Here is a 72,089-nt window from a genome sequence, read left to right as displayed (position 1 = left end):
GCGGGAAAAAATAAATAAATAGAAAAGGAAAAATACCTGGTAGTGGGTGTATGTGAATGCAAAGAATGCGCTCTCCTCAATCCAAAAATATCTGGATTTGTTTCAATAGTTTTCAGGTTGTGTTTTGAATGAAAAAGGATTTTTTTTTAAATTTTGGATGAATTTAGGTGTTTAATGAAGTATTTTGACAACTTAGAAAATAGTCCACAATAAGTAAAAATGTTAATGGAATTTTTAGGAATTTTTTGAAAATTAATTTTGATTTTTTTTAGCATTTTTAATGAATTTTTTCATTTTTTGGTATTTTTAAAAGAATTTGAAATTTTAAAATGGTCTGAATTTTTTTCTAAAATTTGTAGGTTAGAAAAAATATGGAAATTTGTTGCAGAAATAGTGGAAATTTTTCTAGATTTTTTAATACTTTTTTGCAAAATTTTAAGTGTTTTTTAATGATATTTTTTTATTTTTCAATGTTTTTTTTGTTTGTTTTTAAAAAGGTTTGCGGGCTTTTGAATTAAAAATCTGGAAAAATACCCAGAAATAGGCTGGTGGCAGCTACGTGTCAGCAACCAGCTAACAAGCTCCCGCACACGATCTCGCACAAGCACGAACAATCGAACAATCACACACTCGCGCGTGTGGCTACGTCTCGAGGGAAAATCGGGGTGTGTGTGGATGGCTGCGGGTGGGACAGGGGTTTATGGAGGGGGTTTCAATGGTTCAGCTGTTCAGCGGGGCTCCAGAATGGGACAGGGGGGTAGGGGGGTTTAATGTGATGGGTACGGGTGTGCGGGATGGGGGGGGGGAAAGGGGCTTGCAGAGTAGGGTGGTGTGTAATGGTGGGAAGGGGGGCTTAGATAGGGTAATGGGTGGGTTTTGTGTCTGTGGGCTGGGGTGGGGGTTAGGGTAGGGTTTGAGTGTGTGACTGGGGGCTTGCAAGGAGGTTGGGGGGTTTGGGCTTGTGTGGGGGTGGGTTGGTGGGTATGCTTGGGTGGGGGTAGAGTGTGTGTTTGCAGTGGGGGAAAGGGGGGTTTAGAAGGGGTAGGGTGGGATTAGTGTGTGATGTGTTGTGGTGGGGGTTGGGGTAGGGTTGGTGGGTAATGGGGGGAAGGAGGGCTTAAATGGGGGTAAGGGGGGTGTTAGGTGTGTAATGGGGGGAAAGGGGGTTTAGATGGGGGTTAGTGGGTAGGGTTTGCAGGTAGGCACGTGGCAAGGAAGCAGGGTCAACGGACGGCATGGGAGGCGGCTTTCACGGCGGAGAGAACAGGTGGCTCCACGTCAGCGCGCAGAGGAGGTCCACCGCGGGTTTGCTCGGCGGCGAGGACGCAGGTGGGCAGGGCGAGGAGGGGCGCATGGGCGGAGAGGGGCGTCAAGCACACGGCTGGAGGAGGGTGCTGTCGGGCGGCCTGCATGGGGCTGGAAGCGGGCACGAAGGCGGCGCGACGACAAGCGCACGGTGGTAGAGGGGCGTCATCGAAGGCATAGCGGCCAGGGCGTCACGCAGAGCCACGGGCAGCGCGATGCCGGCAGTCGGCGGCAGAGAGCGGCACTCATCGAGCAGGGCAGCAACGGCACCAGGGTAGCTGCAGGCGGCACTGGGGGTGCAGCGTCGTGGAGGGGAGAAGAGGGAGGTGAAGGAGGGGAAGGAGAAGGAGGGGGAAGCAGGAGAGGAAGGAGGTGGAGGAGAGCAGGAGATGGAGGGAGGGGAGGAGAAGAGTAGCAGGCAGGGCGGGAGAATAGGGAGGGAAGAGAAGAGTAGGGGAAAAAGAAGAGATGGAGGAGAGGAAGACGCATGGAAGAGAGAGGGAGAGGTAGTTGGAGGAGGGAAGGGGTCGGGGTAGGGGGGGATAGGGAAGGGTGTGGGGGGGTGGAAAAGGGTGGGAGGGGATGGGCAGGGGCCCATGGGGGGTGGGAAGGGATGGGGAATGGGCAGGGCCCATGGGGGAATGTTGAGATATCGAGCTCCACTCGTGATATGCCAGGGTGACCGTTGTGCATTTATGTCACCGACGTGTCAGTTGTGCAGATGCGGTTGGTACACCGCTCATGAATAATAGCTAGATGACAGCTATCCTTATCTACTCTAGTTCGTGGCTCAGTTAGTATGCCACCTTAGTTAGTTGAGTTTGGTTTGAGACCCATATATAGGGTTCTTCTATTTCCTTGTACTAGACTTATTTTTGGCTTACACAACTAAGAAGAGGAAAACTGTTTTCAGCCTCCACCCTTGTGTGTATTCCCCCATTGTGCAAGCAAGAAAGCTACAGGTGAGACTCCTTCCTTCTCTCCCACAATCTTGACATGGTATCAGAGCCTTGTTCGTGGTAAGGAGCTCAAGAAAGCAAGCCAAGCTCGCGGTGTTCTGGTAAGAGGAGCAGTGTTGCTTTCATTTTCTATTTTGGGAGCAAGTCTCTGCAGGCAGCACAATCGGAGAGTGGAGGAGTGCATTGTCTCAGGTTGAGACGCCCTTCGCAGTGAAGCAAGAGGGCAGTATATGCTGCGGAAAAGGCCTTAGCCCTTTGGCGACCCTGTTTTTTTAATTTGAGGCCATTTCGGGGCCTGTTTTGGAGGCGGAAGTTTTCTGCACGCACTCCGGAAAAGGCCCTGTTTTATGCTGTGTGACCACTGTTCTACAGGTCGGTGAAAAGTTACCACAGAAATTGCATCGTATGCTTGTGTGCAGAGACATTGGGAGTTACAGAATCATTCTTGGTTCCTGTTTATGAAAAATCGTCACTAGAAAGTGACTGTGTGGTCAAATACCACTTTCGCCAGTTTTGCAGATTTGCCCTTGTGAGGGTGAAGCTGTGTTTTTTGCAGTGACAGAATTTTTTGTAGTGTTCTGTAATGGCGTCTGATTCTCTTTCACAGATTGTAACTGAAAAGCTTGACAAGAACAACTTCCAAGCATGGAAGTTTAGAATGACGAATTTCCTTATGGGAAAAGGATATTGGGAATTTGTTGCAGGAAATGAAGAAGAATCAGTTCTTCCTGATGTTCCCAATCAACAGCAAATGCAGGCATTTAAAGCATGGCATGAGAGAGCCAAGAAAGTTATGTATTGGCTGTCTATCAGCATTTCAGACTCTATGATTGTGCATATTCAGGATGCAAGTACGCCAAAGGAAGCATGGGATACTTTGTCAAAAATGTATAGCACAAATACGCAAGCCAGGAAAATGCAGCTCAAGCAAGAGTTGCACAATGTGCAAAGAGAAAGTATGAGCATCAATGACTACCACATGAAGGTGAAGAAGATTGTAGATGCACTTGCTTCCATTGGGTCGCCAGTGGAAGATGATGATTTAGTTTCTGTGACCTTGAATGGTCTAGGAAAGGATTATGCACAGTTCCGAACATCCATTTCCGTTCGTGAAAGATTTCCTGATTTTGAGGAGTTGATTGATCTTCTAATTTCTAAGGAGCAAAGAAATGGTGGTGCATGTTTTTCAGGAGGAACTTCAAAAGAAATTGTCTTCTACTCAAATGCTCAAAGAGGTAGAGGCAGAGGTAGAGGAGGCCGATTTGGAGGCCGTGGTAGAAATCAGAATATGCAGCAAACTTAAGAAAACCAGTCCTATGGAGGAGGACGTGGTAACTCTAGAGGCAGGGGGAGCCAAAGAGGTCGTGGTGGATGGCAAAGAGGCCAAAATGCAAACAATAATGTTGAATGCTACTTCTGTGGTAAAATGGATCATATGGCTAAAGTCTGCTATAAAAAGCAGAATGACATCATGAATTGAAAACTGCAACAAGGGAATTATGCATCTTCTAGTAGACAAGGTGATGACAGAAATGAGCATTTGTTTATGGTGCAGCACATGTACAATTCTGTGATAAGTGTAGAAGAAAGCAATGATGTATGGTATGTTGACTCAAGTGCATCAAACCACATGACAGGTCATGCAGAATGGATGGAGTATGCAAGGAAAATGGAAAAACCAGGATCTGAGGAGACTGGTGATGATACTGCACATCCTATTGTGCAGATTGGAAAAATTCATTTGTCTATGTAGGATGGGAAAAAGAAATACATGTTCGATGTATTTCATGTCCCGAATATCACCAAGAATCTGGTTTCTGTTGGTAAAATGGTTGAGCAAGGCTTACAGGTCAGATTTAATCCTCATGGATGCTTTGTTGAGGATATGAAAAATAAAGGTCGCTTGATAGCAAAAGGAAAGAAGAAGGGCAGAATGTTTACATTGGATGCAGACATGTCTGAATTGAGTGCAGCAATGTTTACACATGGGACCGGCGTAGTTGCAAATATTGATATCTGGCATAAACGCATTGGTCATGTTAATGTACAGTGACTTAAATCAATGCAGGCCCAAAATATTGTTACACGATTACCTAAATTCAAGGTTGCAGAAATGCATAAGGTATGTGAAGCCTGTCATTTTGGAAAACAGGCAAGGAAACCATTTCCTAGACATGTTCGAGAGAGTAAGAAGCCATTGGAATTAATTCACTCTGATGTGTGGACTACTAAAGCTGCATCTCTTGGATGCTGTCATTATTTTGTCACTTTTATTGATGACTATAGCAGAAAAGTTTAGGTGTATTTTATGAAAAAGAAAAGTGAAGTTTTTGGGCATTTCAAAACTCTTAAAGCGATGGTTGAAAAAGAAACAGGCCTACAAATAAAATGCCTAAGGTCAGATGGAGGGGGGAGAGTACCTCTCAAATGAGTTTGCAAGGTTCTTGCAGGAGCATGGCATAAAGCAGCAATATTCATGTAGTCATATACCACAACAAAATGGAATTGCAGAAAGGAAAATAGGCATATTGGAGAGGTATCTCGTGCCATGCTCAACGAAAAAGACTTGCCATATTTTTACTGGATTGAAGCAGTTGCTACAGCAGTCTACATAATGAACAGGACTCCCACTGTAGCAATACATGGGATGACTCCAGAGGAGAGGTATACTGGTAGGAAACCAGATATTTCTCATTTGAAAATTTTTTGTTGCATTGCCTATGTACATGTGCCAGATGAGTTGAGATCCAAGTTGGATCCAAAAGCTGAGAAGTGTATCTTTATTGGTTATTCTCTGCAGCAAAAAGGGTATAGATGCTATAACCCTTCTACTCGTCGTAAGTTTACTGTGAGCAGAGATGTTGTTTTTGATGAGATGAGTAGCTGGTATAAACCAGTAAATGTGATTGATGATGTAGATGCACAAAATGGTAATGCTGCATAGAATTCACAGCAGCAGTCACAAAATATTAGTGGACCTGGAGCGTCCTCTAGCAGTGGTTCACATTCTTCGCCATGGACAGGCAGATTGAGATCAGGAGAATCTTCTCAAAGCAATGCAGATAGTGGTATGCAGGTATCACGAAAAGGAAAAGAGAAGGTTGATTAGCCCATGTTTGATGTGAATGCAGGTCACTCTTATGTGGATGGTGAATCCAGTGGCTCAGAACAGAGCATTGATGATGAATTGGGTATTCCTTCTATTGTTACACCTAGAGTAAGGAAGACCAGGGATGTTTTGAGAGCACCTGGAGTGAACCTACTTTGCGAAGGTCTATCAGAGCTAGGTATCCTGTGGATAGGCTGAAATATGATGGATTTATAGCCATTCACTATGCATATATGGTCAAAGTGATACAGGAACCAGAACCCACTTCTTTTGAGCAAGCCATGGGAAAAGAAAAATGGAAGAAATCCATGGATGAAGAAATGGATGCCTTGGAAGCAAATGCTACATTGGAATTGTTACCTTTGCCTAAAGGTAAGAATCCAATTGGCTGTAAGTGGGTTTATAAGGTGAAGCACAATGCAAATGGTTCTGTGAACAGATACAAGGCAAGATTAGTAGTCAAGGGGTATGCACAAACATATGGCATTGATTATGAAGAAACATTCAGTCCGGTTGCAAGGATGGAAACTGTAAGAGCAGTCATTGCTATGGCTGCATCAAAGAAATGGTCTTTACATCAGATGGATGTAAAGAATGCCTTCTTGCATGGTGATTTGCAAGAAGAGGTCTATATGGAGCAGCCACCAGGTTATGTGCATGTTGTTCATCCTGAGTTTGTTTGCAGGTTGAAGAAAGCCTTGTATGGCTTGAAGCAAGCATCTAGAGCATGGTCTGACAAGATAGGACAATATCTTGTCACTATTGGCTTTCAGATTTCCAAGGCAGATTTCTCACTTTATGTGAGAAAAACAGAGAAATGTATTATGCTACTTGTCATTTATGTTGATGATTTGATTATGACAGGTGACAGTGATGAAGATATCCTTCATGTGAAAATGCTATTGAAGCAGAAGTTTGAGATGAAGGATTTGGGAGAGCTGTGTTATTTCTTGGTCATTGAGGTGATTAGATCACCAAGTGGGATACAGCTCTTGCAGAGGCAGTATGGATTGGACATGTTGTCCAAATATGGGATGACAGGCTGTAAGCCTATTTCAATTCCTTTGGAGAAAAATGTGAAGCTGAGCGCAGATGCAGGTGAGCTTCTGGAAGACCCTAGTATGTACAGACGCATAGTAGGAAGCTTGATTTATATGACTATTACTAGGCCAGATTTGAACTATGCTGTTGGACTGGTAAGTCAGTTTATGCAGGCTCCAAGGAAACCGCACTTGGATGTGGCTAGACGCATACTTAGGTATGTGAAGTCCACATTGCAGTATGGACTATTTTATGAGACTGGGGTTCAAATACAGCTGCATGGATACACTGATGCTGATTGGGCTGGTAGTATTTCTGATAGACGATCTATCAGTGGATATGTGTTCTCTTTTGGGAGTGCTGCAGTCACTTGGAGCAGCAAGAAACAGCCTACAGTTGCCTTGTCGAGCACAGAGGCTGAGTACAGGGGCGCAACAATGGCTGCATGTGAGGTAGCTTGGTTGCATAAGCTACTTTATGATATGCATCGGCCTACAAATGGGCCAGTTGTCATTTATTGTGACAACATGAGTAGTGTACACTTGGCAAATAACCCTGTCTATCATGCTAGAACAAAGCACATTGAGGTGCATTATCACTATGTGCAAGAGAGGGTTTTACTAGGTCTTATTGATCTAGTTTATGTCAGCACAGAGGATCAGGTAGCTGACATATTTACAAAGGCATTGGGCGCAGAGAAGCTGCGCAAGTTCAGAGACCTGCTTGGTGTGCAAGAATTGGGATTGAGCTCGAGGGGAAGTGTTGAGATATCGAGCTCCACTCATGATATGCCAGGGTGACCGTTGTGCATTTATGTCACCGACGTGTCAGTTGTGCAGATGCGGTTGGTACACCGCTCATGAATAATAGCTAGATGACAGCTATCCTTATCTACTCTAGTTCGTGGCTCAGTTAGTATGCCACCTTAGTTAGTTGAGTTTGGTTTGATACCCATATATAGGGTTCTTCTATTTCCTTGTACTAGACTTCTTTTTGGCTTACACAACTAAGAAGAGGAAAACTGTTTTCAGCCTCCACCCTTGTGTGTATTCCCCCATTGTGCAAGCAAGAAAGCTACAAGTGAGACTCCTTCCTTCTCTTCCACAATCTTGACAGGGAAGGGTAGGGGAAAGGGGGTCATGGGGTGGGTGGGGGCCCAAGAAGGTGCCCAAGGGATGGGATGGGGAATGGGCAGGGCCCAGGCAAGAGAGGCGTACCGTTAAAAAAATTTGCCGTGACGGGATCGGAATAGTGCCGGGAGGGCGGGACGAGGCACGCGGACACGACCGGGGTGCGTGGAGACACGGGAAATTGAAAACGGGCGCATTCACGCACGGGACGAGGCGCGCGAAAACACATAAAAATAAAGAAAAATTAATATCTCCCAATCCGGACGTCAAAACAAAAGGTTGTAAAAACAAAAAGTGGACAAGACGACAGGAGGAAGACAGGGAAAACATGCAACGGGAGTTTCGGGGGAAAGACAGGGCGTTCACATGCAAAAAACGCAAAAAACGGATCAAAAAACGTAATTAAAAATTAATATCGAAAGATCCATGCATCGGAACGAGGTGCAAGAAAAAGAAAAAATGTGCAGAAAGATGTGCCCGACAATCTTATCACATCAAAACATAGTTCCGACTGAGATAAGACGCGTTCACGTGGGAAAAACCCAAAAAAAGACCCAAAAATGGGATCAGAAATTAATATTGGACGAACCATGTGCCGGAATGACATGGAGTAAAAAGGAAAAATGTCCACATGAAGGGGGGTACAGGGTTGTCATGTCAAAACGCAGGTCTGGCGGAAGTAGGAGGGGTTCACATGCGAAAAATACCAAAAATATGCTCGAAAACACATTTAAAAATTAATAATAATAAATACAAATGGTGAAAGAGGGTGGAGGAAAAATGAAAAAGGTGAGGGAAGGCGTGGTGGACACGACTGTCAAATCAAATTGGAATGCCGATGCAAACAAGGCAGGTTCACATGGAAAAATGTCAACAAGATGCACGAAAAAGGCTCGAGAAACTGCAAAATTAATATTGGACAAACCATGTATCAAAATGACACGGAGTAAAAAGGACAAATTTAAGGGAGAAAGTGGTTGTCAGGTCTATGATGTCAGATCACGGTTCCGAAGCAAGCAAAGTGCGTTCACATGGAAAACCGACGAATTTACGCAAAATGCTTTAAAAATTAATAACTCGAAAAGGTGCACCGGAACAGGGGTAGCTAAAAAGAAAAAATGGTCAGTTCAAAGGGAGGAACAGGGCTATAAGGCTGGATGTGGACTTCGGAGAACGTATGGTATGTCCACAGGGCAGGACAACAAAATCAGGGAATGAAGGAAAACTGCAAGGGAACAGCCCCAAGGGTGGGTGAAAAATGAACGGTTGGGTGGGAAGGGACCTCATTAGGGTAAAATCAATTCATGGCATACATGCATGAGTAGGTTGAGGCATATGCAGAAGGGTATGCAATGTAGACGCGCAAGGACGCATCCCCACACTTAAAACCTTAACGGATAGGGTTAACCGAGCAACAGGGACCTAGAACCACATAACAGACCATCCACTAACGTCCCCACACTTAAAACATGAACGTCACTGAGAAACATAAGGTGTAGGGTTAGAAAAACTTGGCCCATGTTGTTGAGAATCAAGGTTAATTGTCGATGGCACGCCCTGTGTCATTATCGGCTACAGGAGGTACCAAGGCATCTTCACAGCACACATCCATCATGGTAGAGACCACGCAGCAACACCAAGGGAGGTAGCTGGTTGAAGGAATCACAGAAAATTCATCGATGATGAGGAATGTTGCACTCAACTCACAACACTCAAATGGACTGAAAGAATAGTCACTCGCCCTAGGACTAATATCACTCGAGGAATAATGATTGAAACCCATATCTCGTACCCGGTTTAGAAATCGACAGGGGAATGGTGCAGAGGAAGTATGCCAGAGTGCCCAGTTGATGGTGCATTAGTGCGTCTAACCCATCTGGCATAAGTGTAAGGAGGAAGGCAAGGGAGCCTTACAGTGCATTGTACAGAACAGGGTGACGTGTCCTGTGATGACGATAGAGACCCAAGTGCATAGGAAAACGAGAACATACCTGACTCCAAGTGTCGTAACATCCCTCAATCTCACCTCTCAGTAATTGATTGAAGAACACCAATCACGCTCAGCCCACCCTCTGTCTCACACTCTGCTGATAGATACAGGAGGGCAGCCATTTCCTGAAACCCATTGATGTAATCCTCACAGTCACTTGTGCAAAGGTTGTATGCCTTGTGTGCATTTGATGGTGCAACTGTGCATCCGGCCCTGTGCTGGCATACGGTGTGAGAAGGAAGGCCAGGGAGCCTTATAGTGCAGTGCATAGAAACAAATCGTGCTTTGTGCATTGAGAGGCCCATCCCGTGCGTGCAAAATTTGATTTCAAGGGAAAAGACTGGTCACTCGTCCCACCCTCTGTCTCACGCTCTGTTGATAGATACAGAGGGTAACCATACTCACTTCCCCATTCGGTTAGGATGAAAGCTCGCATCACTTGATTGTTTGTCGATGAAGATCGCATCGTCAGTTTGTTGAAGAGGCGTACCTAGGGAGGTAGCCATCAAATCGAACGTTGTGTTGAATAGGACATGCCGTCTGCTAGAGGACAGTTAGACGCTCTGCAGAGAGACCCAGGACACAGCGTACCAAGGGAGGCAGCTTCAGAACTGGATCCTGGGGATATCAATTGATGATTCCACTTTCTGGACTGTTGGGTGTTGCCACCTTTTCCACAGCTAGCTTCTCGCCCAAGGGTGTTTGCCACCTTTTCTTGGAACGAGGCCTGCTATGACAGGGAATTCCTTCCTTTTCTCCCATAACATATTTGTTTTCTTGTTCTCGTTGTTTTTTTTTTCTTTCTCCTACTCCCGAGGGTGTTTCCACCTTTTCTCGAAGAATAGGTCGGCATGAGAGGGACCTAAATCCTTTTCTCCCATGACTAACATGGATATTTTTTTCTTTTTTCTTTTGGTTTTGTCGATTTAAGCAAGGGAATGGTGGAAATACCACTTGTCAGAACCCACCTCGCCACTATCGCTGGTGGAAAATAGAGGATAAGAGATCAAGGCTGGAAGGTGGGGCTGAGGGGACAGAGGGTTGCATCCACCTCATCAGGAGTGGTTGAAGGACGGCTATCAGAAGTAGCATCATAAGAAGTACAGTGCCACGCCAACGAGGGAAAGGATTAGGTGACCGTGATTGTCAAGATCCCCAAGGAGGGAAGTACTTCTTCAGGCGATATCCATTGATCAGGAAGGGATCATTAGAGGCATCAACAGTCTGCACTTGAACAGAGCCATTAGGCACCTACGAAGTCGATGCCCCACTTCTCAAACGACTTCAAAGGAAGGATAGGTTGTAGTGGCATAGCACTTGTCTTGGTGGGTTTCCCCATTCGCTGACAAGCATCACATCTTTTATAGTAATCATAGGCATCCTTGTGAATGGTAGGCCACCAGTATCCTACTAGTAGAGCCTTTCTAGCTGTGGTTTCTCCTGCAAAGTGGCCTCCACATGGCTCGTCATGGCAAGCCTTCAGAACAATCCCAATCTCATCTCCTGCAACACATCTTTTGAGCACTTCATCTTTGCATTTCTTGTACAGTGCACCGCCTAACAGGGTGTAGGGGGCTGATTCCAACATAAGCTTCTCCTTTTCCCGACTAGAAATGCTAGGAGGGTACTGTTGGGTTGCCAGCAGATTGGCAATATCTACATACCAGGGAGTTACAGTTTCTACCAAGAATAGGGAAGCACCAGGGAGGTCTGGATCATCCTGGTCCTCGTTTGCAGTTTGTGGGATACGCGACAGATGATCAGCCAGAACATGGGAACAACCAAGTTTGGTAATTACCTCGAAGTCAAACTCCTGGAATAGAAGGAGCCATCTCATCGTTCGTCCTTTCACATCCGCTTTGTTCATCAGGAAGGATAGGGCCTAATGATCCACATAAAATTTAAAGTGAGTGGATAGGAGGTAGTGGCGGAACTTCTCTAGGGCAAACACCATTGCCAAGCACTCCAACTCTGTCACTGCATAGTTCCGTTCCCTATCAATGACTTTTTGGCTTGCGTAATAGATCAGTTGATCCAACTTCGAGGAGCCCTTCTGACATAGAACTGCACCTAAGCCTTCAATAGATGTATCAGTGTATGTACATGGAACTCTTTTGTCCAATCAGGAGGTTGCAGAATGGGTGCCTCAATCAGACACTACTTCAGAGTGTTGAAGGCTGTGTCACATTCTTACGTCCAAACAAATTCTGCACCTTTCCTCAAAAGCTTGTGCAAGGAGGTTGCCTTTGTTGCAAAATGGACTATGAACCTTCTGTAGTAACCCACATGGCCTAGGAATCCCCTCAACTGTTTGAGGTTGGTGGGTGCTGTCAGAGCTGCGATCTTTTTTATCTTTGCAGGGTCTGTTGATATCCCTTGTGCAGAGACGATGTGGCCCAATAGAACTCCAGAAGAGACCCCAAAGATGCATTTGTCGGGGTTGAGGGAAATCCCATACTCCCGGCATCGGTCAAAGCATTGTTCCAGGTGTCCCCAGTGTTCACGGATCAAACTATAGACACAGAAGTCATCCAAATATACCTCAATAAAGTCATGCAGATGATTTTGGAATGCGGCCATCATGACTCACTGGAAAGTAGTAGGGGCATTGCAAAAGTCCAAACGGCATCACTCGATAAGCGTAGGTCCCCCATTCTGTGGTGAAGGTTGTTTTGGATTGGTCTTCTTCTGTTATCTGCACTTGGTTATATCCGCTGAATCCATCCAGAAGGGAATAAAGCTCATGTCCTGCCATTGTGTCCAACAGTTGGTTTGCGAAAGGAATCGGAAAGTGATCCTTCTTCGTCTTGGAATTCAACTTGCGGAAATCCACACATATACGAAGCTTGCCATTCTTCTTGGGTACAACCACCATGGGTGAGACCCATTCACTATTTGCTATTGGATAGATGAACTCGGCTTCCAGAAGCTTCAGCAACTCTGCTTTCACCAATGTGGAATAATTCGAGTTCATTCGCCCTTGTCGTTGCCGTACTGGCTTGGCATCAGGCTCCAAGTCAATATGATGCTGACATATTGTGGGATCAATCCCCTTTAGGTCTTTGTAGGACCACGCAAACACGTCCAAATTTTCTTTCAACAAGTTGTACAAAGTTGACAACTCCTCTTCTGGGAGGCTACTACCCACCTTCAAATGGCGTTCAGTGCCATCTGCATCCACAAAAGTTAACTGCCTTTCACCTTTTACTTCACGGATGAAGGTCCCGCGGACTGCTTCTGGGTACAGATCCAACTCCTTCAAGGGAGTGGTGTCCTCATCTGATGTTCCACTAGAACCAACTTCTTCTTTTGGTGGAGACTTAGGTTGCTCCTTGAGATGTTGAAATGGGATTAGGGCCGTTTCGGGTTTGGTTTTAAGATTAGTTACCTCTTGGCTTGAAGACTCATCTTCTGATGACGCGTCAAGGAATGTCACATAATAGGGATCCTCTGATGCCTGTTGGATTTGTGGGACTGGTGCTTGTTGGCACGGTGCATCATCATCATCTTTCTTTGGCAAGGATGGGTTAGGATGGCATGAGCCACTGCTGAAAGACGGCTTGTTCTTCTTAACCCATTTCTTATAAAGATTTTGCATATGAGAAGATCCATTTACCAGACCAAATGGTACCATCGCCATTCTGTCCCACAGTATGAGCTCGTCTGCTTCTGATGCTTCTGGAACTTCTTCTTCATATATAACCTATTCAGGTGGGATAGACTCTTCTATCTCACTTTCATAACCTTCTTCTTCAATATCATCTCCATCCTCTTCTGTCTTTGTCTCTGTTTCTGGTTCTATTTCTGGTTTTGTTTCTGTAGGACCTCTGTAAGAGAAGAACGGGTTCTCTGTTTCATCTTCTGCCTCTGTCTCTGGCTCTACCATGGCCATGTAACAGGGAGAGCAGTACATCCATGCTTCTATCTCATTGTCAGAAGTGATTTCGGAAATCATTCCTGGTTCAGGCAGGAAGTATTCACCCATTGACAATGTCTTTGCATCTTTTGGGAGTTGGCTTACAGTATCCACTGTTAAGGAACGTGCCACTATTTTATTGGGAAGGATCTGTTTGACAGCATCTTTGTCTGCTGATGTTCCATCTGTAGCCTCATTAGGGGAGTTATAAGATAATTCCAAGGAGGTGGATCCATGTCCTTTTTGAGCACCATATAGCTTCAGCACCACTTTGTTAGGTCCTCTACCCAAGGTCAAAGTTCCTTTGAACCAATCCGTCCTTGCTCGAGCTTCAAAAAGCCACGGTCTGCCCAGTAACAGAGGGTAGGATGTACCATAAGAGTTTGGCTTCACCACCAGATAGGTTAGCCAATAATTGTGGCCGGCCACTGTAGTCTTCACATACGGGAGAATGCCCAAAGGCTTGATTCTGCTCTGATCCGCCACTCTGATGAGCCATTGGGTGGGTTGCACACCTTGTAGGCCTAGATCCTTCATTGTCACATCCGTCATTATGTTTACTGATGACCCACCATCAATCAGTGCATTTGCAATAAAGCATCCTTCTATCCACACGCCAGTCTCGGGGTACCCAGATCTAGGAAGGTGTTAGCCACATCCACTTCTTTTACAGGCTCTGGAGCTTTGTTGGACTTTGTTGCTGTTGAGGGAGCAATCCTTAATCCACGTCTTCTTGTCAGTATACTTTTGAACCTTTTTCGGCAAACGGGAGACAACATCAATAATTGTGAGAATGTGAGGTTTGGTTTAAAGGTATCTAGATCTCTGACCAGATCGTATTCCTTAATAGGATCCACTGGCTTCTCTAACCGGTTAGGGAATGGGGCAACACCCACTTTCATTTTCCCTCTTTCTTCCAACAGGGGTATCATGGGAACTTCCTCTGCCACTTGTGGCACCTCCTCCTCTTCTATCTCCTGGACCTCTGGTATTGTCTCTGGAACTGTCTCTGTGACTCTTTGTGGCACTGTAGTGCTCTGTACGGCACTGTCAGGCTCTGTTCTGTTCTGTTCTTCTGGTGGAAGATTGAACTTCATTGTTCTGGCAGGAGGATTATTTTCTTTCTGGATAGGTGGTTCCTTCTTCTTTGCACGCGTGATGGCAGCAACTTCCAATTCCACTAAATTGGAGGTAGGCTCTTGGGCCTTGGCCGGACTGTCAGTAGCATTGTTTTTCACTGGGGCTGGGCTTGGACAGTCTTTTGCAGTGTGGCCTTTGCCTTTGCATCGACTGCATAAGGGCTTATAATCCATTGACCTTTTGGGATTTGGACAATTTGGTGAAATGTGTCCCTTTTCTCCGCATCTGTAACACTCCACTTCTGATCTCTGGCCACCGCCAGACTGTCTTCCTCTGTAACTTTGAGAGGGAAACCTGCTTGGACCGAAATTAGGATCAAACTCTCTAGGCTTGGGTCCAATATCCTGTGTTGTCATTTTGGATTCCAGCAAGTTGAATCTTTCGTCTTCTTCCTTCCGTCTCCTATCATGCATCTCCTTCAGAGAGCAAATATCCTCTGTATGGTTCTTACGTAAACAGTAGGAATAGAAGGCTCCAGGGATGGTTGGTTTTCCTGTACATTCACTAGCTAAATGGCCTACTTGATGACACTTACCACACCAAGTATTTGACCGCATCACATCTCTTCCTGCTCCTGCAAAGTTGGATATACTAGCGGTATTCACTTTCAACGTCTGTAGCTGCTCTGTAATCACATCCATCAACTCCTTTTTTATATTTGCAACTGAGTTGGATAAATAATCCTTCAAGCTTTCTTCTCTTGAGGTACTAGCAGTAGGGTTCTGAGGAGTCTCTGTAATCACTGCATAAACAGGTTGGGTTGATGTAGAGGAATCTCTGTTCTAATCTGATTCAGAGCTCCTGTTTGAACTGTTGGCTGTTGGCTCCAGTTGGTAGGGTTCCACTGTTGCTGCCGATTTGGCATTGAGGAAATTGGTTGGGACCATTGTTGTTGTGGTTGAACCATCATTTGAGGCATTGATTGTGGCCACTGTGAATTTGATGCACTGTACTGTGATACTCGGGGCATTTGTTGGTAGGGGTAGGGAACTGTTCCTGGGACTGCATTTGGTGGGTACATCATTCCTGGCATCAGAGGAGGTAGGACTCCTCTTCCTGGATTCATCGCCAATCTAGCTTCCACTTCATCGTACAGTCTGGCACCTTCCGTTGTTGCAGCTTGCAGTGTGGCTGGTCTTTGCAGCTCCGTAAACTTATGGACTTCTGGTTGTAATCCTCTGAGAAACACCCCCTTTTGAATGCCATCATCTAGATTGTGGTTAGTCCATCTCTTCAGGATGGATTCCATTCGTGAGACATAAGCTTCTACTCTTTCTCCAAAGGACTGACTTAGGTTCATAAATTCCTCTCGCATCCGCACTTCAAAACCTTCACGCCTGAATTTAGTGAGGAAGGCCAACTTCAGGTCATCCCATGTGCCAAAAGTTCCTGCTGCTTGTCTCTCATACCACTGAAACACCACGCCCTTGAAAGTGGCGGAGAATATTGCTAACCAATGCTCAGGGGTTCTGGCATTGTTAGCCACACATGCTACCATAAACTCTGCTACATGAAGATCGGGGTCTTCATTGTACTCTCCCTTAAAAACTGGCAATGGAACTACATTTGCTGGCCTGTCATCAATATTTCCAGGACGGATCTAGCTTGGAAGTGGACCTCCAGCAGGAGGAGGAAGGGCTTGATGTGCTATTGGGACTTCTGTAAAGAGTTCCGCAAGGGCGTCAAAGGCGGCTTTTGCTGCGAGCTCATTCTCAGCTTTGATTTTTGCTTTCTCTCTTCTCACGTACCTCTGGACTCGTTCTAACGCTTGCCTCTTTATTGCGTCATTCATCAGGGGGTTGACTCCACTATGTTGTTAGTGCTCCACAGAGGGTTAACAAAAGGCTTCAATCTTTGGAGGACTTTCTTGCCAACATTTCTTCTACTTCTTCCTTTTCAACGTCTCTGAATTCTGCTTTCATGCCACTGCACAAAGGAAGGTATTCGGTTCTAAAGGTGTCAAAATGCGTATGTTTGAGCATTGTGGTGGTGCCATCATCATAGTAATGTCAGCTTCTGATGGTTTCAACAGTGTATGTTGTAAAGAACACTCTGTCTACCAACTTCCAGTGGGTTGCCAATTGAACAAATAGAAGATTATCAGTGCACCAATCATCCCACGTATCTTGCTGTTGAGCATCCACGAACAAATTCCAACTCTTTTCCTTCTTGTCTTTGTGAACCTCCACAGACCAAGACTCCTGAAGCTTCTTCACAATCTTCCACTTGATGATGTCTCGAAACTTCTCAATGAATGCCAAATCTTCCATGTATGGTCATTCTTTCTGTTTGTGCTCTTCAATTTATTCCCAAACAGTTTGCCACCAAGATGCAAGTTTCTGCTGCTTCAACACGAAGAGGAAGCTGTCCACCACATAGAGCATGCATCATGATGGTGATGTGTTTCCGCCATTGTGGGATGAACTTCTTGTGGAAAGTGGCTTTGATTATGAGAAATTCCAACTCTTCAGTGGAAGAAGGAACTTTACAAACATCCATTGAATTCTTCTCTTCTTGGCAATGCCATTTCCTTCATTTTCAGCCTCTTCTGGTGCTTGTTGATGGCAAGTTTCCCCGACTGTGCACCAAAAACATGGAGCCCCAAGAGGAACACCAAGGAAAAGGAAATTCTCTTGCAAGAAAATCTATCTTGTAACATTAACAAGCTTTTTTATTAGGTTTCATATGATCACAATGAAGAAAAGAACACCAGGCACAACAAATCTTCATACAGCATCATGTAGATCTCCCACGGATTTGATAGAATCAACCATATTCTTCAATATCTTCACAAAATCCATCAATAGAACAAAGAAAGCCAAGGAATACACCATCTTTGAATAGAAATACATCACATAGTATTCATCTTCAATATCTTCATAGTCTTCTCTCTCAATCTCTCATATACAATCATTCTGTTTTAGTAGAATTGGCTATCTCTGACTCTCTCTCTCTCTCTCTCCATCAATAATACATCATCTCCTCACTAAAATCTCTCATAATCACTCTCGATAATCCTTCTTAGGTCGTGGATACCCCTCCCAAGAGGTATGTCTGATATGAAGAGTCACTAGAGCCACTACAGTGTCTTTTCATAGCTCACTACTGTCACTTCACTCGAGTCTTCACTTGAGTCTTCAACAGCTACTTCTTTCACTTCTTTTAGCTCTTTTTCACTTGTATTCACCTCTTTCCAAGGTTAGAAAACTTTCCAAAGCTACACATACATTCTACAGAACACATACAGAAGTATACAGAACAGTCACAGTACAGTACCAGAACAGAGACAGAAGCTCTACAGAAGACCTACAGAAGGTTACAGAAGGTCATCAAAACCTCATAACTCATACTCAAACCATTCCAAACTCTCAAAAACTATTCAATAAGTTCTCACAAGATCTCAAACCCTATCAATAAATACTCCATCCCTCCTTACAGAGAGAAAACAGAACAAAACAGAAGCTATACAGAACCAATCAGAACCTATCAGAACATCACATCTCCACTAATAAACATCATGAACTTCCAAAACACAATCAATATAATCCAAAACACTCTCAAACCACTTCCAAACCAATCAATCATCTCATAAAATCAACCATTCAGCTCTCAAAAACAACAAAAATCAGCCAAAAAACAAGTCATTTCAACACTCAACAAGATGCATGTGTCCCTTCCATCTCTCTTAGTGCGGTACTATGCAAAATTCTCCAATCAAACTTATCCATCACGCACATGGTGCGTTTAATATATTAGTACATCCTAAACGACCTTTAACTCTCTTCATTCCTGGCAACGAATACTTATTCCTAATGTACCAGATCTCATGTGACTTGCGTATATGAAAGTCTAGGTTTCTATCCATTAGTACAATTGCATCCTATGAACGGAAACTAACATTTTGTGTGTTTAATTTTTATGCATATGCAAATCGTGATTTTTATTGGTTAATTTAAGCATTGCTCTACACGAAGGTCTATCATTTTATGTAAAAATTTATGAAAACATTATCATTTCATGTGCATCAATCCATGGAGAATCCATTCTATATGTCCTCTTGAATCCCATGCAATCATCCCGTATTTGCAATATTTCGTGCAACAATATTTCATGTACTAGGCTAGTTAATATTTCATGCAACTCATGCACTTAACTTTTCATAATCATGCACTTTAAGTATGAAAGAAAACCATGAACGATAAGCAACAAGAATAGCGGGAGGATTAGAGGACACCATTTTTAAGGGTGGTGGTCAATGTCATCTTGCTAGGTATCATGAGCCATCCACGAACTTCTGGTTTCATGTGTTCACGTAACCTTGAGTGTCCTTGATTTCTTGATGGTCGTGAACGAGTCTTCATGTTTGGCCTTCTGATTTCTCTTCAAGTTCTCTTCTTTCTCACCTTCTTCTTCTTCTTCTCCTCTCTCTCCCTCTTCTTCTCCCTCTTCTTCTCCTTCTTCTTCTTCTCCTCTCTCTTCCTCTTCTTCTCCTTCTTCTTCTCCTTCCCTCTCTCCCTCTTCTTCTCCTTCTCTCTCTCCCTCTTCTTCTCCTTCCCTCTCTTCCCCTTCTTCTCCTTCTTCTTCTCCTTCTCTCTTTTCCTCTTCTTCTCCTTCTTCTTCTCCTCTCTCTCCTTCTCCTTCTTCTTCTTCTTCTTCTCCTCTCTCTCCCTCTTCTTCTTCTCTTCTTCTTCTCTTCTTCTTCTCTTCTCTATCTCTTCTTCTCCTTCTTTTCTTCTCCTCTCCTCTATCTCTTCTTCTACTTCTCTTCTTCTCCTCTCCCTTATCTCTTCTTCTCCTCCTTTCTCCATGGCCAAGGGCTGCTGAAATTATGAGGGGGGGAAGGGGTGCGCTGTACTCAAACCCACAAGAGGGCGCTGTTGCAGTTGCAGACGGGGGGGGGGGACTTACTGCCTGTCCGAGGGGGGAGCGGTTGCTGCCGCAGTAGGGGGGGCGCCTTATATGGTGGAGGGGGAGAGGCGATAAGGCAGTGCCACCTACCATTTGGGGGGGCTACATTGCCCCCCTCTCTTCATTACTCACACATACACACACACATACACACACACACACACACACACACACACACTCTCTCTCTCTCTCTCTCTCTCCCCACCATGCACACGATAGGGGGAGAGAGAGGGAGAGTAATTTTTTTTCCTTAAATTAAAATAAAACATTTCAGGGGGGTTCTTATGGGGAAAGGCACCGGGGGGACACCGGTGTTATACAGAACCAAACAGAAAAAATTACAAAACCCTACAGAACAAGAAATACCCCATCAAAATCCATCATAAACCCTTCAAACATACTCAAACCATTCCAAACACTTCAAAACATCTTCAAATTCAAACAATCCATCACCAAAAACAACCATTTAGCAACAAAAACAACAAAAAATTAGCCCCAAAAAACATATCATTTCAGCACTCAACATATCCCTAGACTTAGAAAGGAAGCATCCTCGCGACCTTAGAAAAAAAATAAATTAAATCTCTAATATGTGCTAAAAAGAATTTTCAATCCAGCTCAAATCACCAGCTACTATCACGACCCCAACATATCAACTTCATAGAACCTGTATCTAAAACACATATGAAAGAAAAAACAATAACACCAAAACCATTGCAATACCATAAAACCAAAATAACTCAAACTATTAAAGGATATAAGAGTTCAGCATCCAAATTCTCACTACAACCATGTTATAACCATCATTAGCAATCTTCAGAGCTTCATCTTCATCAGCTCCTCACAATATAAAAAACAAACAAAACCCAACACAAAAAAATACCCATATACAATGAATGGCACAAATCCCCAAAAAATTGGAGAGAAAGAAGAAATTTCCATTAAGAAAGAGAGGATACAATCATGAAAACCCACCTCCTAAGTAGGATGAAGGTATTTCTTCTTAAATTGCATACTAAATTTAAGATGGTCTAAGGCTTTGTTCTCATCTACAAAGTACTGAGGTACATTTTGGAGGAACTATAGACAACAGATAATTTCCAGTAAAATTATAAACCTTGTAGAGAAGGCTTGTGCAAAATAATATAGAACATCTATGTGAGTTACAGCTACATCCTCATTTGGATTAATCGACAACTGTGGGATACTTTTTCAAGTATTCAGGGTGGACTGTTGATGCATGAAAGCAAGATACCATAAAAAATGAGCTGCAACGCGAACAGTGGTATCCCCAAAAGTAACATATACTCTAGCAAAATGGTGGTAAGAGCTCAAACATGCTGTAGAGGTATCCCAAGACTGTGGAATAAAAGGCCAGTTAAACACGGGTCCTATCACATAATCATGTAGTGTCCATTGTCATCGACGAAGTATGTCACTATCATACCCTGTTGTATCCAACATTGTCTGAGTTGAAAGGTTAATGTAATCGGATGGAGAGGGCAATGGAATAAAAGGGGAACATTGTAATGGAGGATAGGATAGATCATAAAAGGAAGGTAAATGAAGGGATAAAGAAAGTGGAAAAGATAGAGAATACATCAAAAATATATGAAGGGATTCTGTTGGAAAAACAGAAGGAATAAGAGGAATGGTAGGTTGAGGTTTAGAAGGACTAGGAGATAATGTAGGATCAGCAATGAAAGGACATGTAGTAAAAATAGGAATATGAGGAAATCTTGAAGTTGTAAAGGATAAGAGAGTAATGGTGTCAGGACTAGATGAAAGAAGAGAAACATAAAGAGGGAAACGATAAGACATGAGGGAATAAGAAAGAAGATCTGTAGGATCTAAGGGATAAATAGAACAATGAAAATTAAGGTCTTGAAAAATGGACTCAGTAAATAACAGGTGATCAGCAATAAAGCTCAATAACTGAGATTGTAGAGGCTGAATATCAGATTTATGAAAAACATTTCAGAGTCGATGAGGCTCCAAAGCACCATCCTCCAAAGGTGAATGCCAAGCATGTCCCTTACACCAAAATGTTACACATGATAGGTTTACAAAGTCTCTACTAGCAAAAGCTCAACTCAATGCACATACATCACTGCCTGTAAGATGACATCTCCCATATAAACATTCAAATCTTCTTCATCAAAGATCTGCAAATGGCCTATAAGAAACATGAAAGATAGTAACTGAACCTCACGGGGAATCAACTCATCCACAAAGCGATCAAAAACAGCTCTTAAGAGATCCGCAGGCCAGAGACTTGACCATCCATCCTCTGGAGGCTCCAAATCCACATTGCTTAAGGATATATATAAAGCAAATCTTTGATGGTTATACTTCACCCAAAAGGAAGGAGGAGGTGACACCAATTCAGTATAACAGACAAAATCATTCTGCATGCAATCCATACACTGCTGAAGGCGTTCAACCTTAGCTGAGAATCCATCACATAGTTTAGCTTTTTATTGCAACTGATCAAGCTCCTCTTTGGAAGACAAAGTAAAAGATACATGAGCGGGAGGAGAAACAAAAAGAACAGCCTTTTAAATTTTGGTTAAGTTCTTCAATAAGTTTCTCTTAGGACTCTACAGTTTCCTGAGAGTGCTGCAACTGTTCCTCACTAGTAGCAAGCTTACTAGCCAAAGTGACCATTTCCTCAAGGGTAGAATTTTTCTCAATCATCAGAGATGCATTCTCCTCCTCCAATTTAGCAAGCTTAGATTCCAGCTCTTGAATAGTTACCTTCTATGAATCCATTAAGGCTACGGCAATTGTCATTTGGTTATGGATATCATTGAGTGTAGCCCTTTTGGAAGACAGATCCTCTAGTGCCTTACTCAACTGACTGGTTAAGGAATACACCTTGTCTTGCATGGAAGTGTAAACACTTGTGCATAGTGTCTGAAGACAAGAAGTGAAGGAGGTTTTTAGAGTAGAATGGACATTTGAAACCATCTGTGTGTAACGTGTCCACTAGTATAATCCAGGACACCTCTTAGCAGTCCATCGCAAAGGATGTCTAGAAAGCTCCGCCCGGCACTCCCATGGAATATTACGGGATTTGCAATCTAGGGCTTTCCACATCTGCCACATAGCGGAAGTATTCTGGCTGTTCCCACTTAGGATCGACCGGAATTAGGGTTTTCCTGATTGGTCATTTCCTAACAGCAACTAGCGTCGGACCCAAGCGAACTACTTTATGCAGAACTCCAGGTCCGAAGCGGATTCACGCTGCACTTGGTTCAAGGAGAATGGGAAACGAGAGGGATGCAAAGCTCAACCTCTCTGCCATAAGGCATAGTCACATTCTGTTCCCCTAAAACAGCGTAAATCGGTTAAGACATAACTCTAGGTCAATGCTTTCGTTGTTTGTGTCCTTTGACAATCATCTCGCTGTTCTTCGAGATTTGAGAAAAGTTCCCGGCCAACCGGGACCACCCAACCGTAGGACGAACCCATGGCCCATCCTTCGCACTTTCCTCGGTTTGTTTTAGTTATGTAATTATCTGACACATTAATTGGACATGTAACAATCAGCTTCTTTAATTAATCCATTAAGCACTGGTTCCTTCACGTAATCTTATCACGTGACATAGAAAAACAATATTAGGCAAGTTTTTTATTAACATATCATCATATTTATCTTTGAAATACAAGGAGTTCCGCCCGTAGGCTTGTCCATAATCCACCTGAATGCTATCCAGCAATCCACAGGGATTACTATTCCAAGTTTTCGCCCGTAGACTAGTATGCGGGCCTCGAGATCCAATCCCGAGTCACGTTAGCCTCTTGTGCAGGACTCGAAAGGCGAGGGATTTATGGCCAGAGCCCCCCCTGGCACCCAAGCGTCCTCCTGCTCCAAGTAGTGCTCAACGGAGAGACCTCTCGTGGCGGGTTCAGTCCACGTTCCCGGTGCAGTCAACAACCCCCTTAGTTAGGGTAAGGTAGGTAGTCGAGGGTAACTGAAGCTGCCACTCCCTTCAGGCCTTCAACCTGAAGTATAGATACTTATTTATTTTGTAATTCATTGGTCAAACAAGTCAAACAGTGCTCTAATATTCTCTAGCAAGCACAAACATTTCCATTGATTGATTTTGTTATTGGCAAACTGCTAAGGAAGAAATCTTTCCTTTCGAATGTATCCAACACTCGATCCGGGGTGTCTTGCAACTTGGCAAGATCCCTTATATTCTGGGTTAGGGCATACCCTAATTAACCCAACTTGGTCAAACCCTAAAGTTCATTGGATACTTCAGTTTCCGATTTTTAACCTTCCTTACTTACAAGGATGTCAGAGTATACATCCTCTTGCAAGATAACTTGCGTAAGGATCCGCCATCCTTGTTGCAGGAATTTAGCCTTTCTTCTTGTGAATCAATCACAAGACCATATGACTTCGTACTTGCCATGCAAGTCCTGTATCGTACTATGCGATAATAGAGTTACGAAACAATCCGTTTCCGTTTCTTTAAGCTGTCGTTATTACCTAGGGTTTTTTGGCTTTATTATTTTCTTTTAAGAAACTCAGGGACAAACCCTAATTTATTTTATGTTTACAATTTACTGACCCTACAATCAGGGAATGTGGCCAAGTATTTAAGGTATAAACGTTTCTTGGATTTTAATTCATTCCCAATGAATATTTCACAACATAGGTATTTCTATTAATTTGGTTAACTTTTAGAAGGTAATATCGAGATCACCTCCGCACGATTTGTTATCTATGTGTCAATTGATTTTTCAATCCTAAACTTTATTGATTTGAGGTTAGGTAAATTCAATTAATCTCCCTTTTTCCTTTCGAACAAAACTCATGCCAAATAAGCAATCTTTCCCTTGCTAAGTTATGCAGTTAGCAATGATAACTTCCTAGAGTTTAAGCATCGTAAGAAACCTTTCATGATTCGTAACTTCCATGATGATTCGTTGTAAAAAGAATAGGGGTTAATAGTGCAAGATACAGTTTTATACCTTCTAGACTTAACCGAAGTATACTACTTTAGTGGGTAAATAATCTTGCTCATAATTCGTTTCAATGCATAATGCAATTTGAAGGAAAACTATGTTTATGCTTTATTTATTTTGCATGTTCAATTAAACTAAATTCCTTCGTCATAGATAACTAGGACAAAATAAATCTTATCCCTAACAATTCATCTTGCACGATTGAATTAAAACCAATATAAATTAAGAAGGAAAAACCTGGGTTTGGGGTGAGATATCCACATGGATACCGGGAGATGACCCTCCCGCAGCTACTCCTTGAACTTTCTTAGGAGGCATCGCAGTTGTAGTCCTTCGAACGTGGAACCAGCTTTACACTCCTTTTCAGAATTCCACCGTCGCTCCCTTGCACGTCAATACTCTTCTTCTCTTTTTCAAGTAGGGAGAAACCAAGTCCCAAGGGTATTCTGGAAAGGCAAGGAACCGTTAAGGGATTAACCACGAGGAGGGGGTAATAAGACCTTTAAGGTCTTAGTTTCTTCAGGAGGGAAAGATTTACAAAGCCTAAAGAAAAGGCCCTATAGGGGTATATACACGATGAAAAGGGTGTGTGTGAGTGTGGTTTCAAAAGCATATGAAGGGGGCCTTGGAAGATCTTTGGACACGGGAGTGAAAGGGTATAGGAAGGGGGATCTTGAAGGGATTTTTGGACACCGGGGGGTAAGTTCCAAGCCAAGGGGAAAGGTGAAGGGTGAAAGGGGGTTTCAAAAGGCACAAGAAGGGGGGGCTTATGAATTTAAGCACAGGGGAAAGGTAATAAGACTTTTTAAGCCTTAGTTCTTTTTTTGGGGGGGGGGGGGGGGGTTCCATCCATGGGAAGGGGGCTTAAGGGGGAAAGGGGCTTAAGACTTTAAGCATGGAGGGGGAAAAAAAAAAGACTTATAAAGGCTTAATGACTTTTAACACGGGGGGGTAAGTTCCAAGCCAAGGGAAAAGGTGAAGGGTGAAAGGGGGCTTATCTAGCCCCCTTAGAAGCTTCTTATTAGAAGCTTCTAAGCTTCACACGTGGCCAGGAGAGGGAGATTGACACTGTGATGGTGGCGGCCAATAGCTGTGGGTGGTATGGACTGACGGCAGGATGATGCCGTCCTGGCTCGGCGGCAGTTCAACAGCCCTTATCAGGGCAGAGTGGCAATGAGGCGGCTTGTCCCTCCCTCCTTTCACTAGTTGTAGGGCGGCAGCGAGTCCCTTCTAATTTTTTCCCTTTCGTTCTCCTCCCCTTTAGTCCCTCACGGCCTGTTTTAAATAGGAGGGGAGGGGGAATCCTCCCTCTCTTACATGGTAGCACGCATGGCCCCAACACCTACATGGGCGCCAGCATGCTGCATTCCGTGTCCTCCTTCCCCTCCATCGTGATATCGGCTGGGGGAGAAGGAGGGGAAAAAAAATTTCTTTTATTATTTGATATATTACATTCTCTCCCCCTTAGAGGAATCAAGATGTCCTCATCTCGAGATAAATTGGGGATATTGATGGTTGAGTGTGCCTTCATCTATCCAAGTGGCATCCTCTTCGGGATAATCTTTCCACTGGACAAGGCATTCTCTCAAGGTTCTGGATCTTAATTGTCTCTCCCTAAAATCTAAGATCCTATCAGGCCTTAGTTCAAGGACTCCTTGACTAGGCATTACAACTTGTTGATCGTCAAGTACATGGTTAGGATTAGGTACATATTTTTTTGATAGGCTGATATGGAATACATTGTGAACCTTTAGGTTCTCAGGAAGTTGCAATTTATAAGCATTGGGTCCTAGGCATTTGAGGATTTTTTACAGCCCACAATACCTTGGACTTAGCTTCTTGTAATCTCCTAAGGATAGAGAACTCTCTTTAGGGCATACGTGAATGAAGACCATGTCTCCTTCTTCAAAGACTCTTTCTTGACGCTTCAAATCCGCGTATGCCTTTTGTCTATCCTTGGCCACTTGTATGTCTTGTCTTATTGATTTAACTTGGTCATCCATCTCTTCCAACATTAGCCTTGAAGCTTCAACCCTTAGGGTTGGATCAGAAAAGTTTAGGGGACTTCGATAGTCATGACCATACAATGCTTGGAAAGGGGTCATCTGAATGCTCTACTGGTAAGAAGCATTATATGCAAATTCTACCAAAAGCAAGTATTGAATCCACCTCTTCGGTTCTCAACAGCAATATGCCCTAAGCATATCCTCGATGACTTGATTTACTCGCTCTATTTAGCCATCCGTTTGGGGATGGTAGGCGGTGCTAAAACAGAGTTGAGTCCCAATAGCTTCAAAGATAACTCTCCAGGAGTGTGATGTGAAGAGAGAATCATGGTCACTAATGATTCTTCTGGGTAAACCATGTAGCTTGAATATCTCCTTGACAAACAATCTTGCAATGTTTGAGGCTTTATAGCTTGTCTTTACTGGAATAAGCTGTGCAACCTTAGTAAGCATGTCAACCACAACCATGATGGAGTTGTATCCTCCCTAGACTTGGGGTAGGCCTACAACAAAATCCATACTGATGAATTCCCATTTCATTTGGGGAATGTCAAGCGGTTGTAGTTTCCCTAGCATCATGACATGTTCGGCTTTGATACGTTGGCAAGACAAATACTCAGTGACATATTTGAGAACGTCACCTTTGAGCCTCTCCCAATGGTAGCTCTTCCTAACTGCATTAAGAGTCTTAGCATAGCCAGGATGTCCTGCGAAAGGAGAATCATGAGCTTCCCACATTATCTTCTACTTAAGTGACTGGCTTGCTGGTATACACAGCCTTGTTCTATAGTAGACAAGTCCACTATTAATGGAAAATTCCTGATACTTAGCCTGCAACTTTTGATTCTGATCCTTGATAGAGATCTCCTTTAGCATTGATTGGTAGGCCAAATCATGGCATGCTTCTTCTCTAGCTAACTCAAGTATAGGGTTGTTTGGCATAGATACTTTTGTAGCTAGAGATGTGGCCGTTGATGGATTCTGCAAGATTAGGGAATTTAGGAATGCCTTGCGACTAAGTGCATCGGTAACTACATTCTCTTTCCCTGGTCGGTACTTGATTTCAAAGTTATATTCCTCCAACACTTCAATCCATCGACGTTGCCTCATGTTGAGCTCGTTCTGGGTAAAGATCCATTTGAGACTCTTATGGTCGGTTACTAGAGTAAACTTGTTACCCAACAGGTAGTGTCTCCAAAGCTTTAGAGCATGGATGACAGCTAGTAATTCCAGATCATGCATAGCATAGTTCTTTTCATGACTCTTCAATTTCCTTGAAGAGTATGCTACTGGATGACCTTCCTACATAAGTACACACCCCAAGGCAAGAATGCTAGCATCAGTTACTACCTCGAACTCCTTATTGAGGTTTGGAAGTTTTAGAATAGGTGATGATACCAAACTTTGCTTCAATCTGTCGAAGCTATTTTGTTCGGGAGTTGACCATGCAATGGAAGTTTGCTTCTTCAGTAAGTCCGTCAGAGGTGCCGCAATCAAAGCATAGTTTTTTATGAAGACCCTATACCATCCTGTCAATCCAAGAAAGCTACGTATCTCTTTGACGGATACTGGTGTTGGCCACTCAAGCACATCTCTGACCTTGGCTGGGTCCACTGAGATTCCTTCTACTGATACTATGAATCCCAGATATTCAATCTGACGCTTGAAGAATGCACACTTCTTCGTTTTTGCGTACAGCTTATGTGACCTCATTGTCTCAAGGACAATCCAAAGTTGAGGTTCATGATCTTCTTCATGTTTAGAATAGACCTAAAGTGTCATCGAAGAAGACAAGTACGAAATCATCAAGATATGGCCTAAAGATATCCTGCATTAACCTATTGAAGGTGGCAGGTGCGTTCGTGAGCCCGAATGACATAACCAGGAACTCAAAGTGCCCATATCTTGTATTGAAGGCCGTCTTTGGGATATCTTCTTCCTTCATCCTAATCTGATTGTAACCTGACCTGAGATCAATCTTGGAGAAGATCTTCGCACCCTGAAGACGATCAAGAAGCTCATCTATTCTAGGAATAGGATACTTGTTCTTGACTGTTGATTGATTCAACCCTCGGTAATCAATACATAGTCGAAGTGTCCCATCTTTCTTTTTCTAGAATAGTACTGGAGCTCCCCACGGTGAATTGCTAGGCCAGATGTAGCCCTGATCTAGCAGTTGCTTGAGTTATTTCTTCAACTCAATTGCTTCTGGTATTGAAATTCTATAAGGTCTCTTTGCAATTGGCGCAGCTCCTGGTACTAACCTAATCTCATGATCCACTTCTCGTTAAGGTGGAAGTTCCGTCAACTCTTCAGGGAATACGTCTGCGTATTCCTTTAGCCAAGAAGGTCCTTCATGAGACTCTTGCTTTTGATCTAATTTGTTGAGTTTGATCAAGTAAACAGGTAATCCTTTTCTGACTCCTTTTATGATCTGAGATACTTTGGCCAATTGGATTCTTGGCACTCCTGCCTCACCTTGAGTTGTGACTAATTCCCTTTCAGAGTTTCGAAAGGAAACTTGACCCTTTCCACAGTGAATGTGGGCATCGTTAGGCTTAAGCCAATCCATTCCGAGTAGACACTCATGGATACCTAAGTTCATGACTCTGAATTTAACCGAAGTCTTCTTTCCTCCCAGAAAGAATTCTACCTTAGCAGTTTGCGTGGTACAAGTAACCTCACGACTATTTGCCAATTCCACAAGCAGGGTAGGTGCTTCTACTATGGTTATTCCTAATCTTTTTGCACATGCTGGTGAGATGAAGAAATGTGTACTGCCACAATCAATCAAGGTCTTGAAACTTTTACCTTGATAGTCCGATGGTGTCTGAATCTCCGAGAACTGGCGATTCGGTCCTTTCTTGTGTAAAGCGGCATGGACTGTCGCTCTTTCGAATTTCGCTTCCATGGTCGGATCTTCTTATTCTCCTTCTTCGCACATTTGCCTATTGGCAATGTAGGTGGTTCTTCCTCTTCCTCGGGTAGCGGCTCCTTGACCACGGCCTGTTCCTTGAAAAGGTGCTTGGCGATGTCCTCCATCGAGCTTGGGATATTGCCTCTTGAAGTGATCGGGTTCGTTGTGGGGGAAACAACGGAGGTTTCGGCCATTACTTTGAGTAGGAACAAAGTTGTTGAGGTTATTCATCCTTGCTTTCTTTCTTTGTCCCTGATTATGACCTTGAACTCTCTTTATTTGAGGTCTGAATGCTCCTCTGTTTGGGTCATTGTAAGACCAAGTTTTGTTACCCCTTGTTCTAGCTTGCACCTCTTGAATTATAGCCGTTGCTCGAATGAGTGCATCCTAAAGATCTGATGGATGCATAGATTCGAGATGGGTATTTACTGGTGGATTTAAACCCACACAAAATTTGGACACCTGCTGTGTCATGTCCATCTGTGGCGCATACTTTAAAAGGGAGACAAATTTAGAGTAGTATGCGTCAAGAGTGAGCCCTAGCTGTTTTAGCTCGTAGAACTCGTTCATTTTCTGCGTGCGATATGCAGGTGCTAAGTATATTCCCTGCACGGCTTTCTTCAGTTTCTCCCAGGTAACGGATCCCTCTACGATCCCTTGATCCCTGCACCATTGCTTCCACCAAAGTCTGGCTTCACCCCGGTGAGCTTTAACTTGCCGAGCATAGCGTGATTGGCGGGTGCAGTACTGGCTGCTTCAAAGTAATCCTCAATGGATTCAATCCAAATTTGAGCATCAGCTTGGACGAATCTGCCTCTCCCGTCAAACTTGGGTGGCTTAATCTACTTAAGAAGGAACTTCTTCTCCTGGATTACAGCAGTACTTGATGTAGGAGGCGAATTAGGAACCTGTACCTGGGGTTGTGCCTGAATAAAGGTTTTCTTTATTATACGATAATCGACGTTAGCTTATATTACATCTTTAGTTCACCTATCTCGTAAATAATGTAGCTACTTAAGTTTTTATCAACTCTTATGCACAGTCAGACACATTGATAAAAAGAAGTCTTTATTTGTATTTATATGGGCATAGCCCTTTCGAATACAACGTTTCATGCGATGATAAGCCAATTGTTACATTTAGTTCGGGGAGAACAACGTTGTATTGCATTTATCTACAGGAACTGCGTAATAGTAAGGTTTTGGGTCATGGATCTTCAAGAATCGATAAGTCATTGGAAGTTCAGGATATCCTTTCCGTTGGAATCCATACTTCTCATGGCAGCCCAACACTTTAATCCTGTCGGCGCGAATTACACGGGCTACTTCCTCATATACATATGAGTTCATCTCAACCCTCCGACCTTGAATATGTAAAGTCAAATTTACGTGAGCTTCCACAAAAACGAACAGCTTCATGACTTTCAGGTCTTCCAACCACTTGATTCTCTTTAGGTTGGTCTGTAGATAAGCAAACCGGTGGGTGGCTATATAGTAGATTCCTGAAGCACCCATCCATCTTCGTTCCATGTACAAAGGTGATGGATTATAGATTTGCTCCAGGATGTTCATCATCCCAATCCATTGTCTATAAAGCAGAGAATGCATTGCAGTCATAAACATGACTTGAAATACCAAAAACTTGTTCCACGCTTCGTAATTCTGCAAGACAGCATTGAAGGTAAGGAAATGTTTGGACAGCAACAATGGCTTTACATCATTTCATTGAGATTTTATAAAAACAATTCCGTTGTTGGTTGGCTCTGATACCAACTGTAACGTGTCCACTAGTATCATCCAGGACACGTCTTAGCAGTCCATCGGAAAGGATGTCTAGAAAGCTCCGCCCCGCACTTCCATGGAATGTTACGGGATTTGCGATCTAGGGCTTTCCACGTCTGCCACGTAGCGGAAGTATTCTGCCCATTCCCACTTAGGATCGACCTGAATTAGGATTTTCCTAATTAGTCATTTCCTAACAGCAACTAGCGTCGGACCCAAGCGAACTACTTTATGCAGAACGCCAGGTCCAAAGCGGATTCACGCTGCACTTGGTTCAAGGAGAATGGGAAACGAGAGGGATGCAAAGCTTAACCTCTTTGCCATAAGGCATAGTCACATTCCGTTCCCCTAAAACGGCGTAAATCGGTTAAGACATAACTCTAGGTCAACGCTTTCGTTGTTCGTGTCCTTTGACAATCATCGCGCTGTTCTTCGAGATTTGAGAAAAGTTCTCGGCCAATCGGGACCACCCAACCATAGGATGGACCCATGGCACATCCTCCGCACTTTCCTCGGGTTGTTTTAGTTATGTAATTATCTGACACATTAATTGGACATGTAACAATCAGCTTCTTTAATTAATCCGTTAAGCACTGGTTTCTTCACGTAATCTTATCATGTGACATAGAAAACAATATCAGACAAGTTCTTTATTAACATATCATCATATTTATCTTTGAAATACAAGGAGTTCCGCCCGTAGGCTTGTCCATAATCTGCCCGAAGGCTATCCAGCAATCCACAGGGATTACTATTCCAAGTTTCCGCCCGTAGAATAGTATGCAGGCCTCAAGATCCAATCCCGAGTCACGTTAGCCTCTTGTGTAGGACCCGGAAGGTGAGGGATTTACGACCAGAGCCCCCCCTAGCACCCAAGTGTCCTCCAGCTCCAAGTACTGTTCAACGAAGAGACCTCTCGCGATGGGTTCGGTCCACGTTCCCGACGCGGTCAACAACCCCCTTGGTTAGGGTAAGGTAGGCAGTCGAGGGTAATTGAAGCTGCCACTCCCTTCAGGCCTTCAACCTGAAGTATAGATACTTATTTATTTTATAACTCATTGGTCAAACAAGTCAAACAGTGCTCTAAAACTCTCTAGCAAGCACAAACATTTCCATTGATTGATTTTGTTGTTGGTAAACTGCTAAGGAAGGAATCTTTCCTTTCGAATGTATCCAGCACTCGATCCGGGGTGTCTTGCAGCTTGGCAAGATCCCTTATATTCTGGGTTAGGGCGTACCCTAATTAACCCAACTTGGTCAAACCCTAAAGTTCATTGGATACTTCAGTTTCCGGTTTTTAACCTTCCTTACTTACAAGGATATCAAAGTATACATCCTCTTGCAAGATAACTTGCGTAAGGATCCGCCATCCTTGTTGTGGGAATTTAGCCTTTCTTCTTGTGAATCAATCACAAGACCATATGACTTCGTACTTGCCACGCAAGTCCTGTATCGTACTATGCGATAATGGAGTTGCGAAACAATCCGTTTCAGTTTCTTTAAGCTGATGTTGTTACCTAGGGTTTTCTGGCTTTATTATTTTCTTTTAAGAAACTCAGGGACAAACCCTAATTTCTTTTATGTTTACAATTTACTGACCCTACAATCAAGGAATGTGGCCAAGTATTTAAGGTATAAACGTTTCTCGGATTTTAATTCATTCCCAATGAATATTTCACAACATAAGTATTTCTATTAATTTGGTTAACTTTTAGAAGGTAATATCGAGATCACCTCCGCACGATTTGTTATCTATGTGTCAATTGATTTTTCAATCCTAAACTTTATTGATTTGAGGTTAGGTAAATTCAATTAATCTCCCTTTTTCCTTTCGAATAAAACTCATGCCAAATAAGCAATCTTCCCCTTGCTAAGTTATGCAGTTAGCAATGATAACTTCCTAGAGTTTAAGCATCATAAGAAACCTTTCATGATTCGCACCTTCCATGATGATTCGTTGTAAAAAGAATAGGGGTTAATAGTGCAAGATACAATTTATACCTTCTAGACTTAACCAAAGTATACTACTTTAGTGGGTAAATAATCTTGCTCATAATTCGTTTCAATGCATAATGCAATTTGAAGGAAAACTATGTTTATGCTTTATTTATTTTGCATGTTCAATTAAACTAAATTCCTTCGTCGTAGATAACTAGGACAAAATATATCTTATCCCTAACAATTCATCTTGCACGATTGAATTAAAACCGATATAAATTAAGAAGGAAAAACTTGGGTTTGGGGTGAGATATCCACATGGATACCGGGAGATGACCCTCCCGCAGCTACTCCTTGAACTTTCTTAGGAGGCATCGCAGTTGTAGTCCTTCGAATGTGGAAGCAGCTTTACACTCCTTTTCAGAATTCCACCATCACTCCCTTGCACGTCAATACTCTTCTTCTCTTTTTCGAGTAGGGAGAAACCAAGTCCCAAGGGTATTTTGGAAAGGCAAGGAACCATTAAGGGATTAACCACGAGGAGGGGATAATAAGACCTTTAAGGTTTTAGTTTCTTCGGGAGGGAAAGGTTTATAGAGCCTAAAGAAAAGGCCCTATAGGGGTATATACACATTGAAAAGGGTGTGTGTGAGTGTGGTTTCAAAAGCATATGAAGGGGGCCTTGGGAGATCTTTGGACACGGGAGTGAAAGGGTATAGGAAAGGGGATCTTGAAGGGATTTTTGGACACCGGGGGGTAAGTTCCAAGCCAAGGGGAAAGGTGAAGAGTGAAAGGGGGTTTCAAAAGGCACAAGAAGGGGGGGCTTATGAATTTAAGCACGGGGGAAAGGTAATAAGACTTTTTAAGCCTTAGCTCTTTTTTGGGGGGGGTTCCATCCATGGGAAGGGGGCTTAAGGGAGAAAGGGTCTTAAGGCTTTAAGCACGCAGGGGGGAAAAAAAAGACTTATAAAGGCTTAATGACTTTTAACACGCGGGGGTAAGTTCCAAGCCAAGGGAAAAGGTGAAGGGTCAAAGGGGGCTTATCTAGCCCCCTTAGAAGCTTCTAAGCTTCACACGTGGCCAGGAGAGGGAGATTGACGCCGTGACGGTGATGGCCAACAGCTGTTGGCCGCACGGACTGACGGCAGGATGATGCCGTCCTGGCTCTGGCGGCAGTTCAACAGCCCTTATCAGGGCAGAATGGCAATGAGGCGGCTTGTCCCTCTCTCCTTTCACTAGTTGCAGGGCGGTAGCGAGTCCCTTCTAATTTTTTCCCTTTCGTCCTTCTCCCCTTCAGTCCCTCATGGCTTGTTTTAAATAGGAGGGGAGGGGGAATCCTCCCTCTCTTACATGGCAGCACGCATGGCCCCAGCACCTACATGGGCGCCAGCGTGCTGCATTCCATGTCCTCCTTCCCCTCCAGCGCGACGTCGGTTGGGGGAGAAGGAGGGAAAAAAATTTTACGTTTATCATTTGATATATTACATAGTGGAAGCATAGGTCTAGATAATATGGTTTATAAAGATGAAGGAATCTTCAAATCTAACCGTCCTTCCTTTTGGGCTGCAAACAGATTTGTACAGGAGAGGAATAAAGGAAGGGCACTGCCAGAAACAACAGGAGTGGATGTTTGTACTAGGGAATCTAGTACAAGAGGATTTGAAGGACCCATCCTGCGAAGGCCTTTCTTGTGAGAAAGCATAACAGGGGACTCTTCATCTTTTTAATTAGATTGCATAGGCGGAGGAGAAGGAACTGAAGATGTAGGCTGCATTGGTAAAGGAGCAGGATTGGGCACTGAAACACTACTAGGAGGAGGTGCAAAAGTTAGGATTCTCTATAATAAGGCACCATAAGAAACATTATTGCTTTGACCCTTCCGTACTTCGCTGGAAATGTTGGTCCATTTTGGATAATAGGAAGCCTGCCCAATTGAACTTAGCACCCTCTAGAATATTCATAGAAGCTATGAACAATTCTTTGGACAGATACTTGGATACAGACTTACTCCATATAAATCGGTCCTGTAGGAACTTACATAGTTGCTTCCATATGGGAGAAGAGATATAGGCAACAGATACCCCTGAACTATTAATGATCTGGTTAACGAGCAAGGTGGTAGATGTTTCCTTCTTCATCAGTGTAACAATCTCTTCAGCAATGAGTGACTGGTTACCGCTGGGCACAAATGAAGCAGAAATGGGCAAGTACAATGCTTCATTGATATTAGCTATAGATAAACAGAAGGTGCGATTATAAACCAGACCACAATAGTTTTTGTAAGAAGCCAAGAAGGAGTAACAAAGTTTCTCATCCACAGACGGAAATGTGAGGGCAAAAAATGGGCGGAGGCCTACACGTCGAATGCAATTTGCCTCTAAAACGAGGGAATAATCATGGACTGCGAGGGGAACATGTTGTACCACAATCGGAGGGGTAGAAGTAGGTGCCATTTAGACTATAACAAAAAACCCACACACACAAAACCAGGACGACAAAGAGAAAACCTACAAAACCCACAAACAAAACCTCCATTGAGACAATCGATACGAAATAGACTAAGGACAAGACTCACTGGACCAAACCACCCCAAACAAACCACATCCTGAGGAAAATTTGGCATGATCTATGCACAAATGGGACCAAAAGCTTCATGCTATGCAACAAACATGCACCTGAGACCCAGTCTCAAGCACGCAAAATAAAACAAAAATGGCACACATACCGTAGCCTGGACACGAACTCAAAAAATCATGATTGAACCAAATATTTTGACTAAAAATAGAATAAACACCATATGGACCAATGTCAAATTAATAATCCCAAATCCCACATAACGTTCAACGTCCTATAGTGCAGTGAAGTGGGTGGGTGAAACTAACGACTCATTTTTTATTAGTTAATCCATTAAACAAAATTCATTGTCAAGTTAATCCGTTAATGCATGGTCAGTCGGAAACGTAGCCCAGTCCCTCTCAAACTTGATACAACTTGACTTGACTTGGTTTCTACTGATGCAATTCATTGTTACAATTACATGATGTGTGGCACTTGAGTGCATGCAGACGTGACTTTGGGGCGGGTTTATTTTAATTACAATTTAGTGTGTTTGTAACGCGTGTGGGTGTGCACTTGTGAATGGAGTTTAATTTACAAAAATTAAGTGGGTTGCAAAGGTACACATGCAATGACAGGGTTCCTTTTATAATTAACGTCTGGTTCGTTTTAATTATAGTTTTATGATGTGCATTCTGTTAATTGGGTGTGTGCAATGGTCAATGGATTTTATTTACAATTAATGGTGTGTTATGGTGCAAGTGAGAGAGGGAAAAAAGAAAGAAACCTGGCAATGTGTGGGTGGACACTCGCAAGGTCTGAAACCACGTCGTCCAAAATGGAATGCGCAATCCACACAAATCCACAAAAACAGACAAAAGGTCCACTGACAATAGTCGTCCTGATGGATGGAAAAAGAAAAACTAACTTACACCTTGACTAAACAAAAACAATGATACACATGACCAAAATAAATGGATTGGAATTTGTGTGGTTTTTTTTTTTTGGTTTTTTTTTAAAAACTATTTTTTATATTTTATTTTATATTTTGGTTATTTTTTATTGATCTATGTATTTAAAAAAATAGTAAATAAAAAGGAGGGTTTGTTTGTGTTTGTTTCGTTGGTTTGGTTTGTGTTGTTTTTTAAAAAAAAATTTTAAAAAATAATAACTAAGAAACCAATTTGTCCCTCTATGAGGGCTGAAAATCATTATGTTTCAATGTGATGGAAATGTTTTTATCATGTTTGCAAGTTTCAAAAGATGTGTTTATGATAATTACATTGTCATAAGATTTTCTCACAAAAGAAATATTTTTCAAGAAATATTTTAATAATTTTTCGTTTCAAAAAAATGCCAAAATAGAAAAGAAAGTGAATGTGATTTTTTGGAAACATTTGAAAAAATTTCCCTGATTTTTAGGTATTTTTCTGAAATTTTTATCAATTTTCATCACTTTGTGAATAATTTTAAGCAATTTGGAAATTTTTGTAACTAATTAATGGCATTTGCCATGAAGAAAAAATTTGAAACTGTGGGAAAAAGTTTTAGCAAATTTTTGTAATTTTTAAGAATATTTTGTGTTTTTTAAATTATGGTTTTTTGTTTATTTGTGGAATTATTTGCGTGATTTCAAAAATGAATACCCGAACGCGCAGGTGAACAATCACGTGTGAACAGTAGTAACTACGCATGCCCACGAACGAGTCTAATAAGCGTCCTCGCACGTAAATGCCCGCAAAAACCACAGACGCCACGACTATGCACAAGTAACCCGCTCAAAAAAACACGATGTTGCGACGCGCGAAGAGGAGCTTAAGAGGGGTGGGGAATGAGGGTTTAACGGGGGGTGGGGGAAAGGGAGCTTAACGGGGGGTGGGGGAAGGGGGGCTTAGATGGGGTATAGAGGTGGTAGGAGGAGGTGGGAGTGGAGGAGGGAGGTGGTGGAGGAGAAGAAAGGTGGGTGGAGGAGAAAGAAGGTGGGTGGAGGAGGAGGAAGGTGGTGGGCAAGGTTGAGGAGGGAGAAGAGGGCGCAGGAGAAGAGGGAGGCAGGAAGCGAAGGAGGAGGTAGGAGACAGGGCGGTGGCGGGAGAGAAGGAGGCAAAGGGCGAGGCGCAGGGAGGAGGGCCAAGGAGGCAGAAGGGCAAGGGCGGCACAAGCAGAGGAGGGAGGCGAGGGCATAGGAGGTGCGAGAAGAGGGAGGCAGGGAGGCGAGGTGAGGTGTCAGGAGGAAGAAGACGTAGGGAGGAAGGGGAGAAGGAGGAGAGGGGAGGTGGAGGAGAAAGAAGAAGAAGAAGAAGAAGAAGAAGAGAAGAAGAAAGAAGAAGAAGAGGAGAAGGAGAAAGCGGTTGGCTGTGAGGGGGGAAGGGCCAACCGTTTTTTCTTTTTTCTTTTTTTCTTTTTTTTTCTTTTGTTGTTCATTTTTTTTGTTTGTCTTTTTTTAGTGAAAATTGGTTTTTTGTTTTTTGTTTTTGTTTTGTTAAAAAATTAAGTGGTTGGTGTTAATGTTGTGGTCGATTGGTTTTTTTTGTGGTTTTTTAAAATGTTGTTTTTTTTTTGTAAATGTTGTGAAGTGTGGTTATGTGTTTGTTTTTTTTATGTGTGTTTTTTTATTTTTGGTTTGTTTTGTGTGTGTTGGTGTTTTTGTTTTTGTTGTTGTTTTAATTGTAAAATTAAGTTGTGGGTTGGAAGTTTGTTTGTTTGTGATTTTATTTTATTATTTATTTATTTTTTGTTTTTCGTTGTAAAATGAATGTATGGTTGTGAATTGTGTTTGTTTGTAGATTTTTTTTGTGTTTTTTTAATTTTTTTTTGTGAAAATGAAAGAAAAGAAAGGCCCGAAAAAGGGGAGTGTGCCCCCGTCTCGTGCATATGCAAGGGGGAGGGAGAAAAAAAATTTGCAGTGACGGGGGATTGAACACGATCGAGACATGGGTACGAAAAGGTGTGAACGTGACGAGACGTCTCGAGACACCTAAATTCAAAAACACACGCGTGCACGCACGAGGCAAGGCACGTGGAAACACGACAAAACAAAGAAAAATTAATAACTCACAAACCGTTCGTCGAAACGCAATGTGGTAAAAAGTAAAAATGGGCCAAGTGATGAAGAAAAAAGGATGGAAAAGTACGACAGGATGTCTGGGGCAAAAGGAGGGTGTGCACATTAGAAAAAGGCAAAAAATGGGACCGAAAACACATTTGGGGATTAATTTCGGAAAATACATGTGTCAAAATGAAGTATAAGAAGAAGGATAAATGTGCAGAATAATGTGCCCAACAATCCTACCATGTCAAAAACACGGTTTTGACTAAGATAGAACGCATTCACATGGAAAAAACAAAATATCAAACCCGAAAATGGACTCAAAAATTAGTACGGACATAACCATCTGGTGGAAGGAAGGACAACAAAAAGAAAAAATATCCGGGGGAAAGGGATTCATAGGGCTATCACATCAACACACAGCTCCGGGGAAATTAGGAGGCGTTCACATGCGAAAAACACAAAAAAGACACTCGAAAACACATGGAAAAATTAAAAACTAAAAATCCAGCAGTCAAAATAGGGGGGAGAAAAATGGAAAAAAGGGGAGAAAAGGTTGGTTGGACACTGTGATTAAATTAAACTGGAAGTCTGGTGCAAAGAGGGTATGTGCACATCAGAAAAATGTGGAAATTACGCACGAAAATATCCCGAAAACTTGCAAAAATTAATATCGGACCAACCGTGCATCGAAATGACATGGAGTAAAAACAAAAAATGTCAAGGGGAAGATGGTTGTCAGGGTTGTCCTGTTAAATCACAGTTTCGAAGCAATAAAAGCGTGTTTACATGGGAAACCGTCGAATTTACGCGAAATGCATCAAAAATTAATATCTCAAGAACCGTGTGTTGAAATAAAGGTTGGTAAAAAGGAAAAATGGACATAAGATGCGTTCACATGCAAAACGTCAAAACAAGGCATAAAGGGAAATAGGGAAGGAACGGCCCCAAGGATAGGGTAAAGTTAGAGATTGGGGATGGGAAAGGGATCCCCATGAGGGTAAAAATAGGTCATGGCATATATGCATGATCAACTTGAGGCATATGCAAGGGGGTATGCACATCAGACGCACATGGACGTGTCCCCACACTTAAAACCTTAACGGACATAGTAAAATGCATCAAGATAACCTAAAACTCGTCAACCGACCGGACTCTAATGTCCCCACACTTAAAATATTACATACACTTGCAATCATAAAGATAGGGTTAGAAAAACTTGGCCCGTTTCATCAGATTGTAGTTGATGATTGATGTCACGTCGTCTTGTGTTACAGTTGGCTTTGCAGGAGGTACCAAGGTGTCCTCACAACATACATCCAACGCAGCAGCGACCACACAATAGCACCCAGGGAGGTAGCTGATTGATAAAGCTCGTCTGGTAGGTATCGTAGATGAAGGATAGTCTCTCAGCTCGCAGCACTCAGAGACGGGAATGAACGAACAGCCATTACTGACATCACTCGAGATAGTATTGATGGTAACCTAGATCTTACACCCGATTTAAAAATCGACAAGGGGAATGGTGTAGAGGGAGTATGCCAGGGTGCACAGTTGATGGTGCATTAGTGCGTCCAACCCTGTTTGGCATCGGTGCAAACAAGAAGGCCACGGAGCCTTGTAGTGTAGTGTATAGAATAGGGTGATGTGTCTTGTGATGGTGGCAAGACACATCCCATGTGTGCATAGGAAAACGAGAACATACCTCAGTCCAATTTTTGTAACATCCCTCAATCTCACCTCTTGGAATTGATTGAGGAGAAATACCAATCACACTCAGCTCACCCTCTGTCTCACACTCTGTTGAAAGATACCGAGGGTAGCCCATTCCTAAAACCCATTGATGTAATCCTCACAATCACTTGGGCAGAGGGTGGATGCCTTGTGCGCATTTGATGGTGCAACAATGCATCCCGCCCTCTATCAGCATATAATGCAAGAAGGAAGACCAGGGAGCCTTATGGTGTAGCGCACAAGAACAAATCGTGTGTTGTGCATTGAGAGCCCACTTCTTGCATGCAATACTCCATTCACACATCTCACCTCTCATTTGATTTGAAGGAAAAGACTGGTCAGTCACCCCACCTTGTGTCTCTTTTGATAGATATAGAGGACAGCCCATACTCACATCCCCATCCTATTAGGATGAAATCTCGCATCACTCAGGGGGTTGTCGATGAAGATCGCGTCATCTGTTATTGTCACCAGAGTCACTACAACAAAAACGAGGCATAGACGTGCATGTTAGACGCGCAAAGTCGGGCGCGTCTATCATAGCGTCTATAAGTGTGTGTAAACCTGTGTGTAAATAGACGCAAATTGTGCGTCTATATATCCGCGCAAATAGATGCTAATATAGACATGCCAGCAGAGGCACAATTATTTAACCACCTAAAATTACAATTCACATAATTAAAAAACCAAATTTAATAATTATTTAACCACTTGAAATTGATTCTTGAGCATGCACGTGTGCGCATGATAAAAACCATAGAATTAAGAATACATATTGAATCATTGAATTAAAAAAATAGAGTTAATAATTACTCGAAGTACCATTGGCATCCTCGAAGTGAGCAAGGGCACCACAATCTTGGGTATTTCTCTTTTCATCTATACGTTGAGTTCGAAGATGTTTACCCTCACACCAAAGTGCATTGAATAATGTGCACTAGTCGTAAAAGATAAAAGATCAAACTAGACATGCTGGACCCTCACGAGGTGTTCAAATAACTAGACATGCTGGACCCTCATGAGGTGTCTGTAGCAAAATATACTGGGTAGATGAAAGAGCCCTTAAGCTATGGTACACTTACTTAGGCCTTAAAACAAAGATCAGCATTACTCCTACTCTAGACTTGGATAAAAGTGCCAGTGAAGACTCGAGTGTTTTATGGCTCGAGACTCAATCTATGAATGGAAAAACATCACGTCCACATCTAGTTTCTATCCCACCCTTCAAGTTCAAAAAGGGCATGGGGTTTGGAATTCCTGGCTTTTTTAAAGGCAAGCCAAAACCATTGAATAGTTTAATGGAAGGCCCTCCCTTTTTCTATTTTGAAAATGTTGAGAACGTTCCCAATTCAGAGTGGGAGACCATCAAACAACATTTTAATGGCATAGATCCAGAGTTCACAGACTCTAGATATTTTTCAGCATGCTTTAGCCTGAGGTGGTTATGTTTATAACCTTCCAGTAGATGGAAGAAGGTTGATCCTTCCCCCTGCTCCCATGACAATCTTTGAGGTGCTTCCGAAAATAAAGAAGTATTGGCTCCCATGGGATCCGAGAGAGAAGCTGAATTGCATAAACACACGGGGTGCCCCTAGCACTATATGTGGATTGATTAGAAAAATATTTTCTTCCCACAAAGAAAGAAAGATACCTTCTTATCTTCAACATGAGATTGTCTTGGCATGCAAAATATGGAACTTGGTTTGGGTCAGCCCAGGCCAAGCTGCCCCACTTGAACCCCATGAGATTGAGCTGGTGCTTGGATATGATCGTGACCACACTTGAGGCTGCTCTACCCTTTCAGATCGGTATGATGCATTGGGCAACTCATTTCAGGTCAATACTATTGCGTACAGTCTTTCACCACTAAAAGAATTATATCCGCAAGGTTTAACAGTTCTATCCTTATTCTCGAGCCTTGGTGGGAAAGAAGTGGCATTGCACAAATTGGGTATAATTTTGAAGGCTGTTGTTATTGTGGAGATAAATGATAAATGTAAAAACATAATAGCCAACTAGTGGAACAAAACCTTCCAAACAGGCTGATTTCAAATGGAGGATGATGTTAGAGATCTTACTGATCATAAGTTGGCTGAGATTGTGGATGCAGTGGGAAAGATTGACCTCATAATTGGGGGAAGCCCCTGCAACAATCTCTCAGGCAACAATAGAGTAAGTAGGATAGGCTTGGGTGGCAAAGAATCCTATCTTTTTTTTAAATTTTCCAAGATTCTGAGTAGTTTAAAACATATCATGCAAGCAAGAGGTTACCTGAATATGACCAAACCTCTTAACAGCTAGTATTTTTTTGAATAGGACATGATTGGATGTATATACGACATAATTACACCTGGATCATATGCTAGGACATGATATACATGTATAGGATCATACAGACATGATATACATGTATATACGACATGATATACATGTATAGGGCATATACATGCATAGGACATGATATACATTACCAACTTTACTTCTTTCTGAGTATTACAAATATACATCCAATCATTCAAAGCTAATTACATATATGTGATTTCATGCCCTATATACATCCAATCATGCCCTATACAAATGTGATTGGATAGGGCATGATGATTGGATGTATATATAAATCAAAGGTTGACTTGTGCATTTGCAATATATATATATATATATATATATATATATATATATATATATATACATGTATAGAACTGATCAATACACTCACATGTCTCATTTAATGTTGTGCACTTAACCTAGCCATGCATGCCAATTCATAGCATGAGTAGATTGATGTAAATCAGTTGGCTTGTGCATATGCAAGCTATTCCAATCATGTCAAGGTGCACTTATAGCTCACATATCTTTGATTGATTGATGGATAATATGCCTTTCTCTATCTCTTTCGTGTACACCTTCATTGCATTAACTTTCTCTAGCTAAAAACCATTCCTGCTTTATCCACCTATTGATACGTAAGTGGGATAATATGCAATTGTAAGTGGGATGGTCTAGTAAGTCACTACATATATATGTGCCAATTGACTTGCCAATGTATTATCTCTTAACCTCAAGCTTTCTTATATATGTCACCACATAGATCAATTGATTCCCTAAATGCATGCATTGATTTCTTAAATTGTTGTTGCGCGTCTGTAAGCACGTGTAAGATGAATTATCTGCGCATATGCACGTGCTATTACACGCGCTGATAGACGCGCCACACAAGTATAGAAAAATTTAAAAAAAGTTGTGGCTTTCTTTTCAAACCTGTACTTTCCTGTGTTTTTTGCGTGTTTTCTACAGTTCGAGCTCGACATCACTACTCCTGCCTATCTATCACTTCATGAAGACAATGAGGCAAGGAAATAAGAGTAAAAAGAGGATAGGAGAAAAGAAGAGCCAAAGAGTAAAGAACAAGAGCCAAACAGCAAGGAAGAGAACAAGATTGAAGCAACTTACCAAGGGAAGGGAGAAGGAGGACAAGGAGTTTTCAGCCTAGCCTCCGCCACCCGTTGGAACAAGCAAAGAAGGTGAGTTCTTCTTCTCTCTCTCAATCTTGTTTGGTTTCTCTATTTGTTTGTCTCTCTCTTCTCTCTCTTCACATGCTGGATCTTGTCATCTATGGAGGTTTTTTAGCTTTGTTTTTTAAGCAAGTTTGAGAAGAAATGGTGCGACTGTGCGCATCTGTCAGCGCGTCCAGATAACAGTGTAGACACACAGCTATAGATGCAGAAATAGACACGTTGACAGACACCCATAGAGATGCGCTGACAGACACTCACAGAGACGCAGGTATAGACGTGCACAGAGATGCATGTATAGATGCTGTATGTAATATGTTTTATCTGCACAGGGTAACATGATTTTTCTTCTGTAGATGTGGAATCCTGGATCCTCCAGCACCCCATTCAATAAGGAGAAATTCATGGGAGAGATGACCAATTATCTTGGTCGCCCTCCCACTGTAGATGAGGTTTTCAGTGTGATGTCTGGGACACCTATCACATCTTTGCCTACACAGGGATCAGTTGAGGTACATGGATTGGCCAAAGCATGTGCATCTATAGAAGCACGTGTATCAAGTGAGGTAGAGGGTAGTGCACGTCAAGGGAGGAGGGAGAGTGGTGTGGGAGGACGAGGAGGTCAAGGGCTTTGTGGGGGTTGCCTAGGTGGTGGCTCTCGATAACCCTCACCGGAAAATGAGAGAGGCGAGCCTCCACAAATGTACTACTCTATCACTGATGTTGGTGGTATCTTGCATGACTTTGAGGGGAGGGAAGTGATAGCCTACTTGAGGAGTGTTGTGCATGCCACATACAAAGATTGCATGATTCCCTTCAAGCACCAAAAGAATGGTTTGTGGCAAGAGGTGCTACGGGCAGTACATAAAAGATAACCTAATCCCGAGAATTCACGATTCTCAGATGATTGGGGACAGTCAAAGGTGAGAGACGCGCTTCATAACAAGAGGTCTCACCTTATGACGCGCACCAAGGAGTCATTGCGGAGACAAGAGCAGGGGCGCCCTGAATATAGCCAACCACCCAATTGCCACCGCAAGGAGTGGAAAGAGGCCAAAAAGAGAGTAGTAGAGAAAATGACAAGTCGCCAGCATGCAGAGGAGCGACGTATCCAAATGGCAACCATGGGATCGTCGCATTATGGATCGGGTGGCAGGGAGTCATGGGAGGCTGAGTTTGTAAGTATTATTTGATTTCTTTTTTTAAATTAAATTTTGTAATTTGTTTCACTTCATTATGTAGTGTGTTTTAATACGTTGTATGTTCAAATTGTTTTGTAGTATCATATCGTTGGTAGGATGCCTACTCCTAGCGAGGTAGGCTACCATCAAGGTCATAACTGGGCATCCACTTGGCAGCATTTCTACGAGGAGGGACTCATCACGGAGGAGCAATATAATCGCGCCATGAGGATTCCACCACCAGAAGAGGTATGTTTTATTTTTTACATGAAAAGTATAGATAACTCTAATTTATTGTTTGTAATGGTATTTATATACCTTAATCCTTTGTGTAGGCAAACCCTGATGCAGTTGAGGATAGCGAAGGGGGGACTAGTAGTAGCGGTGGCGGCAATAGTAGCGACACATGCAGCGGTGGTGGTAGCGATGATGATGCCTCTTCTGAGGAGATATAGAGGAGCCCCATGCATGCATGCCTCCCCTTGGCTTGTAATTTTCATTTTTGATATGTATTACTTTTAGTTAGTGCTTGCGACCATGACGTCACAAGCACTAGAACTCATAATGTAAAAACATTTCATCTATATATATGAAATTTCGTGTGCTACATACATTGTTTTGTTTTCAAAGCCACATGCTCTCTGGTTTTTTTTTCATACCTCTATTTTGTGCGCATATCAGCGCGTCTAAATTGCAGGATAAATGCGCGTCTATTCACGTCAAAAACTTTTAGAGTAAACACGGTTTAGACGCGTAGATACACGCTTGTATAGACACACAATATGAATATGTCCACTTTTTTATAAATATGACTATATATTTACGTAGCGCGTTTATACGCGCGTCTATAGGCGCGTCTAAGTGTGCGTGTAACTCTGATTATAAGCGCGCTTTTAGATGAGATTTTGTAGACGCGCAAATAAACGCGTTAATAAACACGCCCGACATTTTTTTTCACAATTCAAATATTGCATCTACAAGCTCGTCTATGAACCCTTTTTGTTGTAGTGAGTGTTGAAGATGACACCCAGGGAGGTAGTTGACACGTCTAGTACTTCAATGATTTGTATGAAAGATCGTCTGTTAAGGATGGTAGATGGACTGATATTGCAGAGGTAGCGCACCAAGGGAGGTGGCTTAAAATTGCTTCTCAAAAGGTTTTGCTAATGAATCAGCTATCCTGAACTGCGGGGTGTTACCACCTTTTCCATAGTCAACTTCCCGCCTAAGGGTGTTTCCACCTTTTCTTGGAACAAGGCCTGCTATGACAAGGAATTTCTTCCTTTTCTCCCATAACAGTTTTATTTTCTCTTTTTTTTCTTTTAAAAAAAAACCTATTCCTGAGGGTGTCTCCACATTTTCTCAAAGAAATAGGGCAACATGGAAGCGACCACAGTCATTTTCTCCCATATTTGTTATATATTCTTTTTTCTCTTTTTCTTCTTTTTTTCTTTTTCCGCTTTCAAAAGGAAAATGGTAGAAACACCATTTGTCAGAACCATCCTCTCCACCATGGCTGATTGAAAATAGAGGATAAGAGATCAGGGGCAAGAGGTGGGCCGGAGGGAATAGAGAGTTGCATGCACCTCTTCAAGAGTGGCAAAAGAACAGCTATGAGAAGTAGCATCAGAAGAATTATAGTGCCAAGCCAATGGGGAAAGGATGGGGCGACTATGATTTTCAAGATCCCCAAGGACAAAAGTACTTCTTCAAGCCATAGCCATTAATCAGGAAGGGATTATCAGAGGCATCAATGGTCTACACTTGAACAGAGCCATTAGGATTGACATCAAGTACCTTGTACGAGCCCATCCAACATTGTTGAAGCTTGCCAAAAAACTTGCCAAATCTTGAATCATAGGCCAGAATTAAATCACCTTCGTTGAACTCCCTATTTTTGATGCTGTTATGGAAAGCCTTTAGTCAGAGGCTTGCATGGCTTCCATGGACTGTAGAGCCATCCACCGAATCTCATCTAAACATTCCAAATGTAGTAGGCGGTGCTGGAGGGACTCATCATCTCTGGGGCATTCTTTAACTTGCACTCGCAAAGAGGGCAACTCCAGCTCAACATGGAAGACAACTTCTGTGCCATACACCAACTGGAAATGAGTTTATCTTGTAGCTGTCTTATAAGAGGTTATGTATGCCCAAAGGGCATCTATAAATCGATCGTCCCAATCACAACGATGTGCAAAAATTATTCTTGTCAAGATTGAGCAAAGGATACGGTTGGTGACTTCAACTTGGCCGTTGGCTTTAGGGTAGTAATGAGTGGACTCGCGATGGTAGATTTTATACATCTCTCTTAGCTCTTCCATGATCTTGTTAAGGAAATGAGTACCTCTATCACTTACCAGCTCGAGGGGACTGTCAGAACCGGTGATAATATTCTCGTACATGAATAGGGCAACATTGTTACCATCATCCCGCTTCAAAGCTTTAGCTTCACACAACTTTGTGACATAATCCGTACATACCAAGATGTATCTGTTTTGCTTTCATCTGGTAGGCGGATCAATGGGATCCAGAAATCAATCCCCCACTTCTCGAATGGCTTTAGGGGAAGAATAGGTTGTAGTGGCATGGCACTTATTTTGGTGGGTTTCCCCATTCGCCGACAAGCAGTGTATCTCTTGTAGTAGTCATATGCATCCTTATGGAGGGTCCGCCACCAATATCCCGCTAACAAAGCCTTCCTAGTTGTTGCTTCTCCTAAAAAGTGTCCACCACATGGTTCGTCATGAAATTCTTTCAATACTATGTCGATTTCGTCTCCTGCAACACATCTTCGTAATACTTGATCTTTGCCTCTCTTGTACAGTGCACTGACTAGCAAGGTGTAGGCAGCTGATCCTAACAGAAACTTCTTCTTCTCATGGCTTGATATGCCAGGAGGATACTGTTGAGTTTCCAGGATATTGGCTATGTTTGCATATCAGGGAGTAACTATTTTGACTAGAAACAAGGAAGCATCAAGAAGGTCTGGATCATCCTATTCCTCTTCTGCAGTTTGAGGGATCCATGATAGATGATTGGCTAGGACATGGGAATAGTAGAGCTTAGTGACTACTTAAAAATCGAACTCTTGGAGCGTGAGCAACCATCTCATTAGTCCTCCTTTGACATCTGCTTTGTTCATCAGGGAGGACATGGCTTCATGATCCACATAGAACTTGAAATGCGTTGACAGTAGATAGTGTCGAAACTTCTCTAGTGCAAACACCATTGCCAAGCACTCAAGTTCTGTCACTGTGTAGTTCTGCTCGTGGTCAGTTACTTTCTGACTTGCATAATAGATTGGTTGATCTAATTTAGAGGGACCCTTTTGACATAAGATATCACCTAGCCCTTCAACTAATGCATCTGTGTGCACATGGGACTCCTTCGTCTAGTCAGGAGGCTGCAAGATAGGTGCACGGATGAGGCACCTTTTTAGGGTATTAAAGGATTCTTCGCAATCATTAGTCCAAAGGAAATCCACATCTTTCCTTAGGAGCTTGTGCAGAGGGGCTTCCTTGGTTGCAAAATGTGCAATAAATCTTCTGTAGTAGCCCACATGGCCAAGAAATCCTCTCAATTGCTTGAGGTTTGTTGGTGTTGTCAAGGCTACAATCTTCTCAATGTTCGCCAATTCTATTGCAATCCCTTGTGTAGAGAAAATATGGCCCACAATGAGACACCAAATACACATTTGTCGGGATTGAGAGAGATCCCATACTCTCGGCATTTGTCAAAACAGTCCCCAATGCTCACGGATTAAGCTCTAGACACAAAATTCATCGAGATACACCTCAATGAAATCATGCAGATGATTCTGAAAGGAAGCCATCATTACTTGTTGGAAGGTGGCACGAGCATTAGAGAGGCCAAACGGCATCACTCTATAAGCATAGGCTCCCCATTCTGTTGTGAAGGTTGTTTTGGATTGGTCCTCTTTTGCCATTCGGACTTGGTTATATCCACTGAATTCGTCCAAGAGGGAATAGAGCTCATGGCCTGCCACTGTGTCCAATAGTTGGTCTGTGAAAGGGACAGGGAAATGATCCTTCTTCGTTTTTGAGTTCAACTTATGAAAGTCCACACATATTCAAATTTTTTCGTTCTTCTTGGGTAGGACCACAATGGGCGAAACCCATTCACTGTTAGCCACGAGATAAATGAACTCTGCTTTAAGGAGCTTCAATAATTCAACCTTCACCAGAGTTGAATAATTAGGATTCATACGCCTTTGTCTTTGCCTCTCACAGGTTTGGCATCAGGCTCTAGATTAATGTGGTGCTAACAAACTATAGGATCAATCCCCTTTAGGTCTTTGTACGATCAAGCAAACACGTCTAAGTTCTCCTTCAGTAGGTCTCACAGGACCACTAGTTATTCTTTTGGAAGATTGAGACCCACTTTGAGGTGATGTTCAGTACCATCAGTATCCAAGAATGACAATTTTCTTTCACCTTCTACTTCACGGATAAATGTCCCATGGATTGCTTCTATGGATAGAGGTTTGACTCCTTCAAGGGAGTAGTTTCATCGTCTCATTTTCCACTAGAACTAGTGTCCTCCTTCTGAACAAATGGCTCATTTATCTGTTGAGATTGCTAGAAGGGTATTAAAGCTTTGTTTGCTTCTGTGTGAGTGGTAATTTCTTTTGGACTTAGGGATTCATCTTTAGAGGATGCATTTAGGAATGTCACATAGCACGGACCTTCTATAAGCCGTGGCTCTAATGGCCCTAGCTTCTATTGACAAGGGGCATCATCATCATCTTTTCTCCAGAATGAATGGTCAGGGCGACAGGAGCCATTGGTGAACTTAATTTTTATACCTTTGATCCATTGCTTATGCAGATTTTGCATACTTTGTGGTCCATTGGTCAACCCAAATGGAACCATGGTCATTCCATCCAACATCCCGAGATCTTCGGCCTCTGCGGTCTCAGTGTAGGGACATCAACAAGATCGTCCGCTATCAGAGGAACTTCTTCATTTGCACTTTCATAACCTACTTCATTTTCCTTCATTTTCCTCCTCATCATTTTCATCCCCTTCCTCTAGAGGCTCTGTCTCTGCTTCTGTACAGGCTCTGTAGGAAAAGAACATATCCTCCACCTTTGTGTCTGCTTTTTCTTCTGCCTCTATCTCTGGCTCTATCTTTGCTTCTGACTCTGTGATTTCCATATAACAAGGAGAAAAACACATCCATGCTTCTATTTCACTGTCAGAGGTGATTTTAGAAGTCAATTCTAGTTGAGTCCAGGAGGTATTCTCCCATGGACAAAGACTTTGTTTCTCTTGATAGTTGGCTTATAGTGCCCGCTATTAGGGATTGTGCCTCTATTTTCTAAAAAATATCTATTTAACAGCCTCTTTGTCTCTTGATGTACCATCGGTTACTTCATTGGAGGAGTCTGTTATGACTTCGATGGATGTGGATCCATTACCTTTTTGTGATCCATACAATTTCAACACCACTTTATTGGGTCCTCTGCCTAGGGTTAGGGTGCCTTTAAACCATTCCCTTTTCGCTCTTGCTTCAAAAATCCAAGGTCTTCCCAACAGTAGAGGGTATGAGGTCCCATAAGAATTTGGCTTGACACAACCAAATATGTCAGCCAATAGTCTCTTCCTGCAAAGGTTGTTTTTACATATGGGAGGATGCCCAATGGTTTGATTCTACTTTGGTCTACCAATCTGATAATTCACTGGGTAGGTTGTATTCCTTGCAAACTTAGATACTTCATTCTCACATCCGTCATTATGTTTACTAATGAGCCTCCATCAATCAATGCATCCAAAATAAAGTATCCTTCTATCCATACACTAATCTCTGGGGTTCCAGGATCTAGGAAGACATTTGCCACATCCACTTCCTTCACAGGTTCTGAGGCTCTGTTGGACTTTGTTGTTGTTGGGGGAGCAATCCTTAGGCCATGTCTTATTGTCAAGTTGCTTTTGAATCTTTTTTCAGAAACTGGGGGATGACATCAACAGCTATTGGAAAGTTAGGTTTGGTTTAAAGGTATCTAGGTCTTTGACCAAATCATACTCTTTGATAGGATCCACAGGCTTCTCCAATTGACTGGGGAAATGGAGCCATGTCCACTTTTATCTTCCTTTTTTCTTTCGAGATCGGCAACATATGCGCTTTGTCTTCATGAGGAGAAACTTCTACATCCTCTATTTTCTGGACCTCCGGTCCTGCCTCTGCAACTGTCTCTGTAGCTCTATGTTGTTCTATGGTGCTCTCTACCTTCTTATTTTGGATTACATTGTTTTGTTTTTCTTGAGGGAGATTGAACTTCAGAGTCTTGGTAGAAGGAACATTCTCTTTTGGAACTACGGGTTCTCCTTTCTTTTCTCGCGTTATTGTGGCCACTTCCAATTCCACCAAATTGGAAGCAGGTTCTTGGGTCTTCTGTTGGGTATCTGAAGTAGATTTCATAGGGGCTGGACTTGGACAATCTTTTGAAGTATGGCCTTCTTCTTTGCATTGGCTGCATAAGGGCTTGTAATCCACAAATCTTCTAAGGTTTGGACAATTCAAGGAGATATGACCATTTTCTCCACATCTGTAACATTCCATCTCTGATCTTTGACCACCGCTAGACTGTCGTCCTCTATAACTTTTAGAGGGAAACCTCCTTGGACCAAAATTAGGACCAAACTCCCAAGGCCAAGAGAGGAGAATTGAGTGCTATTCTTGAGTATTGTAATGAGACTATGATGTATTATTGAGAGAGTAAGAGTATGTGAGAGAGAGAAGTGAGAGAAACTCAGTTCTATGCCTAGAAACAATGTATGTACTATGAGAGATAGAGAAAGAACTATGGAAAAAATGAAGATGAACACTATGTGATTGATTTCCATTAAAAAATGGTGTATTATCTTGTGTTTCTTGTTCTATTGATGGATTCTGTGAAGATGTTGAAGATTATGGTTGATTCTATCAAATCCATGGGAGATATCTACTATGATACTGCGTGAAGATTTGTTTTTTTCCTTGTTGTGGTTCTCTAAAGAATGAAATAAAAGCTTGTTGATGTTACAAGATAGATATTCTTAAACCCTTTTTCCTTGGTGTCTCTCTTGGGATTCCATGTTTTTGGTGTGTAGCCAGGGAAATTTGCCATCAACAAGCATCAAAAGAGGCTAAAAATGAAAGAATTGGCATTGACAAGAAGAGAATAATTCAATGGATGTTTACAAAGTTCATTCTTCCACTGAAGAGTTGGAGATTCTTATTGCCAAAGCCACTTTCTAAATGAAGTTCATACCACAATGGAAAAAACATATTACCATCATGATGCAAGCTCTATGTGGTAGACTATTTCCTCTTCCTGTTGAAGCAGCAAAAACTTACATCTTGGTGGCAAATTTTTTGGAAACAAACTAAAGAGTAGAAACAAAGGGAATGACCATCCCCGGAAGATTTGACATTCATTGAGAAGTTTCCAAATATCATCAAGTGGGAGATCGTGAAGAAGCTTCAGGAGTCATGGTCTGTGGAGGTTCACAAAAACAAGAAAGAAAAGAGTTGGAATTTGTTAATGGATGCTCAACAGCAAGATACGTGGGATGCTTGGTGCTCTTACAATATTTTGTTTGTTCATTGAACAATGCATTGGAAGTTGGTAGAGAGAGTGCTTTTTTCACAACATACACTGTTGAAACCCTCAGAAGCTGGCATTATTATAATGATGGCACAACAACGATCCTAAGAAGAATGAGTTTTGATACTTTCAGAATTGAATATCTCCCCCTCTATAGTGGTTTGAAGCATAATTCAGAGATGTTGAAAAGAAAAAAGTAGAAGAGATGTTGGCAAGAGAATCCTCTAGAGACTGAAGTCCCCCTCTTATTCTATTCTGCTGAGTATAGACCAATTGGTTGGAGCCAAACCTTGATGAATGATGCAATCAAGAGGCAAGCGCTAGAACGAGTCTAGAGATACATGAGAAGAGAGAAGGTAAGAATCAAGGCTGAGAATGAGCTTGCAATAGAAGCCTCCTTTGACGCCCTAAAATCACTCTTTATAGAAGTCCCCATGGCAACTTAAGGTCCCCTTCCTAGTCAAATTCGACCTGAAAATATTGATGATAGGATAGCAAATGTAGTCCCATTACCAATTTTTAAGGGAGAGTACATGTAGCAGAATTTATGGTAGCATGTGTGGCTAACAATACCAGAACCCCTGAGCATTGGTTAGCAATATTCCCCACTACTTTCAAGGGCGCGGCATTTCAATGGTATGAGAGACAAGCAACAGGAACTTTTGGCACATGGGACGACTTGAAGTTGGCCTTCCTCACTAAATTCAGATGTGAAGGTTTTGAAGAGCGGATGTGAGAGGAGTTCATGAACCTAAGTCAGTCCTTTGGAGAAAGAGTAGAAGCATATGTGTCACGAGTGGAATCCATCCTCTTGAAGAGATGGACTAACCATCATTTGGATGAAGGCATCCAGAAATGAGTGTTCCTCAGAGGCCTACAACCAGAAGTTTGCAAGTTCGTGGAATTGAGAAGACCAGTCAATCTACAAGCTGCACTGGAAGGTTCAAGATTGTATGATGAAGTTGAAGCAAGGTTGTCAATTACTCCACGAAGAGGAGTCTTACCTCCTCCCATGCTAGGCATGGTATACCCACCAAATGAAGTGCTAGAAACAGTTCCCTACCCCTATTCCCAGATATAAACAGTGCCACAGTACAATGCGTCTAATCCACAGTGACCACAGACTACAATGCCTCAAAGGATGGTTCAACCACAACAATAGTAGCCTCAAACAATTCTTCCAATGGTGACTCAATAACAGTGGAATTCTACCCACTAGAATTAACAATCCCAAGTCTCAACAGGAGCTCTGAATTGAACCAGAACAGAGGACCCTCTAGATCAACCCAACCTGTATATGCAGTAATTACAGAAGCTTCCCAAAACCTTACTACAAGTACTCAAGGAAGTGAAAATCTGAAGGACTACTTATCCAACTCCAGCCTTGATACCAAGTAACTTTAGTCTTTTACTATGTTGTATTGATTTTATGTTCATAATGCTCTACATTTCTAGAAGTTTATACTATCGATTGCAATTGTAGGGTGTCTCACTCTAGAAATATGCTCAACAATTTATAAGTTGTCAAATTTTTTGCAATGGATCTCACAAAAGGAGATCAAGACATCCTCTATTAAATCTGCAAGGTGGTGAGTGGTGGAGATGGCTCTCTCTTTGAAAAGTACCTGCCCACAAGTATACTCACGATAGAAACTTACCTCTTGGTATATCTTGTGGATGAAGTGGATATCGCAGGACCCATCCATACGTGATGGATATTCTTGTTAGAGTGCTTGATGAGAACCCTAAAGAGCTTTGCGTGATAAGAGCTTTGCGTGATAAGAGCTTAGCCAAAAGGCAGCATGGCTAAAGGTGGCTCACCTCCTAATACATCTCATAGATGAGTGGAGATTGCAGGACCCATCTATACATGCGATGGATGTTCTTCTTAGAGAAATTCATGAAAACCCTAAAGAAATTTTTGCAACAAGAGCTTGGCTGTAACGTGTCCACCTATTGTCCTCAGGATACGTCTTAGCAGTCCATCAGAAAGGATGTCTAGAAAGCTCTGCTCGGCACTGCCATGGAATGTTACAGGGTTTGTGATCTAGGACTTTCCGTGTCTGCCACGTAGTGGAAGTATTCCGGCCGTTCCCACTTAGGACCGACCTGAATTAGAGTTTTTCCTATTGGTCATTTCCTATTGGCAACTAGCATCGAACCTGAGTGAACTACTTTACGCAGAAATGCCAAGTCTGAAGCGGATTCACGCTACACTTGGTTCAAGGAGAATGGGAAACGAGAGGGATGTGAAGCTCAACCTCTCTGCCATAAGGCATAGTCCCATTCCGTTCCCCTAAAATAGCATAAATCCGGATCATTTTTAACTTAGACTCTAGGTTAGTGCCCTTTTTCTGTTTGTATCCTTTGAAACGATCTTCTCGCTGTCTATCATGATTGAGAAAAGTTCCCGGCCAACCGAGACCACCCATCTGTAGGATGGACCCATGGCCACATCCACTGCACTTTCCTCAGGTTGTTTTAGTTATCTAATTACCTACCACATTTAGTTGGACATGTATCAATCAGCTTCCTTAATTAGCCCGTTAGGCACCGGTTCCTTCACGTAATCATAGCACTTGATATAGAAAAGGAATGTCAAACAAGTTCCTTTTCAACACGTTATCATATTTATCTTTGAAATACATAAAGTCCATCCCGTAGGCATATCCATAATCCACCCGAAGGCTATCCAGCAATCCATAGGGATTCCTAATCCAATATTCCGCCCGTAGACTAGTATGCAGGCCTCAAGATCCAATCTCGAGTCACGTTGGCCTCTTGTGCAGGGCCCAGAAGGCCAGGGATTTATGGCCAGAGCCCCCTTTGGCACCCAAGTGTCCTCTTGATCCAAGCAGTGCTCAACAGAGAGACCTCTCGCGGCGGGTTCGGTCCACCTTCCCAGCACGATTAACAACCCCCTTGGTTAGGGTCAGGCAGGCAGTTGGGGGTAACTGAAGCTGCCTCTTCCTTTAGGCCTTCAACTTGAAGCATTAGATATCTTTTCATGCTTTAATTCTTTGAGCAAACAAAGCAAAATAGTGCTCTTAAAACTATTACAAGCATAATCATTTCCATTGGTCGTTATTTTGGCCAACTGCCAAGGAGTAAATCCTTCTTTCTAAATTCATCCAACACTCGATCCGGGACAATTGCAACTTGGCAAGATCCCAAGGGTCTGTTTGTTAACCCTATATGCTTGGGTTAGGGCCATACCCTATTAACCCCACTTAATCAATACCTTAAGTTAAAATGGTAGTACATATGTTATTCCAATTTGGTTTTTTGCTTCCAAAAAAATATCCAATTCCCGTATTCTTGGTCACTTTACCCAAGAAAGATACTATATCAAGACGATTATTCACCCTCTTGCAAGATAACTTGCGTAAGAATCTGCCAATCTCATTCCGAGGAATTTGGCCATTCCCTTGTGATTAAATCACAAGATCATGCGACTCTGCAACTTGTTGCACAAGTGTCGCATCAAACTATGGGACTATTTACCCATTGAATGGAGTCTTATAATCACGAAATCATGATTAGATATAACAATCCGTTACTCATTTCATTAGGCCGACATTGTCGGTCCTAGGGTTCCGAGTTTCATCTTTTTAGCGAGTGATCCTTAGGGTAGAAACCCTAGATTGTCTCCCGCAAGTACGTCCCATTGTCCCTACATTCCTGAATGAGGCCAAGTCTTTAGGTTTAAGAGTTTCAGCTTTAGCAATAAGAGCGATTAGGTAATGTCCTCAACGTGCTAACCCTAGTTAGCTCTTTGGGATATGTTGCATTGAATTAACCCTTCCTAAACGAGTACCTCACGGTTTTTAGGTGTTTAGGTTTAAACCAATTTAACTTGTCTATTCTTGAAGATAATTACGCTACCATGTCCGTAACCACATGATTCATTGTCTACGTATAAATTGATTTACAAACCCTAACTTTTCGGGTTAAGATCAAAGCACATGTTAAGTTATAGCATAATTCCAAGTTATCATCCTATAACATGCAATAAGATTCATGCTACTAAGATTTAGGATTTTATGTTTAAAACATGCAACCTTTTTCTACTTTCATTTCCAAATGAATTAGACGTATGCTGAACTTACACAACCTTTTGTTGATTTAAGTTTTTAGGCCACTTGTCTAGAGTTAAATGCATCCCTAGCAATTTCCTACGGTTGCTAGTAACTTTCTTTAAGAATCATTTCGAAAAAGGATGTTCAATAATGCGATATGCGGTTTATTTAGGTGTACTATCATAATTCTGTTTTGTAAAAATAGACATTAATTAATCTAATTTTATTACTTTGCAATGCATAAAAACGACTTGCTAGAAATGCATAGAAATCTTATGCTCACTTTATTTTGTTCGTTTTATTGAAAAATACTAATGACCAAATCCCTCAATTGTGAGCTATTAGCCAAAGTATTTTCAATCAAAAAAACATGCATGCTTATTCCTCAAATGATCCATGCATAATTGAGATATTACGACGTTAATCAAATTTAGGAAGAGGAACTTGGAATTGTGGTGAAATATCCACATGGGTGTTAGGAGACAATCCTCCTACGGTTGTGCCTTGTGCCTTCTTAGGAGCCATCGCGAATGTGGCCTTTCCGTCATGGATACAGATTTATGATCTTGGCCGATCTTCTTCAAACGCGAAACTCCCTTTGTGACTGATTGCCCCATCTTCCAGAGTCGACTTTTAGAAGGCTTTATAGGTTTTTCCTCCTTAAATTTGGCTAAAGGGGAACTTGTGGGGAACCTAAGGGGAAAAAGGGTGTTTGTGAAGGCCAATAGCAAAGGGGGTTCTAAAGGACCCCGAGATTAAGATGAACCTTTGTGTAAGAATGCGAGGGGCGAAAAAAAAACTTAATGGGGCTTATAAAAGCTTGGATGGGACAACACGGAAAAGGGGCTTTGAAGGAGGCCACAAGAAAGGATTAAGGGGCTTTGAAGGAGGCCCACAAGAAACTAAGGCTTATTAAAGCCACGGGAAGGGGCTTAATGGCCTTTTACGAGCTCGGATGGGACCCCACGGGAAAAAGGGGGGAAGCAAGGGGTGTGAAAGACCTTCTAAAGGAAGGCTTTAAAGAGGCCACATGAAGGGGGGCTTCCTAGGAGGCTTTAGAAGCTTCCTATGAAGCTTCTAAAGCTTCTTAAAAATGTGGAAGCCCACGTGGATTGGAGATGGTGGCATACTGGCAGCTTCGCAAGCAGTCTCCCCTCTCCTTCTTTTTGGCCAGGCGGTGTTAAGCAGCACCTCCCTCCTTCCTCACACACACGGCTCTCACCTCCCTCACGTCTGGTGTGGCGATATGGCCCTCTCCCAGCTCACGGCAGCGCAGCGTTGCAGTGTGTCGACTCCTCCCTATGGCAGCAATTAGGCACTCTGACGGCTTCCTACCTCCTCCTACTCTCCTCCCTCATGCTTATATAGCTTAGGGGAGGGGATTCTTCCCGCCCCCACGCGGCCATAATGCATGGCCTTCTCCCTTCAACAAGCTCTAGCAAGGATCTTGCTCACCCTTGCTATTCCCCTCTCCTCCAGCACAACTGTCGGCTGGGGGAAAGGGAAAATAAAAAAAATTACCATAGTTCTAACAATTTTCATTTGGATTTCTTTGTAAGAGGAGGTTCTCATGAGGAGTGTGGTGTTAGAGATCGGAATTGTTACATTGGCCAAAAAGGCATCATGGCTAAAGGTTGACTAGTATTGGAGACATTAGTGCATATTTCAAATTATTTATTGACGAATGATCTAGATAACAATATGCTATGGACACTAAAGGATGATAATAGACTGACTCGAGATGTGGTGGTTAGAAATGGGGTAAAAAAAAGGATGGATAGTGCCATGGAGGAGAAAGTGAATCATTTTTGTATGTTGCATCACGTATCCATAGAGAAGTGGCTTGATATATACGAGCATGCCACAAGAGATTCGAAGATAGAGAAACATACTCTCTTGTGGCCTCCTCGTATATATCAAGCCACTAATATGTGATATTGAATAGGTAATCTTATGTCCAAACCCTTAGCAACCTTGATGGTGGTATATTGTGATGTCTATACATCGGAGCATGGATTGTATGATGAAAGACATGTCACTAGCATGGATGAGAAGAATATATAAGTAGAGGGGTTGATGTTGTAGAGAAGAGAAAAAAATACTCTCTCATCTCTCTCTCTCTCTCTCTCTCTCTCTCTCTCTCTCTCTCTCTCTCTCTCTCTCTCTCTCTCTCTCTCTCTCTCTCTCTCTCTCTCTCTCTCTCTCTCTCTCTCTCTCTCTCTCAATGTATCTCTTTAGAAACAAAAAAATAAAGAGAAGAAAAAAACATACAAAAACAAAGAGAGGAGAAAAAATGTACCATGCAACAATGGTGGTGATAATCAGCCTCTCTCTATCTCTCAGCTTTGAGATCTCTTTCTCTCTTTGTCGTTCTCTTTCACTCATTTTCTCTTAAGATGTCACACTTGGTCTTGCCACTGACATTTTTCTCAGTATGCTATTGCTATTCCACAACAAAATTTTAATAATTTCCTATATATAAATTTTTGTGAAATTTAGAAAATTATTATATATTTCCTATGTATTTATGTATTTCTCATATATAACTAGGGAGTTACATTCCCTATATTTATTAGTAGGGAATTATAGCTCAATATGGATAATTTCTTATGTTCTTTCAAAATTCCCTATATAAGAGAATTTGAAACCCCAATTCTCTACTTTCAATAGTAGAGAATAATAGGTCACAATGGAGAATCCCTACATGATCAAAACTCCCTATATAAGAGAATGTAAGAATGTTTGATCAGAGATGTGGTCATTGGAAATGGATAGAAAAAATGATGGATGCTACAATGGAGGAGAAAGTGAATCATTTTTGTATGTTGCATCATACATCAATAGAGAAGTGACTAGCTAGGTATGAGCAAGCCAAAAAAGATCTCGGGAAGAAGCATGACCGAAATTTTGACACAATAGATGCCATCGATCGATTCGATATCCTGATGGCATGGAGGAGATGCCATGGTTTATGTTAAGAGATGATTACATGAATCTTTGCTCGCAACTTCTCGCAAAGAGGTGGAGGTCTCTACTAAGGAGTTGGAATTATTGAGGGAATGTAGTCTGAAGGTAACCACATGTTTCATAAGCTCTCATATCTAGATTTTATATGCTCCAACTAATCTAACTGTTTCAATGTACAATACAAAACTTATAGTGTGGCGTGGTCACGAGAGTGACATTTTGCACCTTGACTAGTATCAGAGGCGTTAGTGCATATTTCACAATGGATACCAAGGGTGGATTTAAACAACAGTGTATTATGGTCATTGAAGGACGATGAGACTGACCGGAGATGTGGTTGCAAATGGGTAGAAAAAAGGATGGATGGTGCGATGGAGGAGAAAGTGGATCGTTTTTGTATGTTGCATCATGCATCCATGGAGAAGCTAGGTATAAGCAGGCCATTTCAATGTATTGTTGAAAATCTACAGTGCAGCATGGACACGTGAGTGACATTTCTGCGTTGAGAGCGCATCAAAAAAATGTGCTCCACAACAGATTGTGGTGTCGTGGAGAAGTTTGAGCAAGAGAGCCAATGGTGAGCCATAGATCCAAACACTTATAGGTGCCGCGAGGTCCATCTGGATTTGGAAATAGATTCTGAGAAAAGATGGACAGATCTGCGTGACACGTTTGTCTTGACAGCCCATTCTCAACATGTGCCTGATGTATTTTTTGAAATTTTTTCATGACAAAAAATAGTCACAAATGTTGAATCACTCTTATATGTGATTTTGAACAGGTAATTTTCTATCCAAACTCCAGATAATCTCGATGATGGTGGTATGTTGTGTCATCAGCTCCTCGCAATGTGATAGTGTATGATGAAAGAAATGTTCTTAGCATAGATAATGGAAATATGTAGGTGGAGGGGTCAATATTGCGAAGAGTGGATGTCGAAGAGGGCTTGAAGTGTGTAGAGGAGGCAGACATGGGTAACGATGATGGAAAGATAGGAGCCTAGGAATTCTTTGAGAATGAAGTGGACTTCTCCTTCTATGGTGACCTATATATAGACCTTCTAGTGCACGGGAAGTTGTGCCAAGAGATTGATATGGGACCATAGGATTGGTCATACTTGCTATATCTACCTATCCAATTCATTGATGGATCACTTTTAAGGGTACTTTAGAATATGCATTTTAATTAGCATTATTTTTTTCAAAGTTATATTACAGTGCTTTACTTAAATCTTTATATTGATTATGCTAACATCATTTTCTCTCTGTGCAAGTTACTTTTGACAATACTTGGAGAGTAGGATGAGTCAAGGGATAAGCTACGAGGAGTTGTAGGAGATATTCACATGTATGTCTCCAGATTAGATCTAGAGATATGGTGGCAGACTAGGAGCTGTCTTGCACATCATCGGGCTATTTTGTGAGATCTAATTTGAAACACTCTAATGCTTCGATTTCTAGTAGATGAGATCGATGCTTTAGACTGGGCTCGAACAGAAGGAGTGGTTCTAGGGGGTGTTGTGAAGATGTGGATGTTGTGAGTCCATGATTAGTTCTAGATAGGGATGCTACTCCTCACTCTTGTAAAGGTTTCAGAGAGGGTGGCTTAGGTGGGTGTTGTGGAGACACTGATGCAGTATCTCCATCTCGTCATTTTGGCGGATATTTGTCACCTACATGATTTGTCACACCTATGGGAACATCTATTCCAATGACTTTAAGTTTTTCTCAATCGTCTGTAGGTAGCACCCCTATGGGTACTACTCCGAGAGATACTACCCCCATGGGTACACCAGATATATAGGGATCTCCTAGTTATGCCTAGGAGTAGGTGGGAGAGAACTCACTTTAGACATACCCAAGAGATGTATGGATACCTCACATATATGACAGGACATTTGTTGTGATCATGAATGATGAGGGGGGAAGGGTGATGTCTCACATGACAAAGTTGTGCCAATACAGTTTCGGGCACAACATCTTGGACTAGTGGAAGAATATACCCAAGGGGATCAAGGACTATATAGTGATATCCTTGCATGAGAGTTTTCGGTATCTATTGTAGTAGAGAGGTTTTCAACTAGGTGGATAATGGAGTGTATGCATGTATACATATCACATAGACAATCAAACAAACACAAGGCACTCAAGAGTGGTACCTCAAACCCCAAATAGCTAGATGCACATGATTAGTAGAGACTCAAGGCGGAGGCTATAGATTCTCCAAGACATTGACAACATCAACGAGAGGCAGCAAGGGAACATTTGGAGGTAGGGGTCATGCATCATCTAGGAAGTGGGAGCCACAAGATTTATCTGGAGGACTTTGTAAGGTTTTCTTTTGTTCTTCTCGCCTTCTTATTATTAATATCACTTGTACTAACAATTGTATTTCTAACAATTGTATTCTATTTTCTTTTTAACACTCTATCACAAACCGTGATGCCATCGGCTTGGAGACTCAATATGTAGAGAGATATGGTTTAACTACACTCATCATCGATAGATGATACACACATGGTGGCCCAGCAAGTCAAACATATTTCTTATCCATAGTTACTATTTTCAAAAAATGCATTATATATGGTGGACTGATGTGTAGTTGTTCATTTTGCAAAGTTCTTTCGATGCTCCCTTGCCTCGAGATGAGCTTTCTGATAGCAAGGATCTATAGCTTGTGCTTGGATTTGTGGAGCACACACCCTCTTCCTTTTTGGTCGTGTGATTTGTGCAAGCATTCTTCATGTACTATTCCTTAGATGTACTTATCAAACTTTGTATAAAATTTTATCTTGCGATAATTATAGATAGAGTTTCATGTTTGTTTTGGCACTTCTCTCTCTTCATGGTGTCGGAGGGGTTTTTGTCGAAATGTCGAATCCACCGGGGATCAGAAATAGAAGGAAGTAGAGATAGGAGATGGAAGAGAAGATAAAGAATACCCAAGTGGTAAACACGAAAAAAACAAATCACAATGAATTGAATCAATATGTATTGAAAGAACTTAGAATCTTTGCACTACTCAAAAGCAATCTCTAGGCATTACTTCTCCTGGAGCTCCTTCGTAGACCAAAAACGTGGATTAGAAAAATCAACTCTTTCTCTGCTGCCCGGAACCCAAATCTGATGGCTCCGTTGGATCCGAAAGGGGGGTAAAACTCCAGGACGCCAGGTCACAGAACTCGCAGATCACTCCTTCTTCTTCTTTTAGTTCAATCTGTAGTTTTCAACTTGTTTTTAGTGATCGCGATGCGCAGGATTTTGTCTTTTTTAAAAAATAAATCTCCTAATTGGCTGAAAAAGCAACTAGCTTTTTGCATGCCATCTTAATCTAGAAGCTTTCTAACTTTTTTGGATTTTTACAATAAATAATATTAAAAATAGACTAAAATTATCAAAAAATCTAGTATTTTTGGATAATCCATGCAACTCACACTAGTACTAATGGCTCACATTACATTGACTCTCTAGATCAATAGAGAAGTCCGATGATGATGCATTCCATACTTTTTCACATTGTGTCCTCATAACATCACGACGTCCATCCCCTCTAAACTTGCACATCCTCCAGTATGTGCCAAATCCTAGTTGACACTGGATTCTAAGTCCTCGTCATCCTCTGCAACCATATCCTTTACTTCTTCACCTTCCATATCTTCCTAGCTAGCCTCTGTATCATGGCCACTATTTTCTTCCAATTCTGACAACTCATAGGCAGTAGATTCCCACCTTTTGAATAATTTTATTCTTTTTCCTACTACCGGAAGTTTTATAAATGTCCCATTCAACTCATTTAATGCATAAGTAGCATTATCAAACACATGTCTTACCACATAGGATCCAAACAATCTTTTGGAAACTTTACGCATGGCACTATGCTGGTTATCTAAACTGCTATCAGAAATCAATACCCAATCCCTTGTAAAATATACACGGCGCAGCGAACAGAATCTGAGAAAGAGATAGAGAGTACACAACAGATAAGAGGAGAATCAGTAAATTCTTTAACTCCAAACAACTGATACAAAGATGGCTCTGTCCACCCGTGCGCTTCCACTGTGTGAAGCTTAGATGGCGATCTAGACAGAAGATAGGTGAAGAGCTAAAGGCTAGCTGGAACAACAACTCTGACTGGGTGAAAGATGAGTGAGTGATGGCTGCGAAGGGGTTTAGCTTTTATAGCCCACGAAGGTCCTTAGGTCGGCCTGCTGACCGACCTACCATATGAGCCTCCACTAGTCGGCCAGGGAATATTCCAGGGAATATTCCCTTTACCATCGGGCCGGGGGCACTACCCCCGGACCCCCGCCAGGGGGGCCGCTGGCCCCCCTGGGACCCCCCCAGCCAAGGGCCGCTTCCGCGGCCCCCGGACCCCATAATAGGGACCCCTTTTAACTCCCTTACCACGCAACTCAATGCAATGTGCCTCGAGTTGCTACCAGCTTAACCACTCCGTCTAACCCAAAGATTAGACCCACAACAGTCACCTTTTTGCCATCCGGTCACATAGACCTCATCTGATATACAAGTCACGACTCAACCAATGTCCGGGCTCACATTTGGCTTCTCCTCATAATGGGGGCCTTACAACTTTGAGCACCATGGATCATTGGTAGCACCTAATGAGGGTGGGGCATTGATCATATCTAACACCCCCCCTCAATGTCCACCCATAGGTGAACTATCTTCTTGGCCCAATGCCGAGTCTCTGAAGATGAACTTGAAGCAGATCCTTCGTAAGTGTTTTGGTGAAGATATCTGCTCCATTCTCCTCTGTTGGACAGTAGACCAATTCCACTATCCCATCCTCCATCAAATCACACACATAGTGATACTGGATCTCTATATGTTTGGTGCGTGCATGAAACATTGGATTTTTGGCAATGGCGATACAACTCTGATTGTCACATCTCAGCACAGTTGGTTCTTCATCCTGCACTTCCATATGCCATAGAATCCTTCTCAACCATACGGCCTCACATGCAGCAAAACAAGCTGCCTTGTACTTTGCTTCGGTAGAAGACAATGCCACTGTTGGTTGCTTCTTACTAATCCAAGAGAAAATTCCTGAACCCAAAGAGAAACAATAACCAGAAACTGACTTCTTGGAATCAATGTCTCCTGCCCAATTTGAGTCACAATTTCCCACAAGAGAAGTTCCGAAACTGTATGTGATACCATAGTCAAGAGTTTTCTTCAAGTATCTGAGCACCCGCATCCCAGCCTTCCAATGACTCTCATGAGGTTTGTTTGAGAACCTGCTCAAAACACCAACAACAAAACGGATATCTGGTTTGGTGTTACACAAGTAGATCAGACTGCCGACCAACCTCTTATACCTCCCAATGTCTGCTAATGCTGATGTATCCTCGACGGATAACTTTGCATTCACCTCCATAGGTGTAGCTATCTCCTTGCACTCAGTCATGCCAAATGCCTTCAAGATCTCCCATGCATACTTCTTCTGAGAGATGAAGATCTTTCCTGGCTCTTGCCAGACTTCAATCCCCAAACAATAGTGTAGCAAGCCCAAGTCTGTCATTTCAAACTTAGAACTCAAAGCCTTTCGAGTTTGGTTGATCATATCTTCATAATCACCTGTAATAAGAAGGTCGTCCACATATAGGACAATCACTACAAACTTTTTACCATCCCTATAAACATACAAGTTAGCATCTGAGGCACATCTTTTGAAGTTTAGGTTTAAAAAGAACCTATCTATCTGCTGGTACCATGCTCTCGGGGCTTGTTTCAGCCCATACAATGCCTTCTTCAGTTTACACACTTTGTTCTCAGAATGGGGGGCCTCAAACCCTGGTGGCTGAGCCACGTACACCTCCTCCTTGAGGTCACCATTTAAGAACGTTGACTTAACATCCATTTGGTACACTGGTCACTTCTTATGGGTAGCCACTGCAAGTACCGTGTGAATAGTGGTCATTCTGGCAGTTGGGGCAAATGACTCTTGAAAATCAAACCCTTCAACTTGTGAAAATCCTTGGGCAACCAGTCTAGCTTTGTACTTTTCTAAGGTACCATCAGCCTTGTACTTTACCTTCCAGATCCACTTGGTGCCAATAACCTTCCGCTTTGCTGGTCGATCCACTAGCTCCCAAGTGTCATTCTTCATTATGCTGTCATACTCTGCGTGCATAGCAGCCTTCCATGATGGATCTGCAAGTGCTTCTTCTAAGTCAGTTGGCTCCTTTACTTCTCTCATAATCTCAACCATCAAGGCCATATTGACTATGTGAGCAGAAGCCCTCCTTTGCTCCTCTATTCTCTGAGACCTCCTTGGTCCGTCTGCCTTCTCCTCAACATATACAGGCATAGGATTATTGTGGTCATAGAGCTGCTTCACCCAGCGTGGCAATGGCTTTTCCGGTGGGGTGATGTCAGGTTGGTGAACTTTTTCCTCATCATCTGAAGATGATGCTTCCTCCTCCTTAAGGATAGGGATAGCTCTCGGGACAGGTTCATAGTGGACTACTTCTTCGCTTGATGATAAAGTGGAAGAACTTGCCTTCTCCTCCTCCACTGTATGCGGCTCCTCCTTGAACACCACATCACGGCTCGCGATGATCTTCTTTGCCTCTTGGTCATATAATTTCTAAGCCTTCTGCTCATCACTATAACCCAAGAAGATACATTTTCTGCTTTTTGGTTGTAACTTGTTTCTCTTCTCATCTGGAACATGTGCATAACATTCACATCAAAAAATTCTGAAATGTGAGACAGATGGTTTCTTACCAGTGTAAGCCTCATGAGGTGTTTTTCCCTTGAGAGCCTTTGTATAGCTCCGATTTAGAATGTAGACTGCAGTATTAACAGCTTCAGCCCAAAAATGGTTAGGCAATCCCTTGCCCTTTAGCATGCATCTTGCCATCTCCACAATGGTGCAATTCCCGAGTTCCACAACACCGTTCTGTTGAGGTGTGTGAGGCGTCGTCAATTGACGCTTGATCCCTTTGCTCTTGCAAAAGCCTTCAAACTCCTTTGAGTTGAACTCACCACCACCATATGTTCTAAATTTCTTCACACTTTTCCCTGTTTCATTCTCAACAAGTATTAGCCATTCTTTAAACTTACCAAAAGCTTGAGCCTTATCACGAAGGAAGTACACCCACATCTTCCTACTGTAGTCGTCGACAATCAACATAAAATAAGAAGATCCCCCCAAGGCCTGTGTAGGCATCTTACCACAGAAGTCAGCATGCACCAACTCTAGAGAAGCCTGTGCTCTATTCTTGCTTTCTTGTGGAAATGCCTTTCTTTGTTGCTTGCCCATCATACAAGCTTCACATGGTTCCTTCAATTCAGTTATTGTAGGTAGGTGAGCAACCATACCTTGCTTTTGCATCTCCTTCAATACTGCAAATCCGATGTGTCCAAACCTTTCATGCCAAAGCTTACTTGTGCCCACTCCAGCGGTGGCTGTAAGAGCACTTAGCTCATACAGGTTGTTCCTTCTTTCTCCTTTGCCAACAATTGTGCCAACACTATCAATAATTTCTGCACCTGTCTTCTTGAACCTCACTTCATGACCAAGATCAGTTATGGCAGCAACTGATAAGAGATTTCTCATGATTTTGGGAACATACAACACATTTGAAAGCTTTTTGACTTCACCATTTGCAGCAACAAAAGAAATAGTACCTGTGCCCGCAGCAAGGCATTTAGCATCATTTCCAACCGTCACAGTGATGGATTCTTGTAGAGGCTGCATAGAACTGTATAGACCTTTCTTGTTGGTCATGTGACGGGAGGCCCCACTATCCAACACCCAAGAGTCAGTGGTAGATTCTTCTTGCGCGGAGGAGCACACTTCCTCAATGGTCGCCATGAATAATTCTAACTCTGCTTCAACCGTATTGGCTGTCTCTTTCCCTTTACTTTTAAGGGTACCATTCTTTTCATCTGCCTTCTTGACACGACAATCTGCAATTGCATGTCCTTTCTTCTTACAGTAGAAGCACTCTCCTTGAAACTTCTTCTTGCCGCCCTTCTTCTTTTTGTCACCATCATTTTTGGTGGAGGAAACACCTTTGCCTTTTGCATTGGCAGAGAATGCAGCATCTCCATTGTTGCTTCCTTCTTGGGCTTTCAGCCTCAACTCCTCCTCCATTAATAATGCACAAAACTCCTCAAAAGTCAAAGCTTGAGGTCTCACCTGAGTATTAAGGGCAGTTACCAGTCCATCAAACTTTTGTGGACAAATCCGAAGACACCTCCGAGCTAGCTCTTCGCTAGTCTTTTGTATCCCAGCACCAGCCATCTGGTCGCACAGATTCTTAATCCGAGTGATGAATGCTTCAACCGTCTCTCCTTCAGCAAACTTCTCCGCTGCTAGTTGATTCTCCAAGTTTTGAATCCTTGTTTGGTTTCGCGTTTCGTACTGACTCCTTAGTACATTCCAAGCCTCTGACGCTTTGGTTGTATGCTGAATCAGAGTCAAAACACTGTCAGAACAGCTTGTAACTAAGGCACACAATGCATCTGCATTCCTTCGTTTCCAAGCTCGTAGAAGATCTGCATTCGGAGGAATCATCACACTAGGATTTGATGGGTCGGGGGTAGGCTGTGGTTCTGCGTCAATCCCCAGCACAGTCTCCAGAAGCTCATAAGAATCAAGGATAGTTGTAATTTTAAACTTCCATAAGGTGTAGTTTGTACCATCTAACTTGCCTTCGCTGAAGGTTGGTGGACGAATCCTCAGTGTTTGAATAGCCGGTACAGCAACACCACCTCCTGCACCGCTTCCTGATGTGCTAGAACCGCTTCCCGGAGTCGACATCGTTTCTCTTTGCTGTTGAAGCCTTTGCCTCTTGCACGCTCTCCGATCTCTAGAGCCCCCTGGGCTCTGATACCATGTAAAATATTACATAGCGTAGCGAACAGAATCTGAGAAAGAGATAGAGAGTACACAACAGATAAGAGGAGAATCAGTAAATTCTTTAACTCCAAACAACTGATACAAAGATGGCTCTGTCCACCCGTGCGCTTCCACTGTGTGAAGCTTAGATGGCGATCTAGATAGAAGATAGGTGAAGAGCTTAAGGCTAGCTGGAACAACAACTCTGACTGGGTGAAAGATGAGTGAGTGATGGCTGCGAAGGGGTTTAGCTTTTATAGCCCGCGAAGGTCGTTAGGTTGGCCTGCTGACGACCTACCATATGAGCCTCCACTAGTCGGCCAGGGAATATTCCAGGGAATATTCCCTTTACCATCGGGCCGGGGGCGCTGCCCCCGGACCCCCGCCAGGGGGGCCGCTAGCCCCCCTAAGACCCCCCAGCCAAGGGCCGCTTCCGCGGCCCCTAAACCCCACAATAGGGACCCCTTTTAACTCCCTTACCACGCAACTCAATGCAATGTGCCTCGAGTTGCTACCAGCTTAACCACTCCGTCTAACCCAAAGATTAGACCCACAACAGTCACCTTTTTGCCATCCGGTCACATAGACCTCATCTGATATACAAGTCACGACTCAACCAATGTCCGGGCTCACATTTGGCTTCTCCTCATAATGGGGGCCTTACAACTTTGAGCACCATGGATCATTGGTAGCACCTAATGAGGGTGGGGCATTGATCATATCTAACATCCCTATCTTGTATGGTTCTTGGTCTCACTCTATGTCTTTTCTCAAACCATTTCTTGTTTTGTATCCTTGCTACCCTTAACTTTGCAGTTGCTGCCTCTATGTCTTCTGACTTTATTTCCAATTGTCTAATGCGTAAGGCCAACAACTCCTCTCGATTCAACTCCTCCTCCCAAGATAACACACTCCATGTGATTGTCATCTCTTCTATTGGCATGATAGGTTTTTGGCCATACATCAATTCTGTAGGCATATATCCTGTAACAACACTATGAGTTGTTCTATCAGCCCACAAAGCATAAGGGAGAAATCATGGCCACACTTTTATCTTCTCTCCATATACTTTTGCCAATGCCTTCACAATAGGTGGATGACCTCTTTCACTTTTGCCATTTGCTTCAGGGTTATAGGCTGAAGTTAAAGCAAGGTTTATCCCCAACCGTGCAAAGAAATCATGAGCTTCATCTGCATCCAACTCACCCCTATCTGCTGCAATTTTTTCCACACAGCCATATCGATAAAAGGTCTCTTCTAAGAGAAAAGTACATACGGCATTTGTCATCTTAGTACGTAGAGCTCTCCCTTCCACTTGATTAGTCAAGTCTTCATGAGCAAGCACAAGATACCTCATTTGCCAAAGACCTGTAGGCATTGTGACCAAATCCACCACCCACTTAAAATGAAGAGACAATGGATATATGGGTTGCCATCCATCCCGATGTCTCACAGTTGAATACATTTGACATGTCGTACATGTTTCCACAAAGTGAGCAACATCCTTATACATACCCTGCCACCAATATCTTTCTTTGATCTTTGTAAAAGTACCCCAAACACCTCTATGACCAGCCCACAAGCTTTCATGAAATTCTTGCATTACTTTTACTTGTGAAGCTCTGTCACCCAAAACTCGCAATGGCATACCCTTTTTCTTTTTAGCATGTTTCCATAAGTATCCATCTTTTAAGAAAAATCCATAGGCTTTCCTCTTGATCTTCTTAAACTCCTCATCTGATCATTCATCTCTCTTTATTAATGTACAGAGATATTGGCCAATTCTCAGCCACTCTTCTGCATATTTGTCTTCCAAAAACACTTCTATACAAGATGCAAAACATCTAAAGTGTCTTCTCTTTGTTGTCCAAGCTTCTGTTAATGCTGTAACAACACCTTGCATTGCTGAATTCACTCCTGCAACATCATTTTCAGCCATAAGAAAGTCATTTTCTTCCTCCTCATCCATCATCCCATCTTCATTCTCATAGAGTGCTCCAGATAACATGTTTGCCACTAGGTTATCTCTTCCTGCAATATGCTGAAATTCAAGGTTCAAAGATTTGATGTATGCAATCCACCGAAGCATAGCAATATCCGGGGTAGCACAATTAGTAATCATATCCAATATCGGCAAATAATTGGTCTCAATGACTACATGAGCACCCATAAAATACTCCTTATCACATTTAAGGGCTGTCACAATTTCCCATAATTCTCTTTTAACCTGTGGATATCTTCTTTGTCATTGAGTCAATACTTTAGCACCAAAGCGAATTGCATATCTTTGTCCTTCCTCATAATCTTGCCCAATTGCCCATCCAATCCCGATTGGGCTTGTATCAACAGTAATCATGATAGGCTTTCCATGTGAATAGTCAGCCTTTCTTAATGTAAGAGCAGATTTTAAGAGCTGCTTCAATTTCTTCATTGCTTTCTGATGCTTCCTTTCCCAATGAAATTTCTGACCTTTCCTCAGAAGTTGATAAAGAGCATCGACTACATGTGTAAAATGAGGAATCCATATCAAATAGAACACACATGCACCCAAGAATCTATGCACCTCTAATACATTTATGCGTACAGCTCGCATTTTATCAATCCCATCTATTTTTGCTGGTGATGGCCTTCGCCCATAAGGCCCACACATATGCCCAACAATCAAAACCTCTTCAACTCCAAAGACAACCAAAAAGAGTTAAATGCACCTCTTTTAGATGTGTCAAAATCCTCTCACAATCCACAATATGGTCTGCAACAAACTGTCTGCATCCATGAGCATCCATCTCTTCATTCTTTTCATCCACTGCACACCCTTTGATTAGAACATCATCCAAGAAGGGCATAGTCAATTGTGGCATAAAATCCCTAAGTACCCTATTCATAGCATTTGCCATGTGTGCCACTAAGTTTGTTGCACCCTGTGGGAGAGTACACATCCGTACTAACCCCAAAGGTGTCTTCATGGTTGTGATATCCTTGCTTTCAATTGCAAGCTGAAACTAATCATAACCCGCCGAGTAAAGATCACCCAAAGAATAGATCCCTCTGCCTGCAAAAGCCTTTGTAAATTCATCAACCACATGATCTGCGCGCATATTTCTTATGGTCACTTTATTGACTGGTTGCATGTCTTGAATAAATCTCAAAGCCCCATTCTTTTTGGGCACAGTAAACCAACGATTTGAGTACGGGGCTGAAGAAGGCTCCAAGATCTTCATGCAAATCTTTTCATTTAGCAAATCCATCAGCTTTGGCAAGTAAGCTTTAGGCACTCGAATAGGCCTCAAGTTCCATGGTACATGTGGCACAATAAATATGACCATAGGAGAGACAACATTTGGATCCACAGAACCTATTTCACTTGACAAAAATGCAAATGCCTTTCCATGTCTAGCCAATATCCACATAAAA

General features: G+C 42.4%; 1 pseudogene; it reads left to right on the top strand.

Annotated features, from left to right (window-relative positions):
- The first annotated feature begins 41,953 nt into the window (after positions 1–41,953).
- Positions 41,954–42,757, top strand: LOC148034022 (DNA (cytosine-5)-methyltransferase DRM1 pseudogene; annotated as a pseudogene).
- The last annotated feature ends 29,332 nt before the right edge of the window (positions 42,758–72,089 follow it).

Source organism: Lygodium microphyllum, chromosome 7 (assembly GCF_053477565.2).
Source record: "Lygodium microphyllum isolate KBCC chromosome 7, Lygodium_microphyllum_v1.1.10, whole genome shotgun sequence".
NCBI classification, from domain to species: Eukaryota; Viridiplantae; Streptophyta; class Polypodiopsida; order Schizaeales; family Lygodiaceae; genus Lygodium; species Lygodium microphyllum.
The sequence above is the reverse complement of the archived record's forward strand: the minus strand, read 5'-3'. Positions and strand labels throughout refer to the sequence as shown.